This window comes from Microtus oregoni, unplaced genomic scaffold, assembly GCF_018167655.1.
Source record: "Microtus oregoni isolate MIOR12 unplaced genomic scaffold, Mior012 000010F_ref0000083, whole genome shotgun sequence".
Taxonomy (NCBI): Eukaryota; Metazoa; Chordata; class Mammalia; order Rodentia; family Cricetidae; genus Microtus; species Microtus oregoni.
In genome coordinates, this window is record NW_024543069.1 from 29,564,707 (window position 1) to 29,636,795 (window position 72,089).

Below are 72,089 nucleotides of genomic sequence, written 5' to 3' on the forward strand. Positions count from 1 at the left end.
TCTTTCATATAGTTCGTCTTTGTTAACTGTTTCACTAATTATATTTATTTTCTGTTTTGAATCCCCCACTAGCAGTTTGCTCTGACAGACCTTGAAAGGTAAAGAGAAATAATTTGAACACTCCTATTTATCACAGGTGTGGTTTTCTGTGTGTTGAAAGTAAGGGTCTGTTTTTCCACTTTTTGGTTCTTCACAAACGATGCATGTTTTGCACATATCTCACCCTTATATTTATGAGACATGAAAATTATTTTCCTATAATTAGGAATGATTCTTTACCCATCTCTCCTTCATGTTTGTCTGGTAAAAAGAGAATATAATCAATCATTCTGCATACCTATATATGTGTGTATTATATACATATCCATTTGATTCCTGATTTAGTTTATATTTTACATTAAGCTTATATTTTATTATTGTATTTTATTTTGCCATTTTTGTATTACTTTTATGAAAAAAATTATTAAATTTCTTGTGGTTCTTTCAATTAAATTTTGAGTTTGTATACATTGTTGAGTATAAATGATAATAAGGTCTTAACTGTGGGTAATTTGTCAGATTTTGATAATTTTGTAATAAATTACAGCAGTTACTCTCTCAAATTGATGGCCGCTAATCAACTAGATTTGCAGAGATTACAAATATTGACTCTAATCCAACTACCCTATTTTTCCACCTTTTAATATCATAGTTGTTTGACTTTTGACTGATTATCCTGTTTTTCTGACTGCTAATTATCTATCTCATATTTGTTCTATCCACTATGTAAAGAATCTGCAAACTTTTAAAATAGTATTGTTTCATCTTCAGGACAATGATAATTTCTGTAGTACATATATGTCAGTGGCATCTCTTCCTGTTTTTGTGAGGTTTATTTTTTCTGATTGAATTATCATTTTTATAATTTTTTTTATTTCTAAATATAATTACATCATGGCCCCCACAAAGCCTCCTTTTCTCTTCAACCCCTATATGAGAACGTAGGTGGCAGTTACTCTCCAGTAGAATTGCATGAAACCTTCCGACCTCTATGTCTGGAAGTTAATTTGGTTTTTGACCAAGAGAATTTATCAGCAGTTGATGTGTGAAGTAAACATTTGTTTAGAAAAATGAAAGAAAGCAATAAAGTTTAAATAAATTAACCTATCTTGCCTTAAAAATGCAGATGTTATAATACTATACTTCTTAAGCAATGTGCAATTGCATATAAATATGAATGAAAAGTCAGTCTATGTGCTTATTTACCTGTTCTTGCAGTTATACAATTACAGGTGTGCATTCGTGTATGTTGTATTTATGAGCATGTGTGCGTGTTTCTGTATGTATGCATGTACTTCTGGGTGTTACATCAGTTCATCCAGCTGACATGTTGGGTCTGTGCTTTCTCCCTCATGCCCACTTTATCTCTTTTCTGGGGGTGTGTGGTTGCTGGATGTTAAAGATCTTCCTAACAGTATTCTCAATGACCAGTCATCAGTCAGAGCTACATGAGTAGCTTCCATCCCTGCTAAAACCTTCCAATACAGCCTCAAATATTGACATTAAATGATAGCAATGACTTAACCACCTACAGGAGGATATAGAAAGCCTTTATCTCTGGATGATATCACTGGTACTTTCTGTAATCAGTTCCAACTACACCATAAAATACAGCTGCTCTGCTTGGTACAGTAAAAGATAGCAATAACTTAACTCTTCTTCTTTATCTGTAACAAATTATTCCCATTTTGTCTGAAAGAATTTACATGCAATAAACATTGCAGATGATGCCATTCTTTTTGTATCTAATCTTACAGCCTGATTTCCTCGACTCAGTGTGACATCTCCAAAATCATAATATCATTAAGCAATTTCTTGGGCTCATTAAAATGAGACAAATAGTTTTGATCAGCTAAGAAAATGGAACCGTAATTTCACATTAGCAGTGATATTTCCTTTGTTCCTGCAAGGCTGTAAGAGTCTACAGTATGGTGATGGTCAATGGAAGGCTGTGTCATTATCTGAATGACTTCCCAAGGATTATTTATACTTTCAGATTATTTTAATGTTCAGAAAGAACATTTTCAAATAAAATTCTTTACCCTAAAGCTAATCAGCGTATCTACATTTGTTTTTACTATTTCCACATCTTTAAACCAGAATGTCAAGAAGATGGTGAAATTTTCCATAATGCAAACTGATTTTGCTTTAAATCTCTGTCTATATCTATGTCGCTATATAGCATATAGCTTTCTCTCTGGCTATCCATCATCTATCTATCTATCTATCTATCTATCTATCTATCTATCTATCTATCTATCATCTATCTATCTATCATCTATCTATCATCTATCATTTATATCAATATAGGTACCTATCATCTATATATTCACCCATTTTATCATCCTTACACCAATTTATAAATTTATTAGTTCTAATATTTCAACACATAATATTATATAGCTCAGGGTAGCCTCAAGCTTTGCATAACAGATGTTGCCCTTCAGATTCTGATACTCTTTCCTCTCCTGATCTATTACTGGAATCACAGGCATGTGCAGTCTCTGCATCCATTTTATGTAGTGTTTGGATGCAAATCAGGTATCCTTGCACACTAGACAAGGGATCCATTTGCCAAATAGCTACACCCTTAGTTCTCTCCTCATCTGTGTCCTACTTTGAAATCATATTGAAGCTCTAATTCTACCTGAGCACACTGTAAACCTTTCATTGCATCATTTGCCATAGTTTTGTTTTAAATAATGGTTTTCTAATTTTCATGTCTCCCTGAACTTTCTGTTCTACCTACACTCTAGACATAAATTGCCCTCAGAGCTCAGCAGATATTCTTGTTGTATTTCTCCTCCTTAGTAGGAAAGCATCATGTTGCAGCTCAGAACTTTTAGGGATCAGTGGTGTGTTCTGATATTATTTTTTTCATCTCTAAGAAACTAGCAATTTTAGATTAAAACCTTTCATTATTCCATTATTTAAAACTTATATTAAGAAATAGAATATGTGTGACATCACTTAAATGATATTCCGACCCGTTGACAAACTCTCCTTTGTAAAAAGACAAACTCTAATGTTGAAAAATATGTAAAATAGTGTTGTTTAATTTCTTACCCTTTTCTCACTCTTTCCTTTGCTTATTAAATGATTTTGATTCTCTATTTCATCTAGTCTTAGGAGCGTACTCTAGTTAATCACAACATATCAAAAATTTTAATTAAATTTATCTACAAGACACATGAATTTGATCCCACTGGTGAACAGAGATCAAATTGCTGACATCTTATGACTGCACTAATTTCCATTAGACTCGGATGCCCTCTCGACAGTTATGGAAGGAAATCATTACATTTTACAGACTTGTTAAATTGTGAGAGCTGAGTACCACCAAATTACATGTATTTATTATTTTAGTAAATTTGATAACTAAACATCAGATAATAATCTCTACTGTACCTAAAGTGTCCAATAAATAATACATGGATTAGTTTACATAAAAGTCACTCAGTAAAATTTCCAATTATCCTAATAATTATCCCATCTGACCTAATAGTAGGAAGTTCTTTTTATACTGACAAGTCCTAAAAGTTAACATTCTCAACAGCTAAAAACTGGCTTGCAATCCAGTCAAGTAGCTGATCTTTAACTGTGATAATGTAGTTTTCTAGGTTATTTCTATTGTATTTATTACTGTATTAATGGGATCTGCTGTAGTAAAAATACAATTCAGCACAAATAATAAAATAGGACATGCCCAATTATTATGTTGTCCTATACTCACAGTTTTATTTTCTCATCCATAAGCTTTACAAGAAAAATAAAATGCATTTACTTTCTTGCTGACATGGTACCATCTACTTAACTGTTCTAGACAAACAGGGAAAAAATTCTCCATCTCCAAAACTGTTGACAATGTTGTCCTCTATGGCATTGATATTGGTTTGACTAAAAAACAGTCTGCTGAGGCTCTCACTCAGATTTTTTTTTTTAAAAGAATGAGTTTGATGATTTAGTACAGACTTGAAGATAATTTGCTTATTCTATATTGACATCTTTAGTTGTTCAGTGTTAAATCTTTCCATGCTATTTGGTGTGTGTGTGTGTGTGTGTGTGTGTGTGTGTGTGTGTGTGTGTGTTTGTGAAGGTGTGTATACCTGTATGGACTTGCATGAGGCATATCTTATGGGTAGGCCAGAGGTCAACTTCTCTGAGTCAGTTCTCCCTTTTCACTTTTTTGAAGCATAGTTCCCCTGTGTCTGCTGCACTGTGTCCTGCAATCTATCTGCTGCTGCGCTTTTCGGTGATTCCTGTCTTTTATTCTCACCTCTCTTTAGGAGATTGGGAATACAGATGCTGGGTACATACTTCCTATTTGTAAGTTCCGATAAACAAGTTCAGGTTACGGAAAATGCTTTTACCTGTTGAGACATATTGTTCATTCTCATTATTCAACTCTTAAAATCTTAGTTTACATTTTCGGTAATTGGGTAATGGGGTCTTCGTTATCGTACATTAGTGGAGTGGTTAGTCAGTTACAGCAATTTCCTCGTTATACCTGTCTTACCACTTCAGTGTTTTATATTGCATTTCAAATATTGAGCATGTGACTAAGATGAAATCTTGAGTGTTATGACATTTATTTAAAAAATTCCTTTATTTTTTTTGCAAAGTTGCCTCAAGTGAGAGGCAACATGCAATCTTAAAATATATTATGTAACTGAAAAAAATAAAACCACTTAATAAAAATGCTGGCTTTACTGACCTCCACAGGTAGGTCTTTAATTCTATCCCAGCATTAAATATTTTAGTTAGAATTCTATAACAATAAAAATGTGATGGTAGCATTGGTTCATATTGTTAGCTTTTATTTGGTTATGTTGACAATGATTAAGAAAGAAAGGAAACAAAACATAAGATAACACAGCTTGTAAAACAGATCTAGTATAATGATTATATCCACCATCAAAAGAAAACTAACATGGAAAAAAATAAACAGCCCATAAGTAATACCTGTATTTTCAAGTGTTGCATGTTCAAGTGCTTCCTGCAATAATATACTGCAATGTTCCTGCTGTTGTTACCTCTAAGAAATGTTCACACAGGCAAACCACTGGAACTTTAAGCATCAATGGTTCTTCAACTGGAGTTCTTTAAATTGAAATATATAAATTCAACCCTCAGGTTATGGCATCTGATTTAAAGATCTACAAAATTCTGAATATGATGCTGTATCATTTGTTCAAAAACATAAACAGATTTGTAGTTTTATAGTTATGACGATGCCATTGAGCAAAAGAAATGCCTAGAGTTCCCTTAAAACCCTGCCTTAGTGAACAATTCACCTGTGTGTATATTGATTACGTCAAAACAAACGCATATAAGTCTCAATATATATTAAATATATGCAAATATTTCAAAATTCATGCAACATATTTGCAGCACAATGAAATTGTCAGGATTGTCTACTTCCCATCTTCCACTATAATTTAAAAAGTTGGTTCTCATGGGTGTGGATATGAGGCTGTTTGTGTTTATGAATATATATGTGTAGGCATGTGTATGGAGGCCAGAGGTCAATGCTGATGTCTTCATCAATTACTCTCCTTCTTAATTTCTTGATTTCCCACAAAACCTGAGGCATACTGAGTAGGTCAGACTAACTTGCAGCAAAACCACAGGGTTCATCTTGTTGGGGTCCCCATGTGCCACAGTTGTGGGAATATGAGCATATTCCTCTGTGCCCGACTTTTAATGAGCTGTGACGATCTAAACTCAGTTCCTAATGTTTGTACAGTAAACACTATACACACTGACCAAGCTTCGATGGAGATAAGACCATGTGACAAGCGTGCTGTAAAATGAACTATTGTTGCTTGTAGAATTTCGTCCCTAGCTTAAGGTCATGATCTTCCTAAAGCATTTCCCTCACAGCACTAAGACAATGTAGATAAACTGCAACATTTTTTCTACCTAGGTCCATGATTGAGAGTTTTACATATTCCTAAGAGAAAGCTTATGTTCTTTGATTTTTTTTTTTGATTTATTTTAGAGCACTAGCAGTCTCAACATTTCAATTTGATAAAATATACTGAGACATGGTGTTGATAAGGTAAGATTTGGAGTGTCTGGGGAGCTTACTCAGTTGAAAATGGCCTCTCTCTACAGCATGGGAAATTGATGTTGGGTCCATTGAGCCCACAATAAAAGGTTGGCTTGGAGGTGCTCATCTCTAACTTCAGTGCTGGGAAGGGAATGACAAATGACAAGAGCATCACTGAAATTTGCTGGCTAACTATTCTAGCTCAGTTAGATTCAGGAATTGAGAAATAATTTTTCATTCTTAAAAAAATATATAAGTAAATAATAACTAAGAAAGTCACATAAAGTGAACATCTGCATCCCATCACACACACACACACACACACACACACACACACACACACTCCACATCATCCCTCCCCCATACACACATATTAATGATTTGGGTATAATTGGTTTAATTATATTGCTTTAATACAACCGATTTTATACAGCTTTGGGAAGTCATGGACTTCCCAAATGGTCATGGACAATATTGATGTTTCTGTTATTTTTCTTTTCTTTGAACCAGTCCTTCTTTGTTCTATTTAGACATGTAGGTTTAGGGGTTGGAAGGAGGTCTGATACATTCAAAGCTTTTTCTGCCCAGTGGGAAGGATCTTTACCCTGAAATAATTGACAAAGTATTGATCATTTTTTTCCTGTGTCACCGCTGCAATGTGAGAGAGACTCAACTTTGGAACATAATATGAATTCTTTACTAATTTAGACTTTGAAATTCTATGTAAGTATATTATACAACCTGTTCACACACATGTCTTTATACTCTTTTATCCTTCCCATATCCCTACAACTCCCTATATACTCTTCACTAAGATCTGATGGAGGAAGGTCATTGGCTAATAAAGGAACTGCCCTGGCCCATTTTATTGGTTAGAGGATAGGTGGGAGGAATAAACAGAACAGAACGCTGGGAGGAAGAGGAAGTGAGCTCAGAGACGCCACAGCTCACTCTTGGGAGCAGACGCCTGAGAGAGGCGCCATGCCCCGCTCCCAGAATGAAGCTCCGACCCAGGATGGACTAGGCTAGAATCTCCCCCGGTAAGCGCACCTTGGGGTGCTACACACAGATGATTAGAAATGGGATAAATTAATATATGAGAATTAGCCAGTAAGGGCTAAAGGGCCAAGCAGTGTTTAAATGAATACAGTTTGTGTGTAATTATTTCAGGGCATAAGCTAGCCGGGCAGGCGGCTGGGGTGTTGGGGACGCAGCCCCGCCGCCCCTATTACTACAAAGATCTATCAGAATTTCATGTATTTTGATTTTTTTTTAGATTTGTGTATCAGTAGCTTTAACCAGGGCAACTGAAATGGGCTTGGATAAAATGCATAAACTTCTTACCAGTGACTACATCACTGAAAATAATGACTCCTTTTTTCTCAATAACCTTTTAATATCATGTGATACCCTTGGCAGGATCCCATGAATTATTGTATCACATGAGTGCATGAGTGCATGTTTATCTCCTCAGTCTTGATGATGTCCTATGAAGAAACCTGCATCTGTGACTTTACACACGTCATGGTTATTTCACACTATATAAAGGATTTTAGCAACCTTACTCCTCATATTTTAACTCTTCCAGTTTTACACCACCTCATTATATCCCCTAATCCTAGGAAGGAGTGAAATTGATGTCTTGTTTGATGATAAACATTGTCATCACTTTTTCTCAGCATTTTGACTAGCTATGAGGCTCTCTTTCTGTGTTTGCTAAACACAGAAGCATCTTTGATAAAAGATGAAGACATAACTATTCTATAAAGATTCAAGAAGCAGTATGCAAAAATATTAGCAAAACAAATGCAATACATACAACCCTAGAGGCATAATCTGCACAGACATAAGATTTAGACTAGATCGATTCTACTGAACCTGAACTTGTTGCTATAGAATACTTTTAGATCCAGTTAGAAATCTGTTGGTGTTACTATTGTGTATGTAAGCACCCTTTTCCTTGGTGAATTGTTTGGAAACATACAAGGTGAATAGCTAAGGAGTACCTTTGCTGACTTTTCTCTCCCCATTGTCTGCATAGCAACTTCTGGTATTTTGAAGACGAACCAGCAGGAAGGAAGCCAGAGCTCATTTTGAGCATTATTTCTCTGTATTCTGTAGCCAAGCAGTAGAAAGATTAAGTTACGCTGTGCAATCAACAGCAATGGAAAGAACTTGTGTAGTTCTGTGTCCTTTCTGGCAATAATTCCCAACAAAGATTCCTATAGCTAGCCCTGGGATTTTTGTTTAATAACCCAAGGATACTGGGTCAGCATTATCCACCTATGCATAATAATGCTCTAAAATTGTATTTTTAAAGTTATGCTTTTAATTAAGTTATATATTAGCGTGTTTTCTTATGGCTTCTTCACATCTCTTCCCCCTAAATTCTGCCTTCTCCTTCATCATCTCATCCTCATCTTTGTTTAAACCATGCCACCCAGTATTACTTCCCTCTCTTTTCATAACATAGGCTGTTTACTTAATGGTATTCTTTCCTTAGAGGGCACTTCAGCATTCTCTCAGCAGTTTGCTGTGGGATTTCCATCTGTATGCTGTGAACATGCTACATGCTTTATTACCTTTGATTAATAAAGAAACTGCTTTGACCTATGGACGGGCATAATATAGCAAGACGGGAAGTCCAAACAGAGGTAGAGAAGGAAAGAAGGCAGAGTCAAGGAGACTCCATGTAGCTGCTAAAGAATAACATGCTGGCTACGGTGAGCCACAGTCTAGAGGCAATACACAGACTAATGGAAATGGGTTAATTTAAGATGTAAGAGCTAGCTAAAAATACAATCGAGCCAAAACAGTGTGGTAATTAATAAAGTTTTGTGATTATCTGGGTCTGGGCAGCTGGAAAACAAAAACGCAGTCAATGTTTACAAGGTTTAATCTTGTTTGTTTGTTTGTTTTTAATTTTAAAACTAATCATACATAGATCTAATCTACATGGGAAGGAGAAAAAGACAAGAACTCCTGAGTAAATTGGGAGCATGGGGACCTTGGAAGAGGGTTGAAGGGGAGAGGAGAGGCAGGAAGTGGAGCAAAAAAAAAATTAGAGCTCAAAAAATATCAATTTACAAAGTAACTTACAAAGAAGAGTTTTTATATGGGGTCTTATATTTCATTTGGGTTGATTCAACACCTCTCATCTGTCTACTCCTTTTCCCATTTTTTTTTCTTTTTAGATCAGCAATTCTCCTCTTCTACTTTAGCAAGAGAATTTTATAAAGCAAGACACCAAGCAGGAATTAGGGTGTACGTGCAGTCATTCTCTGATTTCACTCTGACCCAGGTTATCATATAACCATAAGCAAGTCTAGGTTCTATTCATAATTGATACAAATTATAAGATTTCAGAAACAAGTCAAAATGGTAAGGAACCATTTATATACTACAGTCATGTTTCTCTTTCCTCTTTTTATTCATAATGACTTTTTTTTTCAGAAAGAAATGTATGTAATACACTACAGGAGGGCAACAAGCTGGGCAGTAACCAGAATAACAATCATAGGCAGGGGTAACATAGTATGAAATTATACGATAGTATTTTCTCTCAGCAAAAGTTAAGGATTATCATCATAAGAGTGATAATAGCTACATTGAATAGAGGGTTAGGAAGAAAGTTAAGTTGGAGGAGTGTGTATGTTGTCTGAATTTAAACTTAAATGGAGACACAAGCAATAACTAGGAAAACAAAGACATCACAAAGCCATGTGCTCTCAAGGACTTGGATTGCATGCCTATGAACTCACCTGCGAGAATCAAATTAACAGCAGCATTAAGTTTTCTAGAAATCCCACGGAAACCATAGGAAAGGGGAAGGTGCCTTATTTTACAGCAATCTCTCTTGAAACTCTAGGCATTTGCCCATGCTTGCCAGTAGAATCTTTGGGAAGAATCACTCTCAAATTTCCTACTGCTGTTTTAAAGTTTCTCAACAGTAAAGCCAAGGATGTATGGAATGCCTTCTTTTTTTCTTCAACCTGTCCCCAAAGATCAGGAAATGTTCTTTGTCACTCACAGATGAGAAAATGGGATAAAAAAGATAGTAGGCTGTGTACGCCTGTTTTGTCCAAAATTATCATAGTTGTTTCCCATGAAGAAGTAAGTTTAGTTTATGACGTTATTTTCACATTGTTTGTTTCTGTGTAATTTCTGAATTTCTACATGAAGATTATATCAAGTAGAAAACACAATTTTGGTAGCAGTGAGAAATATATGACTTTGTACAATGTGTGTGTGTGTGTTTATGTATGCATGTTTGTATGGGAATTTTACTGAAGCATTAACTCACAATTTCAATACATTGAAAGTGTCTGCCAAGGTTAAGTTTTCACATTAGTAAGCATTACCTCTAATGTGACTTGCCAGAATTCAGCCATATTTCCTAACTAACTAATGGCATGTCTGTTCATAAGAATATCATGAAGTATGCCTAAGGTTAGTAGTGGTGAAAATCATTAAAATCCTTGCAAAAAGACTACACACCTCAAAAGAATACATACAAACATACTCTATGTATACTACCACTAAACTTTAATTATTATTATTGTTAGCTACTGTCAGTAATGAGAGTTGAGTTTGATTTCATCTGTTCTCGCTTAGTAACTAAGGTCAACTGTACTATTTTCATATTTTTACCAGGATCAATAATGCTTCATTAAAATATTATATACTAATATTGATTTAATCAAAAATATATCAATTTCATTTAAAAAAAAACTATTGGCCAATTTAAGCAAAAAGTTATTTCTATAAGTAAGACTTTTGATTTCACACAGTACCTTGGTACCCAGCTCTCACCTATATTAGGTGAGCACAATAAATTTCTGACATTTTCTAAAGCCAGTTGATTGGGTGAATACCTTTAAATTGCTCAATTTGTAGATAATTTTTATCCTACTTATTTATGAAGCACCTGCCATTTTAGTAACCTGTGTATTAGGGACACAACAAAAACAAATAAGAGTTCCAGACTTAATAAATTTGACACTTCATAGAAATAAAATAAAGTCAGTTCAAAATTCTAAATACATGGATAACATACACTCTTATTGACCTTATTAGCAGAGAGTGACTAAAAACACAACCCCTGAATCTACATTTGAATGTGTTCAGTGAAATAAAATAGAGGGGCGTAGCATTTGAGTACTAAGATCACAGTTAAAAAGAATCCACGTTGTCCTCAGCTAGAAATGGCACATTTCTACAAATTTATTATCAAGAAATTTAAACATACAGTAGAAAGTGTAGCATTTCAGATTTTCTTAATACTCTTGCAAAAATCAGGAAAAATAGTTTTGTATGTTCTGATGAATAATATTTGAACTGATAGTTCAACCAGGTAATGGAATCACAAATGTTCTGAGTTCATGACACAGCAAAATATGAAGTAGGAAATACAAGCCAGAGACTTTGTTATCATATTTTGAGAACTCTAGAATTATATATGGCCCTATTTCTCCCCTGGTCACTCAAAAATGAATAGATACGCAATTTTGTTTCTACAGTACTTATTTTTGTACATATATTTATTTGTAAGGGTGCTGTATCTGTCATTTTGAATAAGACAAATCTGAGTAAAATCCCTAACTTGCTTGAGGAAAATTCTATTTACAGAGACCACAAACATCAGCATTGTCCAGCTGATGGAGTCCTGCCAAAGTAGTTAAGCATTCCTTCTCACTCTCAAAAGTCACTGATTGAAATTAAAGTCACCTTTAATTTGTAAATTGTAATATAATTTGCAATTGTAATGGGCTCCTTACAAAACTACCTTGTAAACTCTTTGGAGGTGGAATAAAACAAAAACAAAATTACACACACACACGCAAGTGCACACGCATGTGCATTCATGTATATAATATACCTTTATGTATAACCAATCTATCAAGCACCTTGTCTAACCATGTTACTATTTCAAACAAAATTTTCATTGTGAAAAAGTTCACACTTAAACAATTCTTTAGAAATATATTATAGCTTCCAAGTGATTAACAGTGAAATGAAGACTGAAATCTAGGTAGATTATATTCCATAAATTGTACTATTCAACAAGGAAAGACCTATTTTGGAATAGCTTATTGCTACAATAGAACTGAATGGATTTGTTAAAATTTGCTCTATTAACTGTATTTATCACTTTGCCGAGTCTTGATTTAGTAAAACTTTGGAAATGTAGCAAGATGTATCCTTCCTCTGAGGAAATTAGTGACATCATGTACAGTCTTTATTTATTTTCCAATTAAAATAATTACTTACCAGGAAAGCATGTTGAGTTTTGTCAAAGGTCTTTTCCTGAGCGATTGAGATGATCATGTGTTTTTTCATAATTAATTCTCTAAGATGTATTATATTTAGTGACTGATGTATGTTGAAACATTCCTACATTTCTAAGATAAGGCCAAATTGATTATGTTAAATGATCTTCAGGATATATGATTATATTCGATATTTCATTTAATTCTTTAATGAGAAGTTTGAAACAATTTTAATACAAATAGTTTTCTTCGTTGTTTTCTTTTTGTTGTGTCTTTCAATTCAGTTACATGTGCTAAGATGCATGGCCCCTGGATTAGAAACTGGTGCTGTGTAGAGAACAAAATAATTGTATCCTCTTCTTAAATTAATTTTCTAGAAAGAATATAAGAAATTAAAAATATTCCTCAAGGTAAATATGGTATTTTTAATTATCTGAAGAGATGAAAATTAATTTTAAACAAATTAAAACTTAATGAAATAATGTAAAAATGTGGAAGGTTTTAGACGGCGAATTATTTCAAAATTCACTTGTGGAAACTCCAGTGTGGCAAGAACCAACGAAATATTGTGGAAGAGGAAATCAAAGCTATTAAACTCCATAAGAATGTGGTTTTAGTCTAACTATATTATTCTTAGATAAAGAGGAAGCAACAAAATTTTGCTCTTCTCTTGATGATTTTGCAGAACAGCAACCTGTGAGGGCGCTGTGAAAAGGTAGCAATCTCTGAGCAAGGAAAAATAGCCTCACCTGTCCTACTACCTTGTTCAGCTCTGTATTTCTAGCTAGAGAACTGGGACTAAGGAATATCTGTGATAGAAGTCACTTCTGTTGTATTTTTGCTTCATATCACAGGAGGACAAAAATTGCAAATGGTATTTATGTGATACTGTTTTGGAAATAGAGGTTCAGAAATTGTACAGGAGAGAGAAAACAGACAAAATCTCCAATCCTATCAGGAATTCACACCTGAAAATGAGATAAAGTAACACAGAGAAGTAGGGAGTAAAACAACAATGGGTGCATACATTATTCTTTCTGTTACGAGTTTACATGCATCAGATACTTAAGTTTTATATATTTTAATAAATAGTAAATAATAGAAAACAAATAAATTTTAAATATCATGGTCTAAGCAAGGGATGATTCAGTATTCATAAACCAATAAATATGACCCACCAAGGAAATAGGGTCAAGATTAAAACTACATTATCATTTCATTAGATACAGATATGATCACCATTACCGATTCCAGGGAGTTTCCACTGAAATACCTTCCCAAATTCCTCCCTCCACAATGCCCTCCCCCCCAACTCTAAGTGTCTCTACCAGCACTCACTCCCTCTATGCTACACACCTGCCTGATACTCCCTGTTCACATCCTCACCCCACATCTCCTGGTCACCCATAAAATGTATTTGCCTTTCCCAGGATATGAACGTATTCCCCTTTGAGCCCTCCTTGTTACTGAGGCACTTTTGGTCTATTAAATGTAGCATGATTATACTTTACTTAACAGCTAATATCCACTTCAAAAAGAATATGTACCGTGTTTGTATTTCTGGGTCTGGGTTACATCACTCGGGATAAGATTTTACTAGTTCCATCCATTTTTGTGCAAATTTCATGATGGCATTTTTTTTTATAACAGCTGAGTAATTCTCCATTGTGCAAATACACCACATTTTCTTTATCCATCATTGGTTGAGAGATATCTAGGCTATTGATAATAATAGCCAGTTTCTGGCTATTGTTAATAAAACTGTGACAAAGATATCTGAAAAAGTGTCCTTGTGGTATGAAGGAGCATCATTTGGGTTTATGCCCAAGAGTTTTATAGCTGAGTCTTTAGATAGATTGATTCCCATTTTTTTTGAGGAACCACCATATTAATTTCCATAGTAACTGCATAAGTTGGTAGTCTCACCAGAAGGGGAGATTTCCCCTTGATTCCACATCCTCTCCAGCATGAGCTGTCATGTCTGCTGTTGATCTTAGCCATTCTGACAGGATTTACATGGAATCTCAAAAAGACAGTTTGTGGGCTATTGACCTACTTGGACTCTGGAGGCAGTCATGGGCGCCGGTCAAGCATGGTAGAGAGGATTCTTAAACTAAGGAAACAAAATAAGAAGAAAACTCAGAGTTGTGTATTCTGTCCCCTTTGTACTTCAGTTAGAATGGAGGAAAATACATAATTAGTTCTAGTTGCTTGTTGTATCTGAGTAAAAAATTTATTTGGAAGTGTGAGCTCTTCCAACTTTGTTTTCCTCGGTATATTAACTGTCCTCTGCAGTAGCTCCTTCATAAGCTTTTATTCCTGAAATACTTAGGAAAAACAGAAAACCCTACAGATCTGAAAATCTCTGACACATATACTAATTGAGAGGTTCTTATCTATTTTTGGAAAATATAAGCATTCTGGAAGAAGTTCAGTAAACTTGCCTGATAAAAATGACCATTTCGTCTTTGCTGTTAACTTTACTTAATTTGTAATTGTTAATATGTTTTTTCCACAATTCAAAATTTGGAAATAATCAATTATATGGATAATTTTCCTTCATAAATGATAGATATTATTTATCACTTTAGTGATTTCTCAGTTTTATTTTCTTTCTCTTTTCTCTGCCACAAACAGGTTACAATTAAGTTTCTGATTGAATCCTCTACAAAAACATTACATTGTATTTTAATTTATACCCATTTTAATGTTTTGTTCATAGGAAAGAAATCAGGAAGTTAAAGAGATATTTAACATTTTCTAGAATATTAGGATCTGAGCACTACAAAAGCATTTTCCAAAATAAAGCTTATTTCTGTTTTTTTTTATTAATTGATTTTGTCAGTCTGTTGATTTTATTTGTCTAGATGTAAATGCTTTCAAATTATGTTTTGGTTATTTTGTAAATAAATCCAAGGAATGCTAATGCTCACTATTGAAATGAAGAGTTACCTTGACAAACAAACTCCTTCTTTCATTCTTTATTCAACTTCATTCATATGACAAAAATTATTCCCAAGACTACATTTCTCTAATTTTTATTTAAATGTGGGCTCACTGGAAGGATGCTTGCATATAAATAATTTATGTGTACTATTCAAGTCAAATAATTTTCAGCACCAATGATCATATTTCTTTATTGCCTGGAAAAGAAACCATACTGAAAAGAGAAATCTCACACATGCACACACACACACACACACACACACACACTCACACACACATACACAGACTCATGCACGTGCACACACACACACATGCCATGGGGAAAAATATTCAGAGATATTCAAATACTTTATAAAATTTTAAAAGTAGATTCAAGGTGAACTATTTTTCTATTAAGAATGAAAAAAGAATTCTCCAATAATTAAATATTGATAGTATATGATGTGATGTTCCTAACCTTTAGCCACTGTTTTGTCATAAAATTAATGATTAAGTAAATATAGCTAAAGTTGACATATAAAAATACCCATGAAGTAAGTCTATGTATGTTGGGAGAATCAACGCAATATTTTCGCAAGAAATAAACAGATATTTCAATATGACTTGAATTATATAATACTAATAAAATATATGTAATTATTTAAAAGAAGAGTGCTTAAAGTGTTTAAACAAATGATTAAGAGAACTTCAAAATAAATGTAACCTTAGCAAAAACCTTTCACTGTCTATAATTAAACCATGTTTTAAACACTCTGATTCACAGTTTATGAAATTTTAAATAAATATAGAGCTTAGGAATAAAAGAATAAGAGTTTTTCCTCCATAAATGTTTTGCCTTGTGTATTTTTCTCTAAAATAATGGTTATTTAAATTTGTTCTAATAGTACTTTTTGTAAGTTTTTAGCATCACGTAGCACTCTAACACCAGATTGTTATAGATATTCTTTCCTGTGATTTTCAAAATGAAACTTAAAAGGGATTGTTAACTAATTTTCTGATGGTAGCCATCAATAAAAATTAGCACTATTTCTCATGATTGAAGATAACAGTACTTATGTTGGGAATTAGTGAAAAGGGATTCGGGAATTTGTAATATGAATTGATGATGCCTTTTCAATTCATCTCATTAGAATCATGTTTTAGATAAAAATAAACAAGGCTCAATTAAATTAATTTTTAAGAACTAGTAAAAGGAATTCATTATTTACATGTAAAATAAAAAAAATACTCTCTATGTTTACTTGCCCATCTATTCTATCAAAAGATGACTCTGTAAGTTGATAATATTTGTGAACAAGAATGTGTGATGTCTCATGAGTCTGTTTTGTTTTTTCATATTGAATAACTAAGGAAACAATGCATCTGGCAGATACCTGCATTGTTCCATGTCTGGTCTACAACTTGCCCAAATGTAGAAGGGATTTGTACACAGGTGGACGTAGCTTGGTCATGTTCTTTCCTGTGTATCAATTTAGTATCAAAAAATTCCTGAAGTGATCCACTGAAAATTTCACTTGCAACTTTCGGGAGTAATGAAGTCACAGAGGGATATAACCAGGATACCTTGGTTCTTCCTGCAGAAGACTACCTTCAAATTGTCACCTGTCCTATAATCTCGATAAGAAATCAGTTTAATTTTAATTAGTATAACAGATTTCCATGGCTATTCTTAATAACAGTTGTGAACTAATTATAATAATAAAATAGTCAAGTATGTATTAAGATTTTTAATGAATAGTAATTTTAAAAATAACAATGTCAGGTATTTAATAACTGCATGGATTAATCTATTCCATTTTGATTAAGTAGAAAATAAGAAAAACAGTACTAATTGATTTCAGTTTTGTTTCTTATATTTTGTATGCTTATTTGTTCCACTAACCTAGCTATAAATTATATAAAATAGAAGTAGAAAATATGTTTGTACCTTTAATATTTTGAATTTAGTAATATATTTTGACATGTACTTGCCTAAATAAAAATGAAGCTTTATAACACCAAAATATGACTATCGTTAATACAACTTGGAGATTAAAGCAGTGCAAAGCCCCCTTGATCATTTTTCTGACCTCTTATTAGAAGTGTCTTTATACTGTCATTAGCTGAGATTCTCCTCCAAGGTTTCTGTGTCCTTGTCAAATAATTGCCTCAGAAGAAGATCAATGGGAATCTATAAAGGAATTAGGATCAAACTGAGTTTAAATATCCTTTTCTAAGTAGAAGGGCTTTTTTCACATTAGCATACAGCAATTAATATACATATATGCTTACCACCATCCCTGATTTCTCTCTAGTGTATAAAGGATTTTTTTTAGAAATTCAAGATACTTTGCAGGAATACAACATATTCACAATAGTTTTTAAAGTACTATCTGAGCATCCCAAATTTCTCCAGTGCTTTACCTTGGGAAGATTAAAGGTATTTTATGGTTGATATGCCTAGAGAAAATGTTCCACATGGTGGGAGGAAATTTATTAAGCCCAGTTGCAGTTATTTTAATTAGAAGCCAAGGTGAAAGACTAGAACTACCAACACCTAAATAACTGCTGATCAATATCTGTTTACAATTATTCAGTATAAACTGTCAACACATTCAAATCTATTTTGTAATGTAACAATTATTGTTTGAGAATATAATGTGGGAAGAAAGACTATCAGGTTCATTATTGCAATTCTAAGTGATTTTATGGTATAGCATGTATAGTCCACAGTAGTCTAGTAGTAAGAAAATGTGATTAATTAAATAAATGGTAGAAAACATTAAAACCCATGTTATAACTGATTAAATAAAATTAAAATTTAATAAAAAGTGTGCTTAGATTTTCATTTTTAAGGCGGGATTTAGGCTGTTAAAAATTAAGTGAAGTGTAAATAGTTATTTTCATGGGATTGATTAGAATAGATTGTCATCTGTGCATGGTGGTGTATGCGTGCAATCCACATGTTGAATAATTGGAAACAGAAGTATTGGAAGTGGAAAGTCATCTTGGGGTACATTGTGGGTTTAGAAAAGTATGGGGGATACAAGGTAGTCCCTCAAAACAGACACCAAAAATCTTTTGCCTTGCTTTTATGCTTCAAATTCTGTTTTCTTTTACTTTTCCGTATACATTATTATGAAATTAGAAATGTACAATTTGATACCAACTGAGAATTTTAAAACAACACCCTAATAATTCTGCATTGTAGGGAAAACTTTTGGTGAAATACATACTATATGTTCACATTAACTCCTCACAGAACAGACATTTTAGGAAGCTGACAAGCATAGGATGATTTGAAGAGTTTAACATTTGATTGAAGAACAAATTATCAGCTGTATTTTCCAACAACATGATTAATCTACTTTATATACCTAGGTTTAAACATATTAGAAGTTGTTCTAAAGTGCCAAAATATCATTTGAAGGAAAGTAAGCCCACCACTCATTTATCGTGCTGTGAGTTTTTATTTCCACTATTAAAAGAACTTCTGGATAGTAATGTGACAGAAGTTTTAGTTTAACACTAAAGCTGTTGTCCCATAGTAGAGTTATCTCTTGTGTTGGTAGGGTTTTTTTTTTTTGTCATCTTCTCTCTCTCCCATTGTCCTTTCATCCCTCCCTCCCTTCTTCCCTCTCTCCCTCCTTTTCTCTGTCCCTTTCTCTCTCCCTCTCATTCCCTTCCTTCTTTTCTTTCCCTTTCCTAGGAGTTAAGACTTATTATGTAAAAGTTAATAAAACAGCAGAGAATGGGACAGACTCCAAGGGAGTAGAACCCCTTTACTGCATTCCTATCAATAGTTCTCTCTAATAAAAGTCTCTAAGTATGATAAAGAATTCCATTTACCTTTTTCAAATGCTTGATGTGCTTCATTGACTTTCAGAGATCTTCATTGAGGAGAAGCTATGCTGTTTTTGCTATAATGTGCTGACTTGTTACCTGAGTACCCAGTCCCTTTAAGAGACAAGTCGCACCCACTCCCCCTTGCTGCCAAGAGGTGGGGATATTCTGCCTCCGCCAGTCTGTGCTCTCTCACTCTTTTTATCTCTCTTCTGAAGCAATGGCTGCTGCTACCTCTCTCTCTCCTCTCTCTCTTTCTTCCCCCATCTGCCTCTGTCTCTCTCTCTTTCTCTCTCTCTCTCTCTCTCTCTGCCTCTCACTCTCTCTTTTTCTCCCTTTTCCCCTTTCTTTTCCCCTCCATAACCCAGTAAATAAACTCTATATCCAAACTCTCTGCATGGCCTGTCTTTAACCCTCATCCCCATTCTCCCTAGGCAAGTGGGTCTTCTGCCTCCTCCAGCCTGCTCTCTCTTTTATTCTTCATCTAAAGTGGTGGCTGCTGCCTCTCTCTCTTCTCCCCTCTTACTCTCTCCAAATCTCTCTATTTTTCTTTCTTTCCCCCTTCTCCCTTCCCCCTCTTCTTTCTCTTACATAATCCATTAAACAATCTCTATACCCAAACTTTCTCTTTGCATGGTTGTATCTGTCTGTCTCTCACTTGCCATGGTCTCCTACCCGCCAACCCGAAGAGGCCTCAGGTGACATACCATGGCCCCTCATATGACCCATGGCCCCTCATGTGACCTCCACCCCTAATGGAACCAACCTTCCTTACCACCCCAATATCTTAAAAAAGAATAACTTTGGTGCATGACTAGACCAGGCTCTCTCTCCCACCCACAAGCAGGCCAACTTCCTTTCTGACATCCTGTGCCTGCTCCATCACTACAAATGGTAAGGTCCCCTTCTCCAAATCAGCTTTTGTTCACATTCACCTCTGACTGCTTCCCATAGCTAAAAATGTGACCACACCACTCAGAGTGGTCCTTAGGCTGTTAGGATTTATTTATTTTTCTCTCTTTTTGGGCTACTTGGACTAATCCTTTTGAGATGTTCAAAATTTTTTATTTTGTTTTGCTTTTGCTTTTTGGACCTCTGTTAAGTGGTCCTCATTGTCTGGGACTGCTCAAAGCTCGAGTTCCTCGAGTTCCAGAGCAAACAGGAAGGAAATCAGTTTGACTTTACTACAACCCCCACAGTAGCCTGGAGACATTCTGCTAATGGCACTGGGTTTTGCACATTTTTAGCCATTCTCATATTTTCAGCTATGGTAAACAAAGCCTCAAAAACAAACAAAGAAAGCAAACAGGACTGCCAGTATCCTGCCACTGGCATCTCATTCCCCTCTGCTTTATTTACCTTTTGCTAGGCAGCCCCATTTTCACCTGCCTGCTGACATCTCAAATCCCTTTGCTTTTTCCTTTCACTGGGCAGCCCCCTCCCCACCTGCCTGCAAAACTTTTTTTTTTTTTTCTCACTCCAATTTCTTCTATTCTATCTCTGCCACCACTACCACTGGTCCCGCAATAACTGGCAAGATTCGTCAGATCTGCAAGACAGCTGTTTTCAGTTCCAGCCCTTGCTCCCCACCACAGCTGGTGGCACAGAAGCTTAGCAACACAATGTTTAAGGTGCTGAGTAATTTTCCTCTCTACTTCATGTATAAAAGAATATGTGAATGGTGTGGCCGCATGGATGAAATTATGTTTTAAATGAATGTTCTACACAGCCTCTATGTCTCTCTTGTTATTTATATCACTAAAATTCCCATAGCTCTGAAAACATGGTTTCTCTATACAACACATGACCACCACCATCATGACTGAGGACAGATCAGATGATTTCACCACCAATTTGACTAAGGGAAGGTCATGTCAGGTGATCTCCCCACCATCTTAACTAAGGGCAGGTCAGTTGACCAAGTTCTGCGAATTTTACTGAGGTATTCACTGACTAGTCTCTAGGTTTACTTGTTTTTGTCTCTAAATTCCTCTTACTGACCCTACTACATGTGTGTTTCGTGCAGTGGAATGCCTTTGGTAGGGCCCTCCAGAAGCCAACTTCACCCAACTCCTGTTTTATGTGTATGTACATGCATTTGACTTAACTATGTATAAACATAAGTTACCTTTAACTCTGTATGTATATTTACTGTTAAATAATTGTCTGTTCATTATATCTCATTCCAGACTAAAAAAAGCAATAAGTCTCATATTTTAAATTGGTATGTACTTTTAAGTCTCTTACAAAAATACTGTACATGTAATCTAACCCTGCTTTAAAGTATATTAAGCTGTTCTCTACTAATGTCAGTGCTACAGTTAAACTTCTATTACAAGCAGTTTTTTCTTCTTTGTCTTTAACAAGTACAAATCTTACCTGCTAAGTTGAAAGCCAGGGACCCGGCTCTCCTGGTGGATCCTATATGTAATTAAAACATCTCTTTACCCAAGAAAAAGCCCTCAACTGCTCAGGCATCTGGGGAATATAGCATTTACATGTTTAGTTATTAAAAAAATTTTCATAACAGAGACAGGTTAGCTCCTAGCCACACTCTATTTCCTCCAAAAAAGATAAAAGACAGGTGGGCACAGAACTACATCCATCTGCAATTGGCATCATCAATTGCCAAGTTCTGACCACTGGGAAATACTGCCTTTCATCTAATCTGAAGATCTTCAGAAGTGAACAAAATCTCTGCAATCAATAGCCTAGCTGTTCAGGTAAAGGTAGTCTTGTCTTCCTATAGATTTCCTAGCCCCACAGCATCTTCTGGAGTCTGGCAGGCCCTGCTTATAACAGCAAAAGGTGATCATGAAGGAGCCTCAGGAGTGGCTCTAGGTAGCCAACGAAGTATGTTCTCTGTCATTTTTAAATCAATGACTCAAGTAAAATTTTATCCTTATCAAGATCTCTGATGTAGTTTGACAGCTGCTTTTTTTTCAGTTTAATAGGACAGCCTCACCAAACATATTTCAGTAAAATACAAATACAAGATATTTAGGTGTGTGTTTGCATGTTATAAAGGTGTGAGTACAAATACAAGTTATCAAATTTCTCTCACTCTGCCCTTCATAGACTTAACAATATTTTTCATTATGCAAAAAAAAATATCTGACACAGCCTTTCTGGTATAAATATTGTGAGACCCTCACCCCTATTCTCAAAAGGACGAGAAGGAATTTCCTAGCAGAATGTTCGAAAATTAGAAACCCAGAGTAGCCTTATGTTCCCAGTAAGCTAGTGGTCTTCTCTCCCCCCCTCCCACCCGGGAAATTCCAAAGCATAAGGAGGCCCAGCCACCTGGTGATAAAGATGGCAGGGTGGCTTTGCTCTGAAAACAAGGAACAAGCTGACATAGCAGGATGGGAAGAGCAAAAGACCTTGCACCTGTACCAAAACAGCTCTGAAAAGCTTGCTTGTAGTTTTACCTTTAAAAACTAACCCCACAGAGGGACTTTAACTTCTTTCTCTACCTTGCTGCTATGGGGTGTTGGAGATACAAGTTCTGAGCTAGCTTGTACTTGCAATGAAAAGAAACCAGACTTTTTGCAGTCTGGTCTTCGCTGGTTCCTGGTGGTTTTTCTGAGGGTCATTATCTGGGCACAACAATATGTAGCTGTTTAAAGCTTATGTTTTCACAAACCCAAAGATTCTTGTGAGTTCCAGAGGGCCAAACTTTAAAAAGTTCATATACTCCCTTCTCAATTCCCTTATCCTGAAAAGTTTTTCTTCCTAAGCTTAACTTTGTCCTCTGTTCTGTGAACACCTTGCCAGGTGCAAGTGACACTGAATAGTTCCGTACCAACCACAAACACTGGGCAGGCATAAAGAGAACAGCTACCCCAGGATCTGATCAGCACCCTACTTACTCAGGCCTCCCAGGACAATGCCCACAAATAAGCAGGAATCAGTCTTGTGAATCCTTGTCTCAAAAAACCAAAAAAAATAAAATAAAAATAAATAAAAAATCTTTGATTTATTTTCAACCAATTGATATTTGGAATGCTATAAAGACCCAAATTTTATGCCATAGCATTATTTTTTACTACACTCTGCTTACCATTACCTTCTTCAAAGCATTCCCACACATTGAGTCTTATCTTGAACCTTGTTTTTATTTTATTTTTCTTACATGATCAGCACTATCATGTCAATTTTACTGCCTTGTGACATTTCTGGAAAATGATGTTCCAATTTGTTTAGTGGTCATCAGTATTTAATGTATAATTATTGGATCTAAGTATTTATTTTTGAGAAGATTACAAACTATCCAAAGATACACAGAGTCCCCCAGAAAGAATTCTATTTAGAGACATCGTTGATAATCTGTCTATATTTCAGATTTATAAATGAACCACTAGAAAATAGAGGCTGTGGTATTCAAGGAGATATTACAGTAACTGTGTAAGTCTTTCAACAATCAATATGCCTTAATGAAATAGCTCTCTTGTTTAAGATGTTGCATTAGAAGGAAGAAATACAAACACCCACTAGCAACACACTTTACTCCATGGAGGGCTTAGCCTCAGACAAGAGAAGGATATCACACATAAAAAAGTCTTGACTTATTGACATGAACATGGTAAGAGAACAAATGTGTAGAAGACAAATATGTGGAAAATCCATCAAATTGTGTTCCCATGGGTGGAAATATTTATCTTTTCTAATGGAGTTGCAAATAAAAGTAATGGACGATATCAGACATGTATGATCTCATTTACAAACCAAATTTTCCTTCTCATTATTTACTAAAGTAAACAAACAATAACAACAAACTGGAGATTATATGTACATCATATGATAATATATAGTCATTTCTTAATATTCCTTCAATTTTTTATCTCTTGTATTTGTATATTGTATGTTGAGCCTGTTATATGTCATGTATGCCTCTACTTCCCTTTATTATCTCTTCCATATACTGTTTGTCATCTTTTCCATTATCAGACATTTTATATTATATAATTGCAAAATAAATTGATATCAGTCGTACACCTGCTACTGTTAGAATAAAGAGTATATTAAACCTTACAGTAATTTTAATTACAAAGAGACACTCTAATTTATGAATATACCTATAATATTTATTAAAGAAAATTTGTGACAATACATTTATATATATATATATATAAATATATAATATACATACGCACACACACACACACACACACATATATATTAAATTTTTCCAATTTTCCAAAATATACCTCTTTCCAAAAGAGGTATATTTATCACCTCTTTTGACCATTTCTTAGCAATTATTTTAAATTTAAAGTATAAAATTTTCACTCCACTGGGATTTTCTTTTTAAATTTTACTCTTGAAAATTTCATGCATGAATATAATGCACTTTGAACACATTTTTCTGTTGCCTCTGCTCCGACTCCTCTAAATTCCTCATACCACAGACTCATTAAAACTTTATGCCACCTTTTAGCACCCCACATGGTCCAATAAGGACTCTGTTCATGAACAAGACAGTAGGGAATTGGTCAAAACAGAGGAATATTACCTGTATTCACTTCACTGAAGAAGACTGCCTTCAGAAACAATTTCAAAGTTTTAACTTTTTGCAGAAACTTCGATCTAAGTAATAACATAGTGAATATATTAATATAACTTTTGTATTAAAATTAGTGAATTCTACCTATGTTGAAATTTCCCTAAGGAAACACTAAAAGGAATTCACGTCATCATTTTGCAGATATTTTATTATTTACCAGATTTGAGTTATTCCTTAAAGGTTTGCAACGATTTTGGCAAAGCATATCTTATATTCTTAAATATTATTATAATCCAAAGAGCCTACACTTTAGAGAGTAAAATAATCACCTTCAAAGATTTTCTGAGACACCATGTTTTATTATCTTGAATTTAAATTTCAGTTTCTAGGCAGATGCATATGTTTAATCAATATCTCATTTCCATTGTATTTTTCAGGGATTCTGTGAATTTCATACCTATTCGGTTGATCCTAAAATCATTAACTCTCTTCTGAAACCATGGAAACCACTTGAGCTCCTTTAATCCTGGCTTCTTGATCTGATTTTACAAAACCCTGGTAATCATAAAGTGAAGCCACCACAGTGAGTCTAGTAAGTTTCCCCATCCTTGTGCTGTGTAATAACTAAGTGGCACAATATGACCTAAAAAATTTACATATTTGTTTTGGTATCTCACTATAATTTTTCCTCTAAATGTGAAAAGTGGGCTACCATTTGTATAATTGTAGTTCAGGATTTATTCCCTCTATATTAATGGAATAGTTAGACAGCAGTTTAGAAATTTTCACTACAATATCATCTTTCTTTCCATTTTAACAAATGGAGAAGAATAGATGTAAATATCTGCAGGTGGTGACATGTCAATTCACAGATTGCTCATTTATCTGATTATCAACAGATACTTAACATTCACAATGGTAAAGGACTTATTTTGGCAACTGATTGAAGTTGAGAGGAATTTTATCTGGATTTCCATAGTAAATAAAACAATCTTAGCTAGATTTATTTAACAAATTATCTGCATGAGCCCCGAATAGTGCATATTGTGCAGTATTCGCATGCCAGCACATGAGCTCAATTGTCTGGATTCATACATCCAACTCATATAGTCCTGCATTGTCAGCAATGTATTCCTCCTTAGTTGAATCATTACATCCATTTATTTGCATTAAAATATGCTAAATTATATATAGATACCTAAAAAATGACAAAGATAAGCCCTTTGTTATTTAGTTTTCAAAAACTAGAAAATCAATTCATTAAACACAGCAAACAAAGAAACATCACAAAGGCAGTATTAAAAGCCCAACTCAAGCCTGAAATCAAATCCATAGGTACTTTAGAATGAAATACAAATGCAGTAGAATTTTTCTTTTCTAAGATTTATCAATAATTTATGACTGAACTTCTTATTACAAAGACAGCCCACCAAGAAACTCTATGAATATTCATGATTGATACACCAATGGGTAGATAGATACATAGATAGATAGATAGATAGATAGATAGATAGATAGATAGATAGATAGATGATAGAGACAAACAGACAGATAGACAGATAATAGATGGACATATGACAGTAAGTGATCCTGCTAGCTAGATAAAATTTAAGTAGCATACACATATATGTTATATAACATAGAATCTGTGTATAACATATACTCTTTAAAAAAAATAACTGGAAGAAAACAAAGAAATGAATAAATTTTATGAGTGGCCTGAAGACTGGCAGGGACAAAATGGGGCGGATCAGATGGGAAGGAGGGGAGATGGGATTGAGGGAAAAGATGATTGGAGAGAAAGCTAGAATTGAAGGGCATGGGAAACTTAGTGCTGTGAAATATTCCTATAATATAATAAAGCCTTCAAATAATGGGGGAGAGAACCATACCTGATAATCTCTTGTCACCAAATGAAACATACCATACCTGAACTTTGTTTCTTCCAATTGGGTTGTTGGCAGAAAGGGTCTATTGGAAATTGCCAAAAAACTGTAGTTGTTGCCAAAACAATAGTATGTTCTTTATAACGTGACAGGAAGGCCCCACCCACAGATCAAGCATAAAATCAAATACTACTGCTTTAAAACAACAACAACAACAATTAAATGACTCTTAATGATACTCTGTTATACTCATAGCATGGTGCCTTATGCAGCCATCCAAAGAGAGTCTCATCCTGAAGCAGATAGAAACATATGCAGAAACCCACACCAGACATAATGCAGAGAGAGAGAGAGAGAGAGAGAGAGAGAGAGAGAGAGAGAAAGAGAGAGAGGGAGAGAGAGAAAGGGGGGGATTGGAACACACAGCTCTACATGAGGTTGTCTTCAAATCCCTCCTCTCAGAGCTCAGTGGAGGAGTGAGAAAGAGTCAGGGAGATGGAGATGCAGAGAACAGGGAATACCAGAAAAGCAAGGCTGGCACCAGTTCCTCTGCACATATAATGTAACTTTCAGTTTAGTACTCTTATGGGACTCCTGAATATGTGAATGAATGGGTCTCTGATGCTTGTGCCTTCTCTTAGGACTCATAATTTTATATTGTTTTGTCTTCCTAACTTTGATAAATTGGTGTTTTGTTTGTTTATTTATCTTATTATATTTTGTCATGTTTGGTTGTTATTTCGTCTCTTAATAACCTATTATTTTCTAGTGAGAGACAGAAAGGGAGTGGATCTGATTGGGAGAGGAGTGGGGAGGAACTAAGAGGAGTAGAGGGATAGGGAAACTTTATTCAGATTATATTGTACAAAAAAATCTATGTTTAATAAAAGCAAAGAAAGAAATTAAAAATTATTAACTATTTATACTACTACATAGCTCACATCCCTCATTGTATGCTATTTTACTTTGTTTTCCTATTCTGTGTCTTTTTTTCTATATGTTCCCTATCACAATAAATAAAGGACAGTTCCAAAGTATTCACTGAGGTAATTTTGAAACTACAACATCAAAAAATGCAGTTGAAGTTATAAGTGGAAAAACTGAACAGCTAGAAATATGCTTTCATTACCTGATAAGCTGAAATGCTTGCTGCCTTGAGCTGGAAGAATATTGACATCCAAGGTTTGAATTATCAAACCTTAAAGTTGTTTGTGCTTGGGAAATAGGTGTTTCTGTACAGCAATACAATTAATGAGATTTTGAGCTGTGACTAATAAACATTTAATAATGATTATATTAGACCTCATTTTCCTTTGAGTGTTGCCTTGGTGTGTACAATAGAAAACAGGTGCCACTTTATTCTACAGATACCAGAATTTAATAATTTTTTACTGAGATTGGCATTATTCATCTTGAATCAAGTCACTTGTATTGCTATTGCTTCAGAAATGTAATTAGAAGCTAGGGAATTTAAAACAAAAATATCATAAAATATATTTCTTGATGAAAAGTTATTTAGATTCATTATGTTGAAATTTGAATATTATACCTTCAGTGATTTGTGATTTAAAATAATTTCTTGGAATGGTGAAGACAAATTAAAAAAAAAACAGAGAGAGTTCTGTTTTAATGCATTTCATTTCTTAATACTTTATTCAAATGTTTGTACTATTAAAATAAGTTTAATAGCCACTGTATCTACTGGATTATCAATAAAACTTTCTAAAACTGCACACACACACACACACACATGCACACACGCAAACAAAGAGAAGGAGAGAAATATCAAGAGAGAACTTAAGCTTTCACTGTCTTTAACATTTTTTTCTATAGCTTTGATTATAGTTTTCTTTCTCTAACAAATGATCTTTTCAAAAAGGACAATGAGGGCTGCTGAGAAGTCAAGGACAATGGCACTGGGTTTTGATCCTTCTGCACATACTGGCTTTGTGGGAGCCTAGGCTGTTTGAATGCTCACCTTCCTAGACCTGGATGGATGGGAGAGGACCTTGGACTTCCCACAGGTCAGGGAATCCTGATTGCTCTTTGGACTGGAGAGGGAGGGGGAGGAGAGTGGGGAGTGGGAGGGAAGGGAAAAGGGAGGCGGGGAGGAGGCAGAAATTTTTAATAAAAAACAAAAGAGAAATGTCTATAACTCTCCAATTTTGAAGGATTGTTGTGTCCTGGAAACAGGGTTTTGTGTGTTGCACACTTTCCATAGCCTTCTCAAATCCCATTTCTGCCTTCAGAGAAACAAGGAATTGACTGTCAAAAAAGGTGGAATTATTGAAGGAAGCCTGCGATTTTCATTGGGAGACATTTTTGACTTTTCATTTCCTGTTTATTGTGCTATGTCTGCTTCAGACACCTGATCTCCTGACAGTCAATGAGGCTGTGGTGGTGAATACATCAAGCTGTGTAAGAGTTGTCTCTGGACCCTCTCCATCCTTGTCTCCCGATCTATTCATAATAGAATTTTCTGAGACCACATAGTCCCAAATCACAGTCTAGTCAGTTTATGCAGGAATTATTGCCTTGCTGAGAAGTCATGCTTTTAAAGTCTCCTTATAATCCAATCTGATCTCTCCTGGAAATAGTAGTGTGTGAGTTCTGCCATGTAGTTTCTGGTGCTCACCATTCTATTGCTACGTTAACTCCAGGAACATTTTTTTTTTTCGAGACAGGGTTTCTCCGTAGCTTTTGGTTCCTGTCCTGGAACCAGGAACATTTTTGGTTCCATTGATTTCTCTATACGTAGGTTACTTTTAGTAATACTTTCTACCATTTGTTGGTACAAGTCTGCTCTTACAGACCAGTCAAATACTAGGCTATAATGAATGCTTGCATCATTTGTTGAAAGAATAAATAAAATTTTGGTGGAATCTCTTTCCTATTTACCAACTTTTTAATGCTCAGAAAAATTGAAGAGGTCTCTCAGCAATTAGAAAATCACATATAAAAAGGAGCCATAAGCTTGGTTTCTTCTAACATATGAACACTAACCTCAACCGAATCTATACAAAGACTGTACTGAGAAATAGCCCCCAAACCAAGATTTCTACCCCACATATTGGATACAGAAAACACTCTCTCCTCTCACATCTGTAGTAGTAGGATGTGCAATTCTATTTGGATGTAAAGTGTTGAGCTGTTTGGTATAGAAATGCATTTTTATTGAACATTAAAATGAAGTTTTAATTGTACCTAATGTTTAGACTTCAACTTGGGTATGTTCATATGTATGTTATTACTATTACTATTGCGTATGCATACACATACGTGTGGGGATCAGAAAACAACAGTGACTAGTGCCTACTTTAGGTGTTATTTTTCAGGTACCTATTCTTGTGTCGTTTCTGTTGTCTTTCTTTTTTAGAATCATCTTATCCTAGTACTCAGTGCTAGACTAGCTTGTTCGCTAGTCCCAAGTATCCATCTGTCTTGATTATGAGGTTTTTTAAGGCAAGGAAAGTTTATTTCTCTGGTATTGTTAGTAAATTTGATGATAAATAAGAATTTTTGGTTTTGGAGCAGATGCCAAAAATCCTAGGTGGTTTGGAGGTTTAAGCAGGAAGTTTGGATTTTCAGGCCTGCAATACCATATAGTGAGTTTAAAGCCTAGGAGTAACTTAGTAAGAGCGTATATCAAAATGAAAAATAAAAAGTCCTGGAGATGAAGCCCAGTGGTTGACAGCCAGTCAAGTATGCCAAAGAACCCGGATTAGGTTTCTAGGGCTAGAAAATGAATGCATTAACTATGTGCATCATTATTGCCGGTGGAGAGCTGTCAAAAACATAAACACTTTCTTGTCTTCCACATGTCAGAAATTGTTGAATAATAATAAGCATACAAGTTATCTGTTTCATTGGCTGCAACTGACCAAATACTCCCATTTTTTCTGTTAGTTGGCTGTTAGAATCACAGGTTTTTTCGTCATTCCAATATTATCTATTAATGTTAATTCTCAAATCACAGGTTACACATATCTATATATTTCTATGTACCTATTTGTATATGTGCCTTACTGAAAGGCAGAGGCCCAGATTGATATAGACAAAAGGTGAGACACTCAAGATTTTTAGGAAAGATGTGAATGACAGAGACATGTTGGCTGGGCAAAAAGAGACAGGTCTGCTGGATGGTTTGCTACAGAGTCACACTTCAGCCTCAAAGATGAGCCAAGCCTCAGTCAAGTATGTCAGACCTTTGAGGTGTGGGGCAGTATGGGTCTTTCAGATAAAGTTGAGAACTTTGTCTAAAGGACTAAGGGGTGGAACACTAATGTAAGTTCAAACAGGTCTCGACAGTTATGGAGATGGGCCGTTTTCTGAAACCACAAGAAATTGTTATTCCTTGGTGTCCACATCGGATGGTCAGATGGTGAGTGGAAACTGCAGCCAGAGTCAGTTGTACTCCTTTTGATGGGGCCAAGTAGAAGGTTTTGCACTGTTTCCTGTGTTTGGTGTGTTCCTGTTTTGAACCTGGTTTTCCTGTTAGTTTAGTACACCATGCTCCCAAATTGCTTTGACAGACAAATAGGCGGAACCTCTTTTAAACTAAATTTTCTACATTCCACATTGGAGTAAGCTAGTTATCAGTCTGTGCCTTGTGGGTACTGACACATAGATGTTTATGTGCCAATAAGGTGACTTTAATTTTCACCTGAAAACTGTGTGGCAAGGGACAGTCTAAAATTATACTGATGTGTGAAATACGTGGTGACATATGACAGTGCACAGACACACATATGCACAGATGCATAAACATTTAGTCAGTACACTATTATATTTAAGTTTGTACTTAATAAAATGTACAGTCATCTTAATCATAATTTTAAAAAGATTCTAATTAATCAGCTATAGATCATTACATGATGACTTACTTATTTGCATTTCTTACTTAAGTGGCGGTATTAATATTCTGCAAAATCCATGAAGAACTGATGACTAATCACAAGACTTTGATGAGTGTGTCAGTTTGAAAGGGACGCATTTAAATTTCATCTTCCCAATGCACTTTAATCAGAGCTAATTTCAAATAAATTTTTATTTTATTTTAAAAGTTACTGGTGTGTGTGTGTGTGTGTGTGTGTGTGTGTGTGTGTATGAGAGAGAGAGAGAGAGAGAGAGAGAGAGAGAGAGAGAGAATATATGCATGTGAATAGAGGTGCATTCATGTTGCAATAAGAGCAGCGGGGCTACATTCCTGGCACCGGGCCGTCCGCATGGCTAGCTTTACCTGAAATAATTACATGGATACTTTATTGTTTTAAACACTGCTTGGCCCATTATATCTAGCCTCTTCTCGGCTAACTCTCGCACCTGGACTAGCCCATTTCTAATAATGTGTGTAGCACCCCAAGGTGTGCTTACGGGGAAGATTCTAGCCTACGTCCATCCTGGGTCTGAGCTTCATGTGTCTGCCTCAAAGAGCAGAGCTATCGTGTCTGCCTGGGAGAGGGGAGCATGGTGTCTCTCTGAGCTAACTTCCTCGTCCTCCCAGCATTCTGTTCTATTTACTCCTCCCACCTAGTTTTAACCTATCAGGGCCAAGCAGTTTCTTTATTGCTTAACCAATGAAATCAACAGATTGATATATGACACTCCCACATCATATTCAGATTCCAGAGTAGGACAGCAAATTCCCTGGACATGGGAGTACTTTGAGACACCTTGATTGGGAAATAAACTGTGGCACCTACAAAAGTAATAAAAGCTCTTAACTGCTGAGCCGTTTGCCAGCTTCCAGAGTTTATTTTTGATCCTTAGTTAGCAAGCAATATATTTTTTATCTTTGTCTCTATAATTATCTTCCAGTTTCAAATCATGCTAAAAATAATTGATTGAGTGTCATTGTAATCTAAAAGAAACAATGAGTCAAATGTTCAACAGACCAAACTATCATAATTAAGATTACTTTTTTTATAGGCTAAAGTGCTGGTTCTGCTAAATAAGTGCTTTGAAGTATAATTTGATGCTGAATTACTCGAGTAATGCACCCTTTTAGTACAATTGAATTTTCAATTGATTTTTTTAAAAGAATATTTTTGCATGTAGGTTAGAGAATGCTGAAATGAGGTGGATTGCCAGTACAAATTAGAAACAGATCTATAATTTATTTTTGAAAGTATTATTTTCTATTTTGATAAAAAACATAATTTACATACCTGAGTATTAATTCATATAAGTTATCATATGTTCATCATGTGAGATGGCTTCAGTAACTCAGTAACAAGTCTGGGAACACATATATTGTACTCACAGAACAAGTCTATCGTGAATATTGATAATGTGTTACCATTTTGAAATGTTTTAAAGAGATCAAAGTAATCCACGCACTAAGTAAAAATTAAGTCGGTGATTTAAGGATATGTAGAGACTGGATATATTTCAATGGTGAATACAACGTAGAAAGTTCAAAGCATGTGTTATGAAGGTGTCTAATTCCTAACAAGTCCACATTTGCTATTAATTTACCAGAAGCTGCAAAATCTCCAGGAACCCACTTTCCACTTCTTTTGAGCATGGGAGATATTCTAAGATCTCATGAACTGGTGTGATTCAAATGCCTAGGGAATATCTATTGTGTATGATGAAAACTACAGTCAACTGGCTGGATGCAGTCCTCTTATGTACCTCTCTTACTTTGTGTAGCACGTAGTGTCAAGTTGTATTGTTCATGTTCTTTATAATTCCTACCACAAAATGAAGTTTTGATAGGCTCAATGAGACAGCAAAACAGAGTTTTTGAATCAATTGCTTAGATTGTAGAGATAATGGAAAATGTGCTTGCACCCTAAAATTTCATCCAAAGAAAGCTCTTTAAATAATAATTATCTACACTGAAACAAACAAAAGGATTAAATATTATTATTCTATATTCACAACATACACATTTCAACTGGAAGTCTGTTTAAAACACATTTTGACATTTGAGTTTTGAATATATAAAGCAGTTATCCCTATGTGTAAAAGGTGTCAATATTTCCTAAGGTTATCTGTGCTTGACATGCATCTAAAGAATAATTGGCCACGATTAAGCAAAACCAGTTTTTTAAACTAGCCAAATGATACTTTATTGGCAAACAAGAACAATGACTATAGGTATGTGTGTGTGTGTGTGTGTGTGTGTGTGTGTGTGTGTGTATATATATATATATATATATATATATAGTTTAAAGTCAGGAAAATGTGAACTAGAAATCTGTAGTCAGGCAACTCTGGTTTCTGTGTTTCCTGAAACACCCTGACCCAGCACTGGTGTACTCAGTTATGGCAATAAGAAAAATTCTACCTGTGAATGTAGTCTCATGATACATTGTTTTTCTCTTCCTTTCATGGCCAATATTATACAGGATGAATTTATTTTTATTTTTTACTTTCTCTTTAAACTTTAAGTTTACACCAAAATATTTCTTCAGAAAAATAATTATAATTATTATATGAATAATATTGAATATTTTTAATTCTATTATAATTTAGCCTTATAAACTTGGTTCTATTTTATTCAATAATATTTCTCTGAAACACAGATGACAATTGTTACAAGTTGATAGTTGTTAAACACCTCTTTGTTTCCTACTAGTTTATCCATGAACAAGGTAAATATTTTCATATACTTGGAGAAATTTTGTCTTTATGTATTGTCTTAAGATCATAATTGCCTTCAAAAACAACAACTGCTATTGTTACTATAATTACATCTTCAATTTAAACAAATGTTTAACAGCGGTTTATAAAGTCATAATTGATAAATACTCTTAGTTTAACTTATAGATATCCACTTGTTTATTTCTACAATTGATGATGAGCTTTCCTTTTGATATTTAGTATTTTTATTTTTATTTTCTGTTTGTATCTGTGTTTGCCTGCATGTATGTATGTGTACCTTCTGTGGGCCTGATGCCTGCTGAAATCCAAAGGCATGAGATCACCTGAACTTGACTTTTCAAGTTTTGAGCCTCCATGTGGATGCAGAGTACTAAACTCATTTTCTATGGAAGTGCTCTTAACCGATGTCCAGTCTCTCAAAACTACAATTTTTGATTTATTTATAACTGTGACTTATTCTATTAATTCTACTACAACATTGTGTCATTTGCTAAATAGTCCATAAGAAAAAAAAAACTTATTCCTTACAGTTACTCTAGAGACTAGAAATTCCAAGATCAAGGTCCTGTGGGTTTTGGTGACTAGTGAATACCAGGCTTTGAATCCTTAATGATGTACTGTTTATTCTGGAATAGAAAACACTCAATGTCCTCACGCAGAGAAAGAGTTGAAATAACCTCTCTTTGATTCATCACACAGGAGGCATTTAATGTCTGCTCTCACAGTCAATCAGAAGAATATGGCTGTGAGCATCACAGGCCTTGGGAGGACATTGAATACTGTTGTTTGGCTTAACTGACGTCATACCAAACTGCCTTTTAAGTATTTATGTTTTTGCCTCTTGAAAAATGATACTCTTTGCCTTGATTAGAGACGTTTCTCTTTGTAGTGAATGAAGGTGTGTGCAGGGGGACATCACCAAAGAGGGGGTGAATATGTAGCAGTCAGGCAATAGAGGTGCAGAATTGTGTAACATCCTGGGCATGAGACAACCATTGCAACCATTGCAGTTGGGAGTGCCTCTACTGAGGCTGGTTGAGACTGCACCTGTTTACAGCTAGTCTTGAATTATAGGGAAGGGCAGTGTTCATGGGGTTCTACTCTTTCCTGTTTAACTACTAGTAACTGATGGATGCTAGTTAAGGAGCATGTGTGCTTGCTGTCAAAAGCCACAACTGAGTGATCAGGAGAATAATTTATAGTGCATGTTTGAAAAAAACAGAGGTACTTTTGCTTAAGGACCTATCATATTTTTTTTTTTTGGTAAGTCAGAATCCAACTCACATGCTGAAAACATTTTAATAATACACATTTCCAGTTTCAGCATACAAACTCCGTGTATGCAAGCAGTCAAGGGTGGCCCCTTCCAGAGACTTCACAAGCTGTCCTCTTGATTCTAAAACGCAGGTGATCAAAACATAAATTTTGTTTCATTTAAATTTTATACCGTAAAAAGACAAAGAGTGTGAACACACAGAGGCCAATGCAGTTGAGAGAAGATGAGAGAAAGAGAGAGAGACATAGACAGATACACAGAAAAGGCTGATTTCTACTTTTCCCTTCGGCTAGGATATGCATACCAAGTACATGTATTTTTCTTATTTATAAACAAAATTTTACTTTCTGAAGTTTCTCATATTAGACCCCAGACTCAATAACCAATTTGAAGTCTGACTTTGTCATTTTCAACTAGACCCTGTTTGATAAATTGAAGAATTTATGTTTCTCTAAAGATTAATTCCCTTTGTTTACCCATATATGAACGCAGATTGATAAATTGCAGAATTTATGTTTCTCTAAAGATTAAGCTCATTTGTTTATCCATATATGAAACAGACTTTTAAACATGTTGGGACAATATTTGTAATGAAATAAATATAATTTTTATGTTATCATAGTTTGCAAAAGGATATATCACTTCTGTGGATATTATTTCTAGTTTTACTATGTGCATAAAGGGTTTTTCTCTCATTCTCTTATTGCTTTTGTATCTCTACAACCCTTTCTTGGCCAGCTATAAATTTCATTCCCATTTCCCTTCGCAGGGGAGTCACTCAACTCACCCTTGGAAATCTAGCCTCTTTCGGTCTCCAGGTTTAATTGTGGCATTGCAATTGGTAAGGTCTATGAACTTTTATATACCCCTGATACATACCGAAAAATGTTCTATGGTATTTTTCTATTAGATCCTTTACCCCTTAATTTTTTGACTATGCATATTATTGCTTAAATACTTCAATAACTATGTTCCCTGGGAAAATGAGGGGTGGTTGTGATAACCCAGAACTCTCTCTCTCTCTTCTGCTCACAATAAATAAACTTTTCCTTTAATACTCAATTGTTGCATGTGCTTATATCCAAGAGTTGTTACAGGACTTGGAGATGATGAGTTTGGAAACCTGAAAACCAAAGAAAGCATATTTTCAGGATTACTGAACTTAAATGTAATTATTCCCTTCTGGGAAAGCTTATATTTATTCTTATAATTAAATGGGTAAGATTTTTTTCAGTTCTGGGTTTCAGTATTAAAACATTTATCATGTCCCTCTTGTTCAGTTAGATTTATCAGGAGAAAGTAATCATTTGTTCTAGTTTCTACCTATTGTCTCACTTCACAGTGAGCCTAGTTAGAGACATTGGAACCCACAGCTTTCCAGTTCTGACTCTTATTAACACTAATCTTTGGAAAATTATGAAGATTGTTTGGTTATTCTCTCTAATAGCAATGTTTCTGCTTTTCTATTTTTCCCTTCACAAGAGACTCAACATTCCCTAATCTTCTGGAAAGTCTAACCAATTTCTTTCTGTTATACTTCTTAGTAGATGAAATATCCCTTCCCGTGGCTCTGTATTGTCTTCTGAATTAATTCTCTTAACTTAAGAGTTTGATCATTAAAATGTACTTCCCTGGGAGCACATAACTTCTTTAAACCCCATCCTCACATTGCTTCCCACTTAATTTACAAGTAGAGTTGAATGTCATTCAGTTCTGTTACCTGTATAATGCAAGTTAAACTTCTGCTCGTTTTTCATAGAAACTAATTTCTACCCGTGACTACTTCATCTTCTCATCTCTCATTACTGATTTTTAGAAAAAGATTTTATGTATATTGTTGACACTTTATTTCCATTCCTATTTTAATTACACCATCTTTAAATCTCGAATCTGTCTCATCTAATTTTTCATATCTAGTCATTCATTTCTATTATGACTGCTGTGCCTCGGCGATCAAGCTACTGTTCTATGACTGACTGGGTTGCTTGATAAAGTTTTGGAAATAAAACCAATACTTTTTTTCTTGTATATTCAATGATGTCTATATTCAATGTATGGCCAACAAGGTAGTGCACAATCTAACCCTTTTAATTTGTAATTCATTCTAAACAGCTATCACAGTAAATTGTAAATGATGTGTTCTTTCAGTTTCTTAAATTCTTTCCTAATCAGAATTTTGCTTGTTCTCTATGCTCTTTCAAGGAACACCTTTTCCTTGAATATTAAGATTTCTAGCTTCCTGTCTGTGGGTTTTTTAAAATACCTCTTTTAGAGGGATATTTTCCAATATTCTCTATGTAAGATTGTATAGTATTTTGTCATAAGGATCTTTCTTAAACTGTTCATTTCCAGTTTCTAGTAACATAATTTCTGATTGTTCACTGATTATTTCATCACATGTCAAGTTTTAACCCATAAACTTGGGATTGAGGCTCTTTTGGTAGCCACCAAATACCAGGCAGCATGAAGTTTAGGATAAAATAGCTTCTAGTTGTTTTGTTTTAATTTATTTAATTAATGAATGAATCTCCTCTTGAATAAGAACTACTTGGTTGTCACAGCAAACTTGGTTTTGCAAGCTTTATATGATGTGAAAGACTGCAGTAGTAATATTCACCAGAATAGGAAAACCTGCATCGTGTTATAGTGCTTCATGAACAAATGGGCAGTTGGTAAGAAAAATAGGAGGAAGATATGACACAATATCAAAGGAAGAGGAGGGGCTCAGGAAAGCTGTCAACCAGTTGCTTTCTGCACTGGCTAAAGAGATAGGGCTGTTCTTATTGTGGGTATGAGAAGGGGACTTCTCATGTAAAAATCTTTGACCTTCTTCAGGGTAAACAGCCTGCCCTTTCTACTCTTCTGGTGTGCTGAAATGTCATTAAGTCCATGTCCATGGAATCTTGGCCCTACTCCTGTGTAGAAACATAAAAAAGCACAAACAATATAAAGAAAAAGAAATAGGTGCCAACTAGATCCTTGTTTACTTTTTATGTGTTGTTTTTATTTTTTAATTCCTTTTATTTTATTTACATTTCTAAAATGAAAACAAACTATCGTTTTTCATTTTATCTACCAATCCCAGTTCCAACTCCCTCCCCTCTTCCCATTCCCTCCACCTACCTCTCCACCCCATCTCCCTTTCACTTCTCAGAGAGGGTAAGGCACATTACTTTGTGGAAGTTCCAAGGCCCTCCTTACTATACCTAGACTGAGCAAGGTATCTATTCAAAGAGAATAGGTTTCCAAAATTTCAGTACAAGCAGCAAGGATAAATCTTGGTGACACTGCCTGTAACAAGGTGAACCCAAAGAAAAACATATAGATCAACCTGGAAAGGGGAAATAGACAAGATAGCCTGACAAAATTTGGGGTTGCCAGAAGGAAGGAGGGCTGAAGGGGCAAAAAATAGAAGGGGAGTGGGGAGGAGAACTAGAGGGAACAGGATAGTTGAGATGGAGGAAGGACAGACACGAAGAAAAGAAAAAAGATATTTTGATTGAGGAAGCCATTATGGAGCTAAAAAGAAACCCAACACTAGAGAAATTTCCAGGAATCCACAAGGATGACCCCAGCTAAGACCCTAAGCAATAGAGGAGTGGGTGCCTAAACTGGTCTTGCCCTGAAGTCAGATTGATAAATATCTTAAATGACACCATAGAATCCATCTTCCAGCAACTGATGGAAACACAGGCAGAGACCTGCAATGGGCTGAGCTCCCAAAGTCTAGTTGAAGAGTGGGAGGAGTGAGAATACAAGCAAAGAGGCCAAGACCATGATGGGGACACCCACTGAAACAGTCTACCTGAGCTAAAAGGAGCTCACCAACTCCCTCCAAACAGGGAAGGAACCAGCATAGGTCCAAATTACTCCCTCTGAATGTGGGTGGCGGTTGTATGGCAAGGTAGATGTCTTTGTTTTCTTATTAAAGTATTCATCCTCTTTTTTTCCTTCCTTTTATCTTCAATGCCATTTTTTAGGAGAAAATAAATTGATTCCAAATTCCAGTTATTTTTATTAAGATCCTAAAGTATTAATCCTTACTTACAGAAATCTGATTGCAAAAAGTATTCTTAGTAGTGCTTTAAAAAAAATATAACAATAGAATCAAAGAAGGTTTTCTGCAAAATTAATTTGAATTTGTTTTTCAAGTTTCTTTCAAAATTAATGAGGGAAAAGCTCATGTGATTTGAATATTAAGTCCCTTATGACTTTTTAAAATAAGGCCATTTGATTCAACAGGACTTCAAAGACAAGTGGGTAAAGATGCAAATTAATTTAATAGATAAGCCACCCCAGGGCTGATTAGGAAGCACTTACTGATTCCTTAGCTGATTGTAGGATACAACCAATAATCAGGGGTTAATTTGAAACACAAAGACAACAGGTTAATTTTACAAGACTCTTGAGAACAAAAAAAGGGCTGTAAATGGCCACATTTATCTTGATAGCCATTTGGAATGGTGCATTAATAATTAAACCTTTGTTTTCTAAATATACAGACATAATAGCAGTGCCAGGGCACTGTTAATCAAATATGCCTCCTAGAAACTGGTGTGATACTTCTGATGAGCTGTTCCTATTTCAGCCTCTTCAGGCTAAGGCAAGCATGTGATTCTGTGGTATTTAATTGCCTTTTACAACAGGTAATCATTATCTATTATTCTGCAAGAATTTAGGATTTAATTTTATAGTTAAAATTTTCTTGAAAACTGTGGACTTTATATGTTTAAGGATATGGATAAAAGGTATGCACACACTATAATTTAATATTTATAAATCTAAACATTTACTCTCAAGTACTTACATTATAAATCAATTAATTATTTAGTTATTATTTAAAACTTTAACTGCACTGTAATTTTAATTATTATGAGTCATTGTGAGTGTTATGTTGGCATATTAATTTTATTGTGTGCTATTCTTTATGTTAATTATCAAGCAACTTGTAAAGGGAGAAAGTCTTTTAGTATTGTTGTAAAGACAGTCTCCTAAATCTTCCTTCAAAGTGTTTCAAATTGCTGTGAAATTGCTACTTACCTTTTAGTAATATGTCAAGAGCATACTCATAGCAATTTGTGAATGTGTGGCTTTAAGATTTCGTGATGCTTCGTAAGCTTTTAAATCTTTCTTCCTTTGCTGATTGGGATGACTAATTTCTCTCAAGTTTCCACATTAATATTGGTTAATTATGCAATCATAAAAATTATTTTGATTATTTTATGTTTCAGATGAAAATAAAACAGCTCTTGAGTGCATTTTGAGCAATTACAAAAAAAAAAGGATAAATAAAGGAAATTTGACATTGAAACACTCACTCCCTGTTTCTGTCCTGTCCCAATTTCTGCCACTTTCACTTAACTTCTCTCCTGTGGGTGGCAGCATAATTAACCATCTTTCTCACCGAATGCTACATTGACATGTATTTCCTTTAAGCTAAATCGCCTAAAACTAACTTGTTTTTAAATATTTAACCACAATACAAAAGTATTTATATAACATCTGATAATCTCCTGTGTTTTCCTCCTTTATCTTCTTTAGTCTCTAATGCTAGAGCTAAAAATTATCATGAAGGAGGACAGAGTTTCTCCTCTTGTGTCAAGGCTGGGTGAGGTAATCCTGTATGGGGACCAGGTTCCCAAAAACCAGTTAAGCCCCAAGGATAGATCCTGATCTCACTGCTAGTACCTTTACAAAAAAAAAAAAAAAAAAAACAAAACAAAACAAGCTACTGCCTCAACTTGATGTGCCATGCCTTATTCAAGCCCATAGAAGACCTGCCCCTTTCTAAATCAAGACAGGGAAGAAGTGGAAGGGCAAAAGGGTAGATGAAGGGTAAGAAGAGGAAGGGGAAGTGGAAAGAGATGAAGGAAGGGAAACTGCACTCAGAATGTAAAATAAATGAAAAATGTTATTTATATAAAATAAAAATGTATCATGAACTGGATTACCAATTATTCCTTGACATATTTTCCTACGTGTCATGTATTTCCTTAAGGTATACATTATTCAGTTTAGCATAGCTTTGATAAATGTAAGGATTTGTTGAATATTTTAGTTGCTTTTTCCACTTAATCATTGTGCTGCATGAAACTTGTTCAGGTAATGTAGGTACCATTTCTTTCTCAGTATTGCCTTTGTGTTTCATGATTGACTCCCAATATTACCTGTCCATGTAGTTATACTCTTACTAACGACATATATACCTTCTTTTTTTTTAAATTTATTTATTTATTAAGGATTTCTGCCTCGTCCCCACAACCGCTTCCCATTTCCCTCCCCCGATCAAGCCCCCCCCTCATCTACTCGAAGAGCAATCAGGGTTCCCTGACCTGTGGGAAGCCCAAGGACTGCCCACCTCTATCCAGGTCTCGTAAGGTGAGCGTTCAAACTCTTGTACCATAAGTTTGAATTAGACTATTCGTCTACTGCTTGTCCTTGACTTGAACAAACTCTAAATATGTGCCCTTGACTTTGTAGAAGTTTTAGAAGATTGGGTCAATGGTGATCGGTGTTAGATAATGATGAGATACAGTAAAATATTTCAATAAGAAGGTGGCATGTCCCTGGGCAAGTTGGTATTTTGTCAACTTGACAGTAGTTAGAGTTATTTGGGTAGAGAAACTTCAACTATGAATATTATTTCATAAACTTATATGTAGGGAAGTCACTAGGACATTTTCTTGATTAATTCTTAATGTGTGTGAGCCAAATACACAGCATGCAGTGATACTCTTGAGCACAGTTATGGAGTGTTTTTTTTTTTTAAATCAGATAAGGATGTACAAACCAATAAATAGCATAATTCAGTGTTTTCTACTTCAGGTCCTGCCTCAGGGTTCCTGTCCTGTTCAAGTCCCTGCCCTGACTTCCTGAAAATTCCCAGACTTGAGTAATCTGGAAAGGAGTAAAATCCGGAACTCTTATCATGTACATGGAATCAAAGCCCAAGAATTCGAGGATCAGATCCTTGCTATTTTTGTTCAGATAACCAAGAACACTAAGGTATTTGTTATTACTTTATCAGTACAGAAAGACTCACAGTATTGGGGGGAAGGAAGTACCAGGAAAGACAACCCAAGCAACAGAATAGGAGGCAAGAGGAGAGTCCCTAACTACTAACAGTATTCACTCAGGGCAACCTGGAATTCCAGGAGACAAGTATTTGCAAATATTCTTTTGACATCTTTCTTCTGGATTGGGGTTATTTATTATCTTATCACTGACACTATTTAGTATAGTTTAGAACTTGTGTCACCCAAAAACCGATACATTAATGGTTTAGTCTCCAACTCCTCAGTATGAGTAGTCTTTAAAGTAAAATGTTGAAGATATCTCTCAGGAGGCCTGCCGGGCCACTAGGGAATGCTCTTGAATAGCATAGACAAACCACTACTCTTTCGTCCCCTTACTTCTCAGTCCCAGGATGGATGTTTTTGCCTTGCCATAGACACCGGCAATGATATCTTGCTAAGAACCTAGAAGCAACATGCTCATTCATGACTCAGGACTGAAATTTTAATTATGTGTTCCATTTTACTAAAATGTTAAAAATGTGTTTCATCAGGACCCCTCTAAAGTTCCTACACAACATGAATGGTACTTCCTACCATGAAATCTTGACTTCCATACATCTCTCCCTTGTCAGAAGTCTCTGTTATGCTCACTCTTTTTTTGAATTTATTTATTTATTTATTAAAAATTTCTACCTCCTCCCATTTCCCTCTCACTTCCCCATCTCCCTCTCCCCTCCTCTCTCTAGTCCTACATCAAGGTTCCTGTTATTACTTCCTGGAATAAGTTTCTTGGTCAGAGGCAATGCTGTGTGAAAGAGAAAGCTGGCCTGCCTTCAAGATCCAGCCTTGAGTTCCCGCTCTGACTTCCCTCCATGATGGACTGACTGTGACATGAAGATATAAGGTGAATAAACCCTTTCCTCAAAAAAAGAAATGAAGTCTCTGTTATGTTGGGGTTGCAAGATCTCTCTTAAAATCTCTTCCATTATTACATATCAACCTCTTTTAATCCAGGCCCTCACTCCTAGAAACCCCAGAAAGTTCCCACTTTGTGAAAAGTCCTTTATACCTTTTCACAGGTCTTGTAAATGCTGTCATAGTCTCTATGAGGTTCTATGTATACCTTCCTTGTGTCTGAAATCCATTTTTTCTAGTCATTCCCTTTGCTTTTGTAAGTCTTAATGAGATATTTTCTATAAAAAAACAAAGTGTATGGTTCCAAAAGTGACACTCGTGTTTGATTTCTGAACTCCATGCATATGTGCTTATGCACATAAGGGAAAGGGATTATATATATCAGAGTCTGCTACACACACAATTAAAATCCCAAGTTTTGAAAATCTTCCACCAATCATTCCCCAAGGATTTTAGTTCCACTTATTTTGTTCTACCAAAATGGATGAGTGTAATTATAGGGAATAGCTCAATAGCTATTTATCTAGCAAGGTAACATTATGAATTAATCCAAAATATTGACAAAAATTTCCCTCTTAATATATTTAACACAAAGATGGCCATGCAATCTTTTCTTTCGTTGTTACTAAAGTAGTGGAATCAACAACAGAATACCACAAATGCTAAATGAGTGCTGTACCTCCATATTCCCAGGACTTTTATAACCACATTCAGATTTTATTCCATTTTTAATCTTGTAAATTGATACATGACAAAGGCCACATATCATGCTTCTGTTTTCTTATAAATGGAACAATTTTAGTTATAAGATCTGCCTAAGTATGCCTGGGAACTAATATTTTAAAATTTTTATTATTAAAAAAAGCCTAGAAAATAAATAAAAACATCACACACCTAAACTAATCCTTGGTATCTACATAAATAATCACATAAAGACAGTATATAGATATATTATCTAAAAGAAGTTGTACAGCATTATTTCCTAAAGTAGATAAAATTTCTACATATTTAATCTCAAATTATCTTAATTTTGTCAAGAAAGTATCAAATATGATACTCTATTTTATAGTTGAGAACAAAAGCTTCAAATCACTGATGTAATTTCAAAATTGACACCATATCAAACTTTTATACATTTCTGGTGTTCATTGCTAAAGTGTGATAATACATTCAGCAAAATATCTGATTAAACTTATTCTTTAACCAAAGACAAAAATAAGTGAAATTTTTGCACTATTCTATGAATTATAAATGTCTAACACTGTAAGAAATATAAAACTGATTTTTCACATAATGTTGAAAGAGCCTCTCCTAAAAGAGAGATTAGATGCTATAATTATTTAAATGGAAAAAAGTCTTTTGAAGTAATTTCCCATATGATTTATAACTATCTTGAGATACTTTTTGTATTCTCATTAAATTCATATAAAGTTTCATGGATTACTATCTATCATGAAGAATATTTTATTAAATATTGTTTTTACTAGAATTCACTAGATTTTTCTGTCAATATCTGGCTTTGTTAGCCTTGAGGTCACATACATGAAACTGAAATATTATAAAGTATTCCCAAATACCTGACAAGATCATATTTTAATATAACTTAATAACATTGATTCAATTTTATTTAGTCAATTTTGTTAATAAAATTTTATGATCTAAAAGACCAATGAATTTATGCAATTGCTCTGAAACTAGTGTAGAGTTTGCATATGGAATACTAAATAGTATTACTTACCAATCTCTGCAGTGATGTATAGCATATGAACATAGAGTTAGCATCAATTAATCATATATGAAATAGTAGTTGCTGAAAGGGTCAAATGTCAAAAAAAATCACATTTTTATCTATTGAAAATAAAATATCACTAGTTGGTTCTTATAAATTGTAAATTATTTGTATTTGAATGAAGGTTTAGTAAATGGCAGGTGAGATCCATATCACTAAAAGAAATCTCAAAGAGTCTAGATTCACAGGCTTTACATTTATGCGTTCTTCTGATATTTTACTGTGTGGTGGATAATTTTTTCAAAATAAATTTGATCTTTTAAGTGTTAACTGCTTATGTTTAGGAGTTAATAACCTCTTAGCTTTTGACTGATTTCACTAAATTATGAATGCTAAATTATAATCATCAGTTTTACATTAACACCTGATACAGGTTTCATGTGAAGATAATAAACCAAATATGGATAAAATAGGTAGAAGTATTGTCCCTTTGTTCATGCTCATTATTAGATGGTTATTATAAAGTTTACTGAAGAATGGATATCAATTGTAATCAAACAACATATCATTTTATAGAAAGGATCTGTAATAACAGTAGATTACACTATTGAGACCAATATACTTCCAAAATCCAGGTTCAATGGCTTTTTCCATTTAAAACATTTATTTTTGAGATTATAAAATGATTGCTTCATTTCTACTTTTCCTTTCTCCAACTGTCTGATATGAGCCTCCCATCTCTTTGTCAAATTTGTAGCTCCTTGGCTGGGCGGTGGTGGTGCACACCTTTAATCCCAGCACTCGGGAGGCAGAGGCAGGCGGATCTCTGTGAGTTTGAGACTAGCCTGGTCTACAAGAGCTAGTTCCAGGATAGGCTCCAAAACCACAGAGAAACCCTGTCTCGAAAAACCAAAAAAAAAAAAAAAATTGTAGCTCCTTGTCATCTATTTAATTTAACTTAATTTAATTAATATCTATTAAAATTTTTGTCCAAATTTAATCTGTTTGGTCTTGTATTATGTTAATGTGTACGTATGTTTTTAGGGCTCAATATTGGATACTGGATGATCAACTGGTTGTCTTTATTCTGTGGAAGACATATCGACAAAGCTTTTTGTATGTTTGAATCCACATTTGAGAGTCATCTCTGTATTAATATGTGATATCTCTGATTTCTTATTTGAAAAGGTTCTTTAAGTTCTTTAAGGTTCAATTAGCTAGATACTTAGAACAGATATAAAACACATTCTTGAACAGTCTCTAAATGTGCTCTTAAATTAACTGTACAATTCCTATTAAAATAAATTATTCTCAACTAGAGTACCACAATACATAACGCACATTTTCTAAAGAAAATTACCCCACATTCCTTTGGGGTTTAGACATGATATAGTACTCTAGGCCCTCTCTTCAGAAAAAAGTCATTCATACATAAAGATACATAAAGAACAGTAAATGAAATGAAAGTTTGGTAGAACCAATAATAGAGATCACAATGCAGTCAATATCAATACCTATGTACCAATTTTATTGTTTGAAAAAAATGAAAAGCAATGGGTTAAAAAACAAGAATAAAGCTGTAAATTAGCATAGTTTTTCTTTTCTTTTTTCACACTTTTTTAACAAAAACAATTAAAACTTTGAAGCAGTGACTTCCATGACGTCCATCTGTTTTGCTGTGTTAACTGGGTCTATTTGTACATTTGCTAGTATGTGAACAAGTACAATTGTTTTGAAGAGTAATATGAATCCACAGGTTTTCCTGTTTATTTGTTGTAGTTCATCAGTTCTTACAACCCTTATACTTTATAGTGTGTAAATCTTAAATAATAAATATATTTTATTAGTATAAATATATTAAGAAATATAAATTTTAAAAATATTTTATATTAATATTTTATAGATTATAAAATAATAATTATGAAGTTTTATATGTATTTTAGTGATAGATGTTTAAATAAATTCTTTAAAAATACTACTGATACCGATTAAAAAGAAGGCTGTGGTATATTCAAACTTTTTCTTAAGGCTTGGTTTTTTTGAATTATTTTAAAAAATATTTTCTCATTTTACATACTAATCCCAGTTTTCACTCCCTCCCCTCCTCTTGCTTTCCCCCATTATCACCCCACCTTATCCCCTATACACTCCTCACAGAGGATAAAGCTTCCCATGGGGAGTCAACAAAGGCTTGCATATCAATTTGAGGAAGGAATAATGCCCTTCCTCCTATATCTAGGCTGAACAAGTTATTGCTTCAAAGAGAAAGTGCTTAAAAACCCATTTCAAGTACTTGGAATAAATCCTGGTCCCACTTCCAGTGGCCCCATAGACTGTCCCAACCACATAACTGTCACCTAAATTCAGAGGATCTAGTTTGGTCCTATGCAGACTCCCTCACAGTCATTTTGGAATCAGTGATCTCCCACTAGCTCAGGTTAGGTGTTTCTGTGGGTACCACCATCAAGGTCTTGACCACTTTGTTCATATTATCACCCTTCCCGCTCTTCGGTTATACTCTAGGAGCTCAACCCAGCGCTTCACTGTGGATCGCTACATCTGCTGCCATCAGTTGCTGAATGAAGGTTCTATGATCACAATTAAGATAGTCATCAATCTGATTACAGGGAAGGCAGTTCAGGTACCCTCTCCACTATTGCTTAGGGTCATAGCTGTGGTTATCCTTGTGGATTCCTGGGAATTTTCTTGTTGCCAGGTTTCTTGCTAGCTCCACAATGGCTCTCTCAATAAAGATTATCTCTTTTCTTGCTCTCCCTCTCTGTCCTTCCCCAATCTAGGACATCCTGCTCCCTCATATTCTCCTGCCCTCTCCTTTTCTCCCCTTCCCCTCGCCTTCGTTACTGCAGTAGGTAGCACATCAGTCTCAAACATTCTTCTAACAACTCACCATTTAACTTAAGTCCCTCCTAAGAATAATTGGGAATTTTTATGTACAAATAGCAGTTACTATAGTGGATTATGAAGAGATAAAAATATAATATTTACTAAAATTAATAGTTGTGACAAAATTCGTTCTTTTAGTCTGAGATACAAAGAAATAGAAAGCAAAAATACTTTTTAACCTATATTAGGGTGACGACGGTCTAATGAAATTTTTCTAATTATTTTTTCACATTCTTTTATTAAATTTCAGCTTCAAAACTGCCTGGATAAAAGCTTAATTAACAGTTTAATCTGCATAAATTCACCTTGAGCCTTTGAGGAGCCAGGACTGCAAGAATCCCAAAGGCTTCCTCATGTTGAGAGACATAAAAGCAATGCACGTTTAACCAATGTTAATGGCTCTGCTAAGGAAGGAACACTATATATCGTGAATTTTCAAAATTCATTGTCATTGACTATGTATTCTTTAGGTTTGAAACTTATATCAAAAAGCAGCTACTAAATTTGGTATGTTGATATTTAATGAAAATGTTAATCGGTTTAAGGGGGGATTTTATTCATTTGATTGTTTTTTTCATTATTTCCTCATTTACCCCACAACTCACCCTCCTACTTTTTTGTGTCTTTTATGTGTGATCTACTTCATATATTAAAAATACTTGCTTGTGCAATGATGGGCAGTATGTATTTGAGCAAGGGCACCTTGCCAGTGACTACATTGAGGATTGTTTCTTTCCTTTCCTTTACAATCATTAACTGCCTAAGTTCCTCAGGATGCAGTGGGGAGCATGAATCTCTTCACCATCTTTGATAAATGCCAATGTGTCTAGTCTTGAGAGGTCCTTATGTAGGTAACCACAACTAGTATGAATCTGTGACAGCAATAGTTTGCTATACCCAGAAGACAATATGACATCATTCTGTCAATCTGAGGTCCTTTGAATATTTCTTTATCCTCTTCCTTGAAATTTGTTAAGTTTTGGAGGGGCTAATATTAATGTCCATTTAGTGCTAATCATTCAACAGTACCTCATTCTCATAATTTTAAACATTAATGATTCTCTTAATTAATGATCATGAATATTGCAAACCAAAGTTTCTCTGTCTGAGGCTAAAAAGAGAACTAATCTAATGGAATAAACATCTAAGTATTTGAAAGCAGCATTAACAACATATTCTTTTAGAAATGGTAAAAGATTACCACATACAGACATTTGACCATATTTATAATACCAGAAATAGGTTCCTTCCTGTAGATCAAGCCTCAAATACAATAAAAAGAAACTGGTTATCACGATCAACAGACATATTGTTCTAGTAGCTACCTCTTGCTTAGCATTGTAACACGTAGAATCCATAAATGGGTTCAACACTGATTTCCATAGAGCCTACATTAATTATGTAATTGTGCGTAAGATGCTGAGAAAAATCTTATGGAAAGTGGACTATAAATTAGAGATTTCTTTAGCAAACTACAAGTTACATAGCTTCATATAAAGAATTATGAACCCAGTCTAGCATAAAAGATTACCAATAAATGATAAAACCTAATCATCTCTAAATCTTAATCACTTCCCTAGCATTATATCACTGTCTATTTATCCTTCTGTTTGTCTATCTTCTACCTATTTATTAACTATCTATCACATCTATCCATCTATTTTTCATCTATCTGTTTCATTTGCCAATCTGCATTTTATTTCCTTTCTATTATTCCACTTCTTCCTCCCTCAATATTTCTAGGTTTCTGCAATTGAATGCTTTTCTCAGATGAGTTCATTGGATCTAATGTATATTCTTGAGGTAGATCTTAAGCCTAGTCCCCTCTTTCAGGAAAACAAATTATATTAACTTTTAAATTTGATACATTGTTGGTCATGCATAATGAAAACATTGTGCCATCGTTTATTAGATTTATTTCCCTGGAGATTGGTGGGATAGAGATAGTTAGACAGAAAATTTTTAAAGCAATAATTCATTGTTAAAATACCAGAATTCATCTAAAGACTACATTTTAATTCCTTTTATGCTTCAGCTCCTCCACTCTAATAACATAAGTTTTTTTTTTATAACATAAGTTTTTTCTTAGAAAGTCACCAACAACTTCTCCAACACTCTGCCCTGTTCAATGTCCCAGATGTATTTATATATGTCTCTTACTTCCTGTTTTTGCAGAATAAAGTCATTAATTTAGTGTTTCTATTGCCAGTATACTCAATCACTTTCCTTTTGATGCCTACTAAAGTGACATTTGCATTTTAATACTATGTTTAAATTTTAAAATATACCTAGAACAATAGTGATTAAATTTTACTAAAATCATACTTTTCTACTTTTTAAATGAAGGCAGTCACACAACTAGATTCTGGCCCATTAGTGATATTATACAGGAAATGCCAGGTTTGAAATTACTTTTTTCTTTACTTATGGCTACTAGGAGTTAATTTTCTGTTTTGTGCAAGGTACATTTATGGGGTCAGGAAAGTCTAGTGCTATGAACAAGGAGGGGCTTCCTCCATCTCCTGTTGTCTGTCACTTGCCGTAGCCTTCCTTCTTTATAGGGCAGGATAGTTGGGTGGGGCTCTGGCCTATAACCATTTAAGCTTGAGCTGGTTTATGTTTCTGCCAGGTCAACACTATGCCCTCCTGTTGGCTGGGCCAGGCTGGTTGTCTGGCTACTTTTTCACGGTTTCATAAGCCAGTCCATGGGTGATGGGACTTCTAGAGGTCTGTGATTGTTTTTCTAATTCATTAGTTTAATATCTATACTCAAATTTCATAAGGCATCTATAATTTCATATTTTATTGAAAATCGATTTTGCTTCATACAATATATTCTGATTATGATTCCTTCTCCCACAAATCCTCCCAGATCCTCTCAATCTCTTTGTCCACCAAATCTCACCTCTTTCTTCTTCTCTCATTATTTTTTATGTTTTTGATATTAGTATCTTCAATTTAGCGTTCTTTAAGTAAATACTATTTTTTTTATTTATTTGATTCTAAACTTAGACAAATTTAGGAAACATAATGAGTATATGCACTACTAGACATACATGGTTTTCTTTGTTTTTCAAATATATTTTTTCCTTTTTTTTCATTTATATACAATGATTGATGAACTCTACCACATGTTTAGCTAGAAAAGACATTTAACTTAAAACTGTTTAGACACGCATCACCCATGCAACAATGGTCATTGTTAATAAAACAAAGCAACAAATGATGATAATGGGAGTAAAAAGAAAAAACGCATACTATGAGAATGTGTGGAAAGACTGAGGGAAGATATCAGAATGAGTGTTCAAAATATTAAAATAGAACTTCTATTGGAGTTGTGGAGCCACAAGAGTGGTGACTATGGCAGACAGAGAAACATGTCATTGCTGGCCATGGCTAGTCATTAGTCTTGCCAATAGTCTTGGGCCAGTGGGCCTGACCAACAGAATCAAGCAACGACTGCTGCAACTTGTGCTGCTCCTCTTCCTGAGCACTGCCCAAGAGCTGCAATAAGGATGCTGGAGGCTGGCACCTAGGACAGCCAGTGTCCAAGGACTCACTGGGATATTTACCCCATCTGTTGCCCAGGCACAAGGTCACTATGATTCTGGGCTATAATAGGATATCTGAGATGGATCTTAGCAATAGTCCAATATTTATGGTATTCTGAGTACCAACCAGAAAACTTGAACTAGAATAATGACTCATTATAATAATTATTTGATATAACACAATAAGGAAAAATACTGTACAATGCAGCAATTTCTGATTCCATATTGTGCAAATGTGCAATGGAGAGATGGAAAAGAAAGCAGAATCACGTGTTGCTGAGAGAGATGGAACTAGCATTGTGGAGGTAGAGGGAAGACAGGGACGTCCATGGTTCTTTTGAATTCTCAAAAATCTTTAAATATTTAAATTTTATTTCCTTCAACTTATGCTCACTCTCTTTAGGGTGTTTTCCAATTTCAGTCTTCCATCAACAATGCAATTTTAAATAAATCAATAATAAAAGCATACGATATACATGCATGTATTAGTATATATTCATATGCTATTTGGTACAGTCAATGATGTTCATATTTCTGCTATTGTACATATAGTATCATAATGCATTTAATGAACATTAGATCATTTTAAGTACACTATATTTATCTTTTTGCTAAGGGAGATATTATTGACTTATGATTTTGAAAGAAAAAGGCTAGACTCATGGCATGCAACAATGGAGAAAGTGTTGTGTGGAAAAATAACATCAATGTGCTACCAAGATATATCAGCACCTGGAGAAGCAGAGTTTCTGTCATAAAACCCAAGGGATGGTTCTTCTGTCAAAATAAGCTGGGGTCTGTGAGTGGCACATGGCAGGATCGAGACAAGGACGTGCTATTGTATCCAGTGGATGGATGTGATTAGTTTGCTTGAATCACTGTGGACTGGAAGTCAATTAAAATGTACTTCTGAGAGACAAGAATGAATTCCATCTGGTCCGGCAAATGAAGACAGCTGTTAGAATACTGACACGTATCCATAGGAGTAAAGTAGGGAGGGGAACTTTGGTTTAAGGTATATGATTTCCTCCTGATTTACCCAATATTGTGGTAGTATATTTATTGATACTTTAGTTAGACAGTAAATAACATGAAATGAGAGATATAAGCCATATTTGTTTTTGTCTTTATATACACAAAGAAATCAGTAATGTTTGAGTTCTTTTATTGACTAGACTTTTCAGTAGCTATTACCTATATATCTGTATCTATATACGACATAGAATTTTATTGACTACTGTTCCTATGAATTGAGTTTATTTTCATACCACACAAATGTGAATGAACCATCCCTTGATGTACCAGAACCACTAATGGCAGCTGTTGAAAGCTGCCTCTCAAGGTGTAGATTATACAGAAGTCTGGAAAAATTCTCAGAAGCCCATTAGTTATCAAAATGAATTCTATACAAGTACCAAAGGGGAAGCTCCTAATATTCACAAAAGTTCTCCTAACGCCATTCATTGAATACAAGTACCTGGGAAATCAATGAATCTCCAGAGAAACTGAATATAAATAAAAGATTTTTTTTGGCTCTTTTTCAGTGTAGTATAGAAACAGAACAGAAGGAAAAGTTTGCATAATTTTAACATGGATGAAACAATGAAGAGTCAGGGGAAAATACTGAGAAGTGTACATACTCATAAATCAATAGAACAATGTCATAATAATAAAGCGGGTATTGGAAATACGTGAAGAAAATCCAATAGGAACAATAATGAAACATTTAGTTCATTTTCATTTTTGTCATACTCAGAAGGCAAGAATTATTCAGACTAAATTGATTGCTACAATGATGGATTACATTTTATAGTTAACCAATATGCAAAATGAATAACAAAAGTATCCTACTTTCAATTAGGAAATAAAGTAGAAATTGTAGAATACCTCAATGACCTCAATGTAAGCCAGAAACATAGAAAAAGTTGTGGAATCATTATTACTTTACTAAAGAATATGATCGATATCAACGTGATCATATATTTATTGAATTAAAGAACTTTTCCCATAGAAATGTCAGATATGCAATTCATTTTAAGTCATTTATTCTGAGTGCTCATTTACTCTGTCATTCTTTCTGTTGCTAAGTCATGTGTGTTCTACAGTGAATAACAAAGTCATCCCACCCTTAGGAACATCATGGCATCATAACAAGGACAGAACATATTGCTGTGGAATGTGTAATGTAATGTATAAGATTTTGACTTCTGCTCTCTTGTAGCTGAAGACTGAGTCTACTTCCTTCCCCCACCTCCTGGGATGGCACTGTGAGAAGACCTTTCTCAGATGTTGCAAATCCTCTACATATGCTTTTTTCAATAATAATATTTCAAGGAATGTGACCAGTGAGACTGAAATTGAAATTTTATTCAATGCTTTAAGTTTAATTTAAACTTAAATAGACATGCACAACAATGAAACCAGTATGAAATCTATTATACATATCGAATGTGCGTTAAATAGTAAATCTCTTTGCATACAAAAGTACATAAAATGAATTAGATATTCCTGTTAATGGTGATATAATATTTTAAGAAAGAAATTGGATGATTAAAAATTAAGAAAATACTTTTTATGTAAACTTTAAATTCATCTGTGCTTCAGGAAAACATTCTGTTTGGATTACATAAAGAAATCACTTACTGTTGTGCTTATATTTGTTTTTTGGAAAATGAGAGTTGCCACTGTCAGCTAGCTTTTGTCATTTCTACAGCATTACTATCCCTTGATGTTGTGTGTATAAAAGGTGCTATTAATTACAACAAATTCTCTGCTCTTATAGTTGCATGACTTCATTTGCAGCTTTACCACGATCAAGAGGTAACTAATCTAGCAACCAAACACAGACACTGTCTTCTTGGTTTGTACATATTGTTTTCAGAGAGGTCTGGACTGGGATATTAGATAGGATCTTCTTCCAAAAAGTTATCTTTACTAACAAATAACTCTGTGATGATTATCTGTATTAGAAACAAGGCTGTGTGAAAGGACAAAAGCAGTTTGCACAAGATTCTCAAAGACTGTGAGAGCAGAGGTGAGAGGGACACAGCCAACTGCAGTCACTGCTCCCTGTCATGCTATTTCTTCTGTCTGTCAAGCTCAGTTATATTATGCCCACTTTTTTCACCTTTCTTGGTGCTCTGAGCTTGACTGGTACCTTAACTCCAGCCTCCATTGTCCCTGCACCATATGTAAAGTACTTGACATTTTCATCATGTGCACCTGTCTATCCCTACAGAGAGCAGCTAATGCGTTCTGAATAGCAACTTGTGCAGTATTTGCTATCATTAAAAGTCATGTTTTCCATGAAGCTTCTATATTCTCACAAGTTGCATCATACTGAATGGACAATGGAAAGGTATGAGGCTTCAAACTTACACAAAAATCTCCATGCAATTAAGGGATACTGAAAATGGAAGAAATTCATTCCTAGGGAAGAGCCACTAATTGATTATCTAAGATCTAAAAGTCACACATGAAAACATCCATACAGTTATATTTATATAAATTGTAATGGTCATTTAAAATAGCAAAGCTGAGAGAGTATTTCACAAAAACTGAGTGGTCACTGGAACTAAATCAACCAGAGAGAGGAGTCAGTGACTTGGAAGAGGCTGTCTAAATGGAGACTATGCTTTGTGTGATTTTGAAGCTAATAGCTGAGTTTTCTTTGCTCATTTTTCAATACATAATGAAGTTTCCATTGTTCATGACAAGATCACATGACAAATGACAGAATGAAGATATGAACAGTAAACAAAGAATGTTTGTGATGCTTTGCTATATTTTGTACTTTGGATTTCAGAAACTTTAAATGGTTTCGTGAATAATCAAATACTACCTTATGATAGAAAGCACAAAGGTGATGGATAAAAGAAAGAGCAAACAAGTGATATCTAAAAACTGTTGTAAGTAAAACTCACTCTCATAATCTGAAAATTTTAACTCATTTGGTCTTTAAGTGTGATTGCAGCATTCAAAGGGAGAAAATTTCAGAAAGGTAAAATGAAATATCTGAGGTTCAAAATGATTGTAAATAGTCTCTGTTATCATTTATAAAGACATGGGGCCAGAGGCTGGTACCACAATGGACAGTGGTCCCACAAAGGATTGCAGGAGGCCTTCCTAGGCCACTTAAGGTTCCCATGGTGACAGATAGATAAGCCATGCAGAGAGAGTTTGAGTATAGAGTTTATTTACTGGGTTATGGATGAGAAAGGGAAGGGAAGAGGAGAATGGGGGAAGAAAAGAGAGAGGCAGAGGCAGAGAGGGGGCAGAGAGACAGGCAAAAAGAAGGGGGGTGGGTGAGAGAGGCAGTAGTTACCTCTTCAGAAGAGAGACAGGAAGAAACACAGAGAATAGGCAGGAGATGCAAGGAGGAGGTGGGGGAGGACAAGGCACCCAGGTGACAGATGAGACCAACAGATTGCAACAGTCTCCATTGCACCTATGAATCATCTGGCACATATTCCTTAATTATCATGTTTTCATAAAACAATGTCTGGTGTGGGAAGTCCTTCTGTCTATGTGTTGCTTTTATTGGTTAATGAATAAAGCTGCTTTCACCCAATGGGTTAACAGAGTAAAAGTAGGCAGAAAATTCAAACAGATGTAAAGAGAAGATTAGACAGACTCAGGGAGAAGACACATAGCTGCCAAAGAAGACAAACACCTCCACAGGAGCCTGCAGAAACTTTGCTGCTAAGTCATGATCTCGTGCTGATGCACAGATTAATGAAGATGGGTTAGTTTAGGATCAAAGAACTAGCTAAAAATACTCTTTTTACTGTTTTTTTTTAGTTGATTTTTATTGAGCTCCACATTTCCTTTGTTCCCCTCCCTGCCTTTCCCCTCCTCTTCATCCTCTCCCAAGGTCCCTATATTCCCAATTTACTCAGGTCTTTTATTTTTCTACTACTTAAGCTATTGGCCAAGCAGTTTTAGAAATAATAAAGTTTCTGTGTGATCATCTCAAGTCTAAACAGCTGAGAATGAATGAACAATCTCTGCCTACAAATATCTGTATATTGTAAACCAGAAGTGTATTTATGTATTTCTCCGAGCCATGATGTCTCAGCTACTACCATACAGCAAGTGAAACTATATTTTCAAGACCCAATTTCTTCTCCCAGATTCCTCCTTAAATACCTTCAGGACTCCGTGTAGTTGGTTGTCCTATTCAATTTCATAGCTGTGTTCCTATGAAGGACTAAAGTGTTAAATAAGAACCAGAGAATCTCTCTAGTGATAGAGCTTCTTTTTGTACTTTGCAATTATACTAATTAACAACTAGCTTTTAAAATTAGAAGTTGAAGAAATCAAAGAAAATGAGCAAGATAATGACTCTAAGCACAGCCTTGGTTTAAAATGCAAGTAAATACTAGCAACTGAGCTATCGAGAAAACTCTGACGTATTTTAGGTAAAAATATGTGTCTCAATTTGAAATGAAAGATTAATTCTGTGATTTGTTAGATATGTTAATCATTTCAAATGAAAATTTGCACATGAAAAGGAAAGGAAAAAAATACCTAAAATAGGCTAGCAAATAAAGTACCAGAAACTAATTGAAATGAAACTCATATGTGACAGCCTGTCCCCTCACTAAAGTAGGGTTGTGGCTCACAAAGGCAGTCAATGCAAAGAATCATGACATTGATATTTAAAAGCCAAACCAATTGGGTCACAGAACCATTTTCTTTACAAACTTGTATGCCATTAATCTTTCAGAAACCCTGACACATAGACATGAGTCATACTTAAACACTGACAAAATCTATGCATCCCGATATGCAATTGTGACCTGTTTCTAAGTCTGTCTATTAAAGCAAGGATTGACTGTAAGAAAGAGAAATCTGGTGTTCTGTTTTTATGGTTTTTCTGCCAAGTAGTTAAATTCATAGAATACCTTAAAACACATGCTTGTGTGTCTGTGTACCTGATTTTTGTTTGATAAAGCCTTTCCTAAATTGGAGAAAATTGAGATTTACACTAAAGCTATTCATCTAAGTCTACGTCTTGCATAATAATCTAAGAATTAATTATATATGAAATTATTGTGGGGAAAAAGAGAGTTGCAAAGAGATAGAAAATATCTTTGTATAAAATAATAGCATTATACAGAAACACACACATTAATGTAGTAAATTTGGAATACAAACTTTCACCGACCTATGCAGATCTATCTGAGAGACCTGGGATTTGAGGACTCTAAAGGATGGGATGGTCTAAAGTCTAATGTTGTCTAAAATCGAATTTTGCTTCAGCTCCGGTGTACCTTTATACATATAGTAACAAAGAAAAGAATGATCCAAGGAAGGATTTTGAGTTAAAAAAAATGTGATAGGAAAAGCATGATCAGAAAAACATGTAAATATGCATCAGTGAGTATATACTATGTATTAACATAGCAGTTCTTCCCCAGAACTTTCTCAGGCCAGAACAATTTCAACCTAATTGCCTGGCCTGTACTATAAAGTATATCTGGAAAAGAGCACAAACAAGACAGAGGCCATAAATAGATTCAGGTGCACTGAGGACATATTCTCTATATTGCATTCTGTAGCTATGTTCTGACATCTAGCAAGAATAAACTACCCTGAAAAATGGAATGTAAATATTTAACATAGAAGTCATGAAATCACATCCGAACACGATCCAGGCAACAAAATTCACCTGAGGTATAAAAGGTCCTCTACTTTTTTGCTTAGTGCCTCTTGTTCACCAAGCATCCTTGACCTAGTTATGGCATCTATGACTGAAGCAATGAGCACATGGCTAAAGAAGAGATACACAATAGAACAAATATATGAGTTCTAATGACTGCTGAGTGCCAATCCATAAGTGGGACATGTATGTGTATGACACATTCCAAGGCTCATGAAATATTGTGGAAGGCAGAGCAGAAAGAATGTATTGCTAGAAGGAATATTAAATGTTGTCTTCAGCATATGATGGGATTGCTACAATGTGAACTCACAGCATTGACCACCAGCACAAGACTGTATTCAACCAAGAGTTTTAAAGGTTTTAAGATCCCAAACCCTCCTAGAGGGGCATAGACAGTAAAACAGTTCATGAAGGACGGACATTCATATTCCTCAGTTTTGTAGCCAATGGTACATTGCCAACATTGAAGCAAAGAAGTTCTCACTTTCACTCATGTGGGCAAGGACAGTTACATGCACTGTGCCATATACACAAATAAAAAAAGGAATAGTAGAGAAGTTTGGGAAGAAGAAAGGTTTGTCAGGAAGAAAAAGTGATAAGAAACAAATGGTGGTACATTAAACAGGGAGCAATGATGTGTGTGTGTGTGTGTGTCTGTGTGTGTCTCTGTGTGTCTATGTGTGTTTATGAACCTGAAAGAACATAATGTTAAAGGGGAGTCAAGATTACTATAACCAAATATTGACAACATACAAAATATTTTGATTTTTCTTGTTTTCTTTTATTTTCCTTCTATTCTTTCTTCTTTCCTTCTTCCCTTCCTTCATTTCTTTTTTATTCTTTCCTTTCTTGCTTTCTTCTCTGTAGCAGTGAAATTAGTAATATAGAGATCTGTATGCTATTTCACCTAAATCTCTTAAATGGAAAATTTGTAAACTATTAAAGTATTTCTTCATATATTTCTTTGTTTAAAATTTCTTTGAAAGGACAAAATCATAAAAGAGGAAAAGATAGCATCAAGTTTTAAAATACATATAATTAAATAGTTGTTTATATCTGAAAAATTAGTCTAGGGGTCTCAAGAGGGAATCTGTACATCTCAATTCTGAGAAAAAAAAATATTAAGAGTCCCCATTTTACATTCAACTACAATTAAAGAAATAAAAATAAGCAAATGATGGTAAGAAAAAATATAAATAGACTTCCTGTTTAATGTAGATGCGTCCATTCATACACTAAGACCCATTGTGCACATGTTCTCCACATAAATATAGGGTATCTCTCTAGAAACAAATTATGTTAACTAGGAAGATCTGTTAACTCACAGTATAAGGGGTAGTTGTAGGCCACAGTTCAACACTGAAAACAAGAATAGATGCTCTGTTTATTCACAAAACGGCATCTATAAAAATGCATTTACCCACCTTCACAACAACTTAATTGAGAGCTAGTGTTTGATCTTCAAATAATGTAGTGTAAGTTTTCTTGCAAGTGCTTAACCATCCCCATATATACATTCTTATATGTTCACCTAATGAAGAAAAACATCCAGGTTACCCCACCATTAAGAAAAAATCTTCATAAACAAGAATTAGTAAAAGATGTCTGAGAATAAAATATTTTACAATATGACATATAGACTCTACAGTAAATAAATAAAAATAGACTGAAAAAGCATTGGATAAAACAGGACTCTCTGAACATGGCGAACAATGAGGGCTGATGAGAAGCCAAGGACAATGGCACGGGGTTTTGATCCTACTGCACATACTGGCTTTGTGGGAGCCTAGCCTGTTTGGATGCTCAACTTCCTAGACATGGACAGAGGGGGGAGGACCTTGGACTTTCCACAGGGCAGGGAACCCTGACTGCTCTTTGGAGTGGAGAGGGAGGGGGAGAGGAGTGGGGGGAGGGGGAGAAGGGTGGGAAGAGGGGGAGGGGAATGGGAGGCTGGGAGGAGGGGGAAACTTTTTTTTTCCTTTTCTCAATAAAAAAAAATTTAAAAAGTTAAAAAAAAAAGAATTGACGGGGTTCCAAGTGCATTGTTACTTGACATTTGCTATTAAAAAAATCAATGGACAACTAAAATATTTGAGTATTAACTCTAAAAATTAATAAGGGAATCAGTAAAATTAAGGATTAAAACACATAACTCAAGGTTTTGGAACAATGAGTTGATTGAGACTAAGCCCTGGAAGATGTTGAATGATTGTTATACTCACTTGCACGTGGTTCCTGCCCTTCATTACCACCTCATTTCTTTGCCTTCAGTCTTTGCCCTAGTCAAAGGTTTCCTGTGCTTGTTGTAAAAATGCTTCTGCTCTTTAAGAATAAAAAAAAAATGCATGGTGGTCCTGATTTGAAGTGACCCAGAAGGGCAGTGGTAAAGAGAAATTATTTTAATGGGCAAAATATCAATCTGTGCTCCAGCTGATTAATTTTATCTTTATAAAACTTAACGCATGGGTCAGGTCCATAGCACTTCTTGGTGTATAGATAATGTCTTGGCTGGGGGATGAGGAAGGTGCTTGATTAGAATCTGTCATAATTCTGGAGTCTTTAATGTAGATAGCTGTTTTGGAATGGGAGCAGGATGAAGATAGTTGTATTTATGTAAATGCTCACCAGAAAATGAAGTCATCTGAAAACTTCTAAGACTGGGTAGTTGGACATATAGTGCATACAATTCAACTTCTTTTATAATGCCACAATTATATATTTAATAAATATTTATTTTCCAGGATGAAAGTAATTCATGATCTCTGAAATAAAAAATAATATTCCCCAGGGACAAGCTTGCTGTATTTGTGTCTAAGTTCTGCTCGTGGTAGATGTCCACTCTGAACTTCCTCCAAGGGTACCTTTCTCCAAGTGAATTATTCACAAAATTAGTAGAAGCTGTTGGTGTTGCAGAAATTCTGGGACACATGGAATGCTTCTGTTGCTTGAATAGGAAGTTATGAGAATGAATGTGCTCTTCTCACCTGAAGTTTCTACTCCCTTAACTAGTGTTCATGAGCTTATTGTCCGTCTTTCCAGTGTTATGGTAGTTGACATACTTGACATCCTTCAGTTCAGAGTTCTCACATCACAGCGAATTAAAGAATTAAACAGGGCTGTAGGTCATGTATGTGAAACTCACCCTCTGCCTCATATTTTCTTTCAACTTATACAGTTGACTTCAACATTACAATAGCCTACTACTGCTAAATTACTTTAACAGTTACTTCATTACATAGTGCTTTTTATTCCCATCAAAGAATTCCTAGATTTATCCATACAGAGCTGGAAAGGAGTGTCTAATTTGTTCTTGACCCGAAGAATTCACTGGCTGTCTTCAATTTCTTCACAAACTGTGGAAGCTTGTTTGGATTAGGGGTTATAAAGGTTGCATGAGTTTGTCTGTGATTTAACAACAATTCCCTTGTGTCAAATAGTGTCACCTATTTGAGTCAGCTTCACATTACTATAAAAAAATATCAGAAGTGACTAACTTCTTAAAAGGAAATTTTCCTTCTACTCATAATACAGGAGGCTCTTATCTCAGATCACTTGTCTCAACAACTGAGTCTTAGATGAGGAAAGTGTATACTAAGGGAGGTGAGTACATGTCATAGGAAAATAATATATAAATTCACTCATGTCATTAACTAGGAAGAAGAGAAAGACAGGGGGTAGACCATGATGCTCCTGTCCCTATCACAGGCTTGTCACTAACAAACTCTCAGGAGATGATTCTAAGGAAACCACAGAGTCAGCTTAAACATTTGTCTCACCTGCAGCAAATCCATAGACTGAGGTAACCTGAGTGATCGTGGTAGGGAGAAGTCAAGCATTGCTCTTTGACAGGCTCATATTGAACAACACTGATCCTCTAGTTGCCTCTTCTCCTTCCAATGTACTGTAAGAAAATATGTGGGGTGGATCTCAATGACAGGAGAGATGGTCAGGAGCTTGGAAAAGCACTGGTGGGGGACAATAAGAAAAAAAAATCAATGAAAAAAATACACACATCTAATTCAGCAGGATGGCTAACATGCTAGAAAGGTCAAGAATGGGTGTCCTCAGCAGATCATTAGATACATGCATCATAGCTGTTTGCTAAATGGAAAGATGCAAAATCCCAGGACTCTGTGGATACATTCAATCAACATTCACATCTGTATCAAAACAAAGCCTTTCACACGTAACTCCTCAGGGCTTGATTTTTCTCTTCTGATTCCATATGTTAAATTAAAAATGAAAGACGTTAAATAAAAGCCACAAAAACAATTTCAATAGCTTAATTTTAATAATGAAGCACATTGATAGAATGTATACATTGTAAGAAATTAAGGTTCGTTGGGCTACACAAATTATATGGAGGTAGTCTTTGACATAATTATTTCAATCATATCTTAAAATTAAAAGTGAAAAAACAATAAAAACAAATCAAAAAGGAGTTCATAGAATACCAAGAATTGGGATTCAGTGAGCTTCATTCAAACTAGAGGGCAGTGATTGACACAGAATAACTGCTGTGAACCACACCAAGCTAAACAGAAGACAGCAGGATCTAGCAGAGTCCTAAGCAGAGCAGTGTCCTTGCTCCTCAGCCTTCAGAAGAGAGAGAGTCAATATAAGGAGCTCATTATTACAATCCATTATCATAGTGATGTTCAGCTCAGGCTGAACACTGGGTAATACAGATATATGTACCTAGCTTAAATAGTTATACAAAAATGTGGTAATTCTTTAAACAGATGTTTGACAAGAATTTTAAAAAGCCAAAAAAAAAAAGAACAACACAAATCTGGCTAATTAAGGGTATTTCAGCTATGTCACACACACACACACACATACACACACATACACACTCAACACACAATCTTTAACAAGGAAAGAAAAGCTAAAAATCTCAAATACTGATCCTCTTACACTAAATTGTATATTTCTGTGCAATTTCTGAAAATATATCAATATTTTTAATATTGATTACAAATGTTCAGCCAATAGCTCAGATTTGTTACTAGATAACTCTTACATTTAAATTAACCCATAGTTTGTGTCCGTATTTTGCCTTGTGGCTTGGTACCTTTTCTCAATATGACACCCCATTTTGCCTGTCTCTGCATCTGCTAGTGATTCCTCTGACCTGTCCTTCTTCCCATCATTGTCATCTTTGCTCTCCTGCCTAAATTTACCCTGCTCAACTATTGGCCAATCAGCTTTGTTATTAAACAATCATAGTGATAAATAGTCACACTCTGTAAAGAAATATTCCACCTTTATCAGGATAAAGGGATGATTTTGACAGACTTGAAGTCTAGATAGCTATAGTTAAAGATTTACTTAGTTATGATAAAAGGTAGGTTAGGCATAAAACTTTATAGTCACAAAGATAGGATAAATACTAAGATATTTTCTCTAAATTTGCCAAATATAAATAGGCTGGATATTGTAATTCTTACTTGATGATCTTTTTACTATATATAATCTTATTACATTAAAAATATCAAAATTTGTGTGAATTATAAAAACACACTTCACCAAAAATCACATTTCTAAACATATGTTTAACTAGTGAAGTTTTAAAATGGGTAAAATCTGACTAAGAATAGTCTTTACAGTATTTTGTGAAATATCATAGAAAATAATTAAATCTACTATTTATATCTATAAAGGCATCATCAGTTACAGCAAAATCAATCATAATGGAGCCTTACTTGTCTATATACATAAAAATATCAGTTTTTTTTAAAAAATCTGTATTTCATTTTTAGTTATTTTCCTGCCTGAGAGTTGTATATGAAAGAAAGAAGGTGCACACAAGGGCCGAAGAGAGTCATAAATTTCTCGAAATTTATGTTATAGGGAGTTTTGAGAAAATGGGAGTAGGTGTGGTGTTTCAAACCCAGATCATGTGCAAGAGCTGTGTGTGATATTCAGTATTATTGAGCACTCAACACACTCTGGGTTTAGGTTTTTATTAATTAAGAACACAACAATCAATCAGATGGTAAAAACATTCAATACATTGTCTTCAATGTAAAGTTTAAAGCAATAGTCACAATGGGTATATGAACTTTTAAAATATTCTAAATCTTCTATGCCAATGTAGTACTGTATAAAGTAGAAAGTTAATTAAAAGCTTGTCTAGAGTTACAGAGGACTTTGGAGTCTTCAAAACTTAGGGAAATAAGTAGTGTTCCCAGCAATTCTTTCAGCATATAAAACTATGAGAAAACTAAGTGTCTAATTGGACATGTAGTAAGGTGAGTTAAAAAGAGGGTATATTACTAAATGTACTTGTGTATTTATGGAAAAAAGATTCTGATTGAAAAACATGTTAAACTATGCAGACAAGTCTACTGTTTTGCCTATGATGTCAAGTATAGCATCAATGGCTGAGAACTTAAAAGTCATGTTTCTTTCATCATTTCATAGTTTCCTCCAGTTCTTTTTGTAGAGTTGAGGCCTCCAGGGCTTTCCTCCCTGCATATATAGCTTCTGAGAATACTAGAAATCTGTTTCCTAGAAAATTTACTGATCCTCTGGCTCTTATAATATTTTCATCACTCTCCTGAAATGATGGACTTTAGATGTGGGAGCTGTTCTGTAGATGTGCCAGTCTGGGACTGGATTCCATGACTCTCCATTTTGATTGGTCATGGTTTTCTGTAAGAGTGTCGTTCTGTTGTGAAGACATATCTCCTTGATGATGGTTGAAGATTATACTTATTTGTGAGAATAAACACACATATGTAAGATGCAGTTAATCTTCCCAAGAAAAGAGCATATTCATATTAATTTCTTACCATCAATATTGTATGTTCAGTATTTAAAACATACATACCAGCAACATTACACAGACTAAAAAGCCTACATTTAACAACCAGAAGTAAACCATAAGATGCAACTCAAAATCAAGGATGCATATAAAAGTATAAAATTATGTTACTGTCTTCTTTACGTACACAGTTTCAGAGAATATATGTTCACTTGAGTTATTCACCTATATGTTAATAGCTGCTTTTCTATTATACTGCTAAACATATTGATGATGTCAATTTTCTAACACATATAATGTAGGAAAAAACTTTCCATAAAATTCATCTCAACCATGTGAAAATGTTGCCAGAAATATTTATTATGGGTAAATATATATGATAATCTCTGTGTACAACTCCAATTATTGAGCTGGATTGCCAATTCATTTATTCCCAAAGTGTCGTATCAGAGAATTCTACCACTTTCTATCCTTATTGAATTATGGAATACTCCAGCTTGGTATTTTGACAAAAAGAAAGCTATGAAAGAAAATATGTTGGTATTTAAACTTTGTGATTTTTTTTTATTACTCATGTTCTTGAGTAATATGCACATCCCAGTTTGCTTTTCAGTTACAATACTAAAAGGTAATCAAAAGAAAACTGGTGAAGGAAGAAACTATTCCATCTTACAGATTGTACTCCTTCATCAGGGGAAGACAGTGAATCAGATCAAATAGGAACCTGGAAGCAGGAACTGAAGCAGAGACCATAAAGGAACACTGCTTACTCTCCTCCTCAATTACCACCATGAGACATCTCAGGAATACATGCCTAGAGACATCAACACCATCTATGGTACAATAGGACTTCTCTCAATTACCAATCAAGAAACTGTCCCACAGACATGATACAGGCCAGTCTGATCGAAATGATTCTTCCAAGGTGTGTTGATAGCCAATGTTTGATGCCACTGCACCTTTTCTGTTTCCTATGGATTCAGAGAGTTACTTTTGTGAACAGTATTTCTCTGTCCTTCATCATTATTTCCTGAGTTTACTATAAATTTGGAATTAGTTTTATAGTCTTTTTATGTGCATTTTTACTACGTTTTGCCCTATAATGTCTTTTTTCAAACCTGCATATGTTCTTTGCTTTTTTTTTTGTTTGATGTGATTAACATGACTTTGAAGTAGTCACTACATGATAGCCCAGTTTTTACTATTTTCTTTTTATGGTATATGTTTGAAGAATATTTCTTAATCTGGGATTATAATAATCCTTTAGAAATTAATTGCATTTCAGAGTTTATTTTCATGTCACAACCTAAACTGTACACACACACACATGCACACATACACACACACACACACACACATATATCTCAGACAAGTCTGAAAGTCTGCATGTTTATGATAGACACTTGTGTTTGGATATCACATCCTAGAAGGGATTAAGCACATCTGATTTTTCCTTTCTCTTTTGATTTACTAGCCACAAAGTGAATGCTTTTCATCTACCATCTAATCGGGCTGTAATACTCTGATTAGAGTTAAAAGGAAATGGGTTTACACAAACATGGGTTTCAGTGAACAGAAGTACAAGCAAAATTAACTTTTTACTTTTACAAAGAACATAGAACAGTGATTCCAGACAGTGAATGATGTAGAAAATAGGAATAACTCCTAAGCCCAACTGCTTAAGTCAAAAACTATGTGTGTTGCAGTCAGCAAAGTGATAAGAGAAAGAGTGACTGAGTACTTGGGAGTCAGCCCTCAATCACTGCTCACTAAACACAAGCATGGAGATAAGGGGATTGGATTCTTTTCTCTTCTGACTTTCGAACTTACTCTGATAATATTCTATTTTTTTTTCTTTTTTTTTTCTTTTTTTTATTCTTTTTTTTATTTTTGTTTTATATATTTTTTACGCCCCCTCCTCTCACCCTTCTCCCCCTCCCCCCACTCCTTTCCCCCTCCCTCTCCAGTCCAAAGAGCAGTCAGGGTTTTCTGCCCTGTGGTAAGACCTAGGACCTCCCACCTCCGTCCATATCTAGGAAGGTGAACATCCAAACTGGCTGGGCTCCCACAAAGCCATCACATTACGTAGGATCAAACCCCCGTGCCATTGTCCTTTGCGTCTCATCAGCCCTCATAGTTCGCCATGTTCAGAGAGTCCAGTTTTATCCCATGCTTTTTCAGTCACAGTCCAGCTGGTCTTGGTGAGCTCTCAATAGATCAGCTCCACTGTCTCAGTGGGTGGGTGCATCCCTCGTGGTCCCGACTTCTTTGCTCATAAAGGAAGGTTGGACAGGGGAGCACGGAACCACAATTCTTAGTTAAGGGAACCACTTTAGGGTTGGCAAGAGACCTGACCCTAGAGGGGCTCCCAGGTGCCCAAGCTGAGGTCCCCAGTTAGTTCCTTGGGCAGTTGAGAATAGGGAACCTGAAATGACCCTATCCTTGAGCAATACTGACGAATATCTTGCATATCATCATAGAACCTTCATCTGGTGATGGATGGAGATAGAGACAGAGACCCACACTGGAGCACTGGACTGAGCTCCCAAAGTCCCAATATTCTATTTCTTTTTATTTTCCTCTTTTTGCCTTTTAGATTGGAGATATTTGCCTGGTGTCATTGTAAGTGGAAGTATACAGCTATCTTTATAGGTTCACAAATTTGAAGCAAAATTCATGTAATTCTCAAAGGAAATTTAGTCTTGCTGGCAGAGTTAATATGGGGAAGGTTCTTGAGATGGACAGCATCTAATGTTTACTGCATGATATCTAAGATCCTTTGTTCACTTACATGATGATTTATCTCAGCTGTGTAGTATAGTAATTGAAAACCCATTTATAGATTAATTTACTACAGATTTACAATAATAGTCATTTGGCCTTCAAAAATGTTTGAAAATGCATAATTTCCCTATTGACTTTTAATGACTCCTTTTTCATTATGAATTTCATCATGGATTCTGCATTTTCAATATTCTCTTTATATTCTCTTGTCTATGAAATTCAAATATTAAAACTTTACTGATTTTATAATATTTCTCTTTACATGGTTTTATCTGCTAGTTTAGTATTCTTAACTATTTCCTCCTATCATCTTATTGAATTTCCCCAAGTAATTTTGTATGTTATTAAATTTATACCAATTATGGAGTGTCAGAATATAAAATTTTTTCAATATATAGCATTTAATCAAGATAAAAGCTGCTGTTCTTGGTTCATTTAAGGGCTTTTTATAGCGCTCAGTAATTTTCTTCCTAAATGTCTTAGACACTTTTTATTAAATCCATTATTTGATAACTTACAACTCATGCTGTTATTACAGAGGAGCATGTTTTATTATTACATTTTAGAATCGGTTGTTGCTTGTGTATATATGGTATTGATTTCTGAATTGTTCTAGTATTTGGCAACCTTGCTGCAATTTCTGATTAATTTTTATTGCTTCTAGATTTCATTAGATTATATATGTTGGCAATCATATCACCTTTAAAAGAATAGCTTTAAAGGTTCAATATTTCATTGACTTTTATTGGTTTCTTATATTCTCCTGTACCAGTAATTCAGTCAGTAATGAGAGTAATATTGTGGGTTCTTTTCTTGTTTGTAACTTTACTGTGTTTCCAAAGTTTGGCTTTTAAGATATGTGTGCTGCAGTCCTTCACAATAAGGCAATTCTCCTCAGTTATATTAAGTATTTGCTCATGGTGCACAGGGGCTTCATGCCATTCATGACTGATTGCTCATATTTGCTTCCAAAAATATTCAAAGGATTATAGCTAATTTTTTTTTAAAAAAAATATACTTTAATGTATTATGTTCTACAAACATTTATCTGCTGAATAATTATATTTTTATTAAAAACCCATAAATTTCATTTTAATATATTTCCAAAGCAATATTTTTGCATGTATCTGTAAGACTGATACATATTAGTTTTCTTGCATCTTTCATTATGAATTTTTTCTTTTGGAAGCATTTTTAAATTATAATGCTATTCAGTCTCACAAATTTTCAATAAGGACTACACTGCTTATTCTATAAAATAAAGATGTATAGTAGGATCTTTCTATTATATTAGTATTTGTTAAAATTGCTTTAAAAACACTCTTCAGGTTGAAGTTTCTTCATCAGTTTCCTAATTCTGGTTTATGTGAGCTTTTTGTTCATTTCATTCATGCATGCTACATTTTGAAAAATTATTTAATTTCAAATTGTCATTTTATTTACTTTCGAAAACGTTTACATAACATTATCTTTATTTAGCCTTTTAATATTTTAAAAATATTGTCTATCTCTATAAAAGTTTATTTTAAAAATCTTAATTCAATTTTTTTCTCAATATTTCGTATCTTCTATTTTATTTCTTTAGTTTGATGCTGTGGTTTTCTATTCTTTCTAGGAAATGCTTCTTGTTTTTTATGAGTTATCAAAAATACACACAAATGGAGAAGGACACTTTAAAGAAATCCCACTCTGCCTCTGAATTGAGAAATAAATGGTAAACTCACTGTTGGGAGCAGTGAGATGCCAGATCCTTAATTTCTTCTAATTCCCTTATCTGAGTGCCTACAGCTAGCTGCTCTGAGCAGGAGACCTTCAGGAGTTCCTGATGGCAGGAGAGTGGTTTCTAGTGGGTTTGGCTGGGGCGTGGCTATCTCTATATAATCTTCCCCTGAACACAATAAAGGGGGCATTCTTGGGGGATTCAAGGATGACCCATATTGCTGTCTCTCTGTCTGTGTGTGTCTGTGTATTTTAACCTCCAACCCCTTGCCCAAAGCTCGGTAACTGGGTGCCAGCACACGAAGCGCAGACACGGGGGTGCGGTGTGCGGCAACTCACAAATCAGAATCTTCTGCTTGAATAGAGATTAGAAACTGAATCCCGCAACTGGAAAAGAGAGCCTGAACGCATGCTCTACATAGGCATATATAGTTTAAGAGGCCATGCCCCAATGGGAGGATAACCACTGGCTGTAAGACTTCCTACAGCACCTCCCCCTTTTGTTTAAATAAGAGAGTTCTGAGCCTAATACAAAATTATTTACAATAAGAACAAATATATTAAATAACTATCCTATCCTAACTAGTTTTAGTGTTGTATAATAAATAACTTGGCTAAGTCATGAGAGGAAAGTAACTACAACTACCTAGTCTTCAATCCCATCAAAGATCCAAGAAGGGAAATAATATTACTTAAGTAAGCAGGAAGTGCAATCAAGCAACTTTGAAAATGTGCAGCAAATGACAGAGACAACTGGCTACCTAAGCAATTACCCAAAGTCTTATTTGAAATTTTGAAGCAACCAACTTTGGCTAAGGCCTAGAATAACTGACAGACCATCTTACTCTTGGCAAAATTTGACAGTCCTAAATGAAGAAGGACACTTAAATGGAATCCCACACTAGCTCAGAATTGAGAAATAGATGATTATTTATTTAGCGTTAAACTCACAAATCAGAATCCTCTGCTTGAACAGAGATCAGAAACTGAATCCTGCAACAGGAAAAGAGAGCCCAGATGCTTACTTTACATCGGCATATATATTATAAGATGCCATGCCTTAGTGGGCGGGTAACCACTGGCTGTAAGACTTCCTACAGCGCACAAATATTGAATAATATAATATATACATACAGAAAAATAAAACAAACACATACCTATAACACCACTTTTATATACAATAATTATTTACCCATATGTATCTTTTAACTAAGTTAGAACTCTCCAATAAAAAAAAAGATTACTAAGCAAAAGGAAAAACATGGAAGATTTTAATTTTTTAATGTCAAAGTATCTGATTGCTTTAAAAATACCAGTTTATTCTGGGAAAGGTGTTTCATGGAAGATAATCAGGTAACTTCTCAGTTGTGTTTATATTTTTCAAAGTCAACATTGCTTTAGAGAGTATGAGAATGTCTTCGTATAAATCATACACAACTTTAAAAAGCAAAGAATAACGTTATTACAGTAGAAACTTAGTTACCTGCATTTCTTATTTATTTTGCTTGACTTCTTTAATCTTTTCTGTATGGTCAGTGTGTAGCACATCTGTTTTGTAGTGGACCTAATTATTTCTTACAGAGAATGAACAGGTATATTGGAAACTCAAAAGCCTAAAATTTCATTTCTAATTTAAAATGTCAATTGTATAGAAACCCTTGAAATAGCCTCTTCCACCTTTTCACTAAGATAGTTAGGTAGAGGCTTAAGAAAATGAAATTGCACAACACTGAGCTGTGACTCACTGTCAACTGATTGTCAAGCTTTGAGAGGAATTTCCATTAGCTACAAGGCCAAGGGGAGTGGATTAAATACACAATCAGGAAGAAGCTTCTGCTATAGTGGCTGCCAGAATGTAGATAGGACGACCTTTTATTTCCTCTCTCTTTCTCTAATCCTTGGATCAAAAACAAAATCTGAACCAAGCAGAAAATTGAATAGACACCTGTCTCCTAACCACATGTTGGATATAAGAAAGTGTTATAGTATATCTTGTGTCCACATGAACTGACCCTAATACCATGTCACATTTTTATATTCATATATTATGATTTTCTAAATGGAAAAAGGTGTGAAACATATTATTGGAAATTTCTTACATGATAAATATAGGATTTCTGCAAATAGATTAATAATTGATAGGAGAAAATAATAAGCCCCAGCAGATTTCTTTTCATGTTGTTTATTTTTTACTACTTTTCATTAAAAAATGGAGATCTAACACCAAATAGTCATCACTAAAAGCAAACATCCCAGTAACATTATAGAGATTGAGCAAGCTACATTTAGGTATACACACACACACACACACACACACACACACACACACTATAACTAGTATGTGCACACACACGTGTAAAAACAATTAAGAAAAATGAAGGTATGAATTCAAAAGGAGTAAGAAGGGGTATATGGGAGGTTTCTAATGAAGAAAAAAGGAAGGGTGTATTGATGAAATATTTTAAGTTCAAAAATAAAAGAATAACTAAATAACTAAAGAAAAGAGCAACCAATACATTTATGCATGTGGCAGCAATATCAACAAATAAAACTCTTAGTCAATAGATAATAGATAAATATGGGAAACTGGACTGAGAACCACAAAACATTCTCTTCAGTTTATGCAAT